Source organism: Dromiciops gliroides, chromosome 3, assembly GCF_019393635.1.
Source record: "Dromiciops gliroides isolate mDroGli1 chromosome 3, mDroGli1.pri, whole genome shotgun sequence".
Lineage (NCBI taxonomy): Eukaryota > Metazoa > Chordata > Mammalia > Microbiotheria > Microbiotheriidae > Dromiciops > Dromiciops gliroides.
The window spans coordinates 27,016,213-27,088,301 of record NC_057863.1 but is presented as its reverse complement, the minus strand read 5'-3'; the positions used below and the strand labels follow the sequence as shown (position 1 = coordinate 27,088,301).

General features: G+C 35.5%; 1 pseudogene; it reads right to left on the bottom strand.

Moving 5' to 3' along the window:
* Positions 1 to 71,654: 71,654 nt before the first annotated feature.
* LOC122746118 overlaps positions 71,655 to 72,089 on the bottom strand; it is a 564-nt pseudogene continuing 129 nt past the window's right edge.

Sequence of the window (72,089 nt, the reverse complement as noted above, 5' to 3'; positions counted from 1 at the left end):
TCTTGATTTTACCAAACTGAAAATATGAAAGTTCAGATTTATGTTTAAAGAAATAAAAATCAGTGGAATTTATTAGCTTTACAATAGTATTCACGACAACTCATGAATCCTTATGTAAAGGCTAATAAATCTCATTGATTTTTATTTCTTTCATGATAGGATTCCTTTAGATTATAATTTCTTTAGAGGAGCTAATATATAAATTGCTTTATAAATATATGGTTGAAATATGTTTGATGAATACAGTTAATCTAAATACTTGTATTTACCTCCTTTACCCCTTTTCCCCTTACCCTGGTTCCATGAACACTAGCAAGAACTGCTGAATTATTCAGATCCTCTATACCAGTAGCCATGGTGGTTTACTTTTAAACCCTTATCCTAGGGCTATAAAGAATATGACATATTCATTTGAATTTCATTGTTTTTGCTCCTGCAGCTTCCTGCTCTCTAAACTGTCCTTAACCAATCTTTCATGCATCTACATTTTACCCATTTTTAACAGTTACTCAAATACTTGTAAAGAGTCATCATGCCCAATTCCCAGAGAAATTGTCTTTTTTTCCAAGCTAAAACTTTCCAGTTTCTTCATCAAGTTCTTAGATGACAATCAGAAGGTCTTTCAGGATCACAGTTATACTTCTTTGAATTATATCATGATCTAACTGTTTTCCTTCAAAAACTATCAAATATCAAATTTAACTGATTTCTTTTTAAATTATAAAATAATTTTATTATTGTTCAGTTACATGTAGAGATAGTTTTCAACATTTGCTTTTTATAAGATTTATAGTTTAAAATTTTTCTCCCTCCTTCTTCTCCCTCCCCCCTCCCCAAGACAGCAAGTAATCTGATATAGGTTATATATGTACAATCACATTAAACATAATTCTGCATTAGTCAGGCTGTGAAATAAGAATCAGAGGAAAAGTGAAAAACCTCAAAAAAGAAAAACAGCAGCACAAAATGAAAAGAAATGGTATGTTTCAATCTGCATCCATATTTGACAGTTCTTTTTTTTTTTTTTCCTCTGGATCTGGAGAGCATTTTCCATCATGAGTCCCTTGGAACTATCTTGTACCGTTGTATTTCTGGGAAGAATCAAACCTATCATAGTGGATCAACACATAAGGTTGTTTATGTATTCAATGTTCTCCTGGTTCTGCTCATCTCACTCAGGATCATGAACTGAATTTTCTAGGTGTTTGGTCTGGCCAGTATTTTTTTTTTTTAGGGAGGCAATTTGGGTTAAGTGACGTGCCCAGGGTCACACAGCTAGTAAGTGTTAAGTATCTGAGGCTGGATTTGAACTCAGGTAATCCTGACTCCAGGAGCGCCGGTGCTCTATCCACTGTACCACCTAGCTGCCCCAAGTCTGGCCAGTGTTGAGGAAATTTATAATCTTAGTTCTGAGCATTATGTTTCTCAATATAGCCTGAGATTATGGATCTCATCATGCACATTCAGTGTCTTCCTGTATGATAATGAATATGCCACTTGAACTTGATAAGCCACATTTTCTTCATCTAATGAATAACAGACAATAGTTGTCTTACTTAGCTCACAAGGCTATTATGAGGAAAGATATTCAGAAACCTTAAAATTATAGATAGATAGATAGATAGATAGATAGATAGATAGATAGATAGATAGATAGATAGATAGAAAGAAAGAATATGAGTTGTTATCTCCACTGTTTCATGTGTTTATTATCTATGCAACAATGTTATAAGTTTCTTCTGGATTAGAATAATTTTATATCTTTCTTTTATATTCCATAACACATAGCACAACCTCTGAGAGATAAATCGAGTTTCCTTGTATGTCTGGGTGCAATATTAAGTGGGGGATGCTCCTTTGTATTTTTATAATAATCTTTCTGGTCTCTTATTGAAAACATTTCAAAGATTTCTATTGTCAACAACTATTTAAAATATTTTCTGTAAAATATTCTGTTACCAATGTAACTATGTTAAACAATTAAAACTCTGTAGAACATGATTGTGTTTAGAAATCATAATCAGAGTGCATTTAATATCCTTTCTATTTCACTAAGCATTTAAAAATCTTGTTATTTTCTGAAAAAAATCATATGTAAAGCTTAAAATCATAACTTACTGAGAAATTACATTAGGATTGCTAGTCCTCTTCATTCCTCCTATCCAATCATACTTGTCCCCTTGTTGCGAATCCATTTAATTTGATGGTTCACTCAAAAATGAACCTTGTCATTGTTGCCTTTAATACTTCTAATAGCAGTACTTATATACCGAGCATTATTGTTGTTGTTGTTGTTGTTTTCAAGATTCAGAAACAGAAGCCTTTTAGTCTTTTGTTACAGGAAAAGATTGCAAGTTGTAGCAGAAAGATCTGATGATTTAAAGTGTGTAGTTTCAAACCCTAGTTTTTCTCTTACTGTAACACATTACAATTACTTAATTTCTTTAGTTTAAGCTTCTTCATTGGTAAGTTGAGGGACTTAAAGTAAGGCAAATCTAAGCTCACTCCCCCTTATGCAATTTTATGTTTCTTCCTATAACATAATCAGGGTAAACCTATGGTTAATATCTAGGTTGCTTTCTAGTATAAGCTTTCTTCAGTGGCGTAGATTAAATTGCTTTACAACAGGAATTAATTTATCCCTAATTGTTGTTTTTTTTTTTCAGTCCTGGTTATTAAAACAAACAAACAAACAAAAAAGCATTTACAAACTAGACCAAGACCAAGGAAATTGCTATTTAATTCAATACTTTTGTAGAATGGTTTCTTTTCCCAGCCTTTTTGATACATTTGGGATTTTTTATGCAGGAGTTACATTGTCTGAGAATCATTATAAAAAATTTCCAAATATTCACTTGCACCAAACAGTGACAGACTGTCTCTGCATATGTACATACATTAGACTTTAATCCCTTTCATACATATATGCATGTGTATTTATGCATATATATATATATATATATGTATATACACATACACACATATTTGTACAAAGATGCCTGGTGAAATAAATTTCATTGATTCCCATGTTCAAAGTTGTGAGGGAAAGGATGAAATAAGCATTTTAAAATTTAGTATTTGAAAGAGAAAAAAAATGAATATATTGTATTGCTAGTGTGGAAATTTATTTTGATTTGGGGACCCTACCTTTAGGCTGAGATTAGAAAGCCTCAGGCCCTCAGGGTCTCTTCTGTGTGGGAGGAGCTGGTGCCCCTCCTCCTCTGCTTCAGCTGAGCAAAAAAGCCCCATGGGCTATACAAGATGCCAGGTCAGACAGCTGGGGAAAAAAAAACAAAAGCTCCCTCCGCCCTGAGCGGAGGTATCTGAGAGATGCTGGGCTCTGTGTAGCCTGGGCTGAGGGACATGAGGCTCAAGTGCACCCCCCCCGCCCCCAGCCCCAGCCTCTGCCCTGACTGGCACATTATCTTGGTGTGTGGGTGCAAGAAGCCCTGAGATTTGAGTGGAGAGAAGAAAAGGTATATATAGACCTGGGGGTTAGACTCAGGGGGGCGGACAAGGACAGAGCAGTTCGGACTGACCAGAGAGGCTGCTGATGAGATTAGAAAGGCTGGAGTGTGGCAGACTAGAGACTAGGGCTATAAGGACACAGGAGAAGACAAGAAGGACTAGGAGCAGAGAAAAGAGAGGCCAAAGGGCAGACGGACGGAGCAGATAGACAGAAGGTCGGCGAGAGAGAAACACAAAGGTTCAGTGGTGGCAGTAAGGAAAGGAAAGTTAGAAGCAGGGGGATTTACAAAGTGAAAGGGGCTTGAAGTTAGAATAAAGGACCTGAGTGACCTGAAGAGAGGCGCGGCTAAGGCCCTTATTGTATTAAAAAAGTTTGAGGCACAGCAGGTGGGAAAGAGACAGTGGAAAGAGACTCACCCACAATGCAGTCAGGTTGTAGATTTTATTTCCCTGTATTCTTTTTTTTTTCCCCTGTATTCTTAATTTTAAATAGTATCTCATAAATAAACTCTGCTTTGATTATTTAGTTAAGAGGCTTCTTAATATTTAGTTTATCAATTTGGGAGCAGTGTGGTGGAACTTTATAAATGGCCCACATTAAATTAATAGCAGTCAGATAACCAGACAGTCAAAAGTTCCCAGATTTGTCCTCCACCCAGAAAGATCAGTCCACCAGTCTGCTTTAGCCCCCAAATTAGGCTAGTCATTTAAAATATTCTTACATTTGAATGGCGACCACGGCAGGACTTATGGCCCAATTGTAATTTATCTAAAACTATCATTTTTCATATACTTATAATTTTTCATAAATTCAATTATATTTAATTTTCCCAGATTAGTTATACTTAATAATTAATTTTTTTCACTAGAAACCATCAGGTGATTATCTTTAAAGTTAAAAAAAAGTTATTTTTGGCAATATTCTACTCCTCATTAGTGCCCTATTAGGTCTCATAAATTTTTAGTTTGATGAAGCTACCATTATTTCTTTCAGGAAATCCAAGTTACTTTAAAAAGTAGAGCACAGTGAAGAAAATCTTCCTATAGAGAAATTGTCCTCTAAGAACCTATTCTCAATATCATAATCTTTCATGAAGGTAAATCATCATAGTAAGGATTTTAAAAAATAATTATTTGTGCTAATGTTCAATTTTTGAGAAAATTTATCACAAATTTTCCTAGGTATCTTTTTATATGAACATAAAATAATATACATTAGCTTCAAAAATGCTTTTATTTTTTAATCAGTCATCTTTCTTCTGCCTTACTCTTTGTCTAGTCTTTTCCTTTTACAGGATTTTTATGTAAATGTAACTCTAAAAGTAGAAATTAGAATAATTACCCACTTTTATCTAATGACATATGATATTTTAAAAGTGTTTCATGCATATTATCTCACATGTTGTCCTCAAGCACATTGGGAGATACATATGAAGTCTGATGGAGTTCTGATACTAAACCTACTATCTTAATTTTATAACTGAGAAAACTGAGGTTCAGAGAAATTCAATAATTTGTACACGTAGTATCAGGAATGAGTTACACATCTAATATTTCTTAGAGAGAGGTTTAGATTCTAGGTCTTTTTGACTCCATGTCAATTTCATTCCCTATTATAACAAAAAGCCTTTGTGAAATCATAGAATATTAATGTTGTAGGTGACCTAGAGATTATTAAGCCATACTCATTTTCCAAAAGAGAAAAAAATAAGATACAGTGAAGTGGATGAACATATTTAGTCCAAGATCACACAGAAATGTAGTAGCAGAGTGCAAACTCAATATACATGTTTAGATAGAGAGATAGATAGAGATAGGGATATAGATAGGTAGATGGATGCATGGATGCATTGATAGATAGGTCGGAGAGTGGGTGGGTGGGTGATAGGTAGATGGATAGATAGATATAGATGATATTCAAATAGATGCATAGATATAGCAACTATATAGCTGGGTCTATCACAGCTGACACCACACAATGTTGGTGCTACTGATTACAATTTTCTCCTGGTTCTGTCCAATTCACTTAGCATCAGTCTACTTAATTCTTTACAGTTTTTTTTTTTTTCTGAAACCTGCCTGCTCATCATTTCTTATAACACAGCAGTATTTCATTACATTCATATACTAAAACTTTTTCAGCCATTCTCCAATTGATGGGTATCAATTTCTGATTCTATGCCATCAACATAAATGCTTTCCAAACAAAGGAAGGCAGGGAAATGGGGAGAAAAAGTAGGAAATCCTGGAAAGGAATGAGTCATTGTGCCCTGTTCCCTAAGGGAGGGGGTTGATCTATGAGGAATTTCATGTATTCTTCATGATAAGCTGTCCATAATTGTAGATTTGAGCACAGATCATAAGATAAGGGGATGCATAATAGGGTGTGTCTGAGAGCCCCATAAATTAACAATTATGGGATTTGGGGGCAGCTAGATAGCTCAGTGGATAAAGCACTGGCCCTGGATTCAGGAGGACCTGTGTTCAAATCCAGCCTCAGACATGACATTTACTATCTGTGTGACCCTGGGCAAGTCACTTAACCCCTATTGCCCCACCAAAAATAATAATAATAATAACAAATGGGAGTCCCTGGAGATAAGGGTGTTTCATGAAGGATTATATATGACACATATATGTGTGTGTATTTGTATGTATATACATGCGCATGTGTACACATATACATTTTAAAATTTATATTTATATGCTTTATATATATTAATACATAAGAGAGAGAGAGAGATGGAGAGAGAGATAATCATCAGGAAGGTCAATGTAAGCTGGATCATAGAAACTTTAGAGGGCAGAAAAGTAGAAATGAAGTCAAATAGGGAATTTTGATTTTATATTCTGCCACCGCTCTCTACCATGGAGCCCCCACAATACTCATCATGCGTATAAAGCTATTTCTTTGAAAACTTAAAGGGACCCTGAGGTTTCAGTGAGAACCAGGAGAGGTAGAGGGTGCTGGCCATCTTCCCCAAGGTATCTAGCTGAAAAGACTACTGATTTTTATCAGCAACCTGCTTGTATCTTTTACCCTAAGGAAGCTTCTTGAGAAAGGAAGGGAAACAAGGGAAGGAGAAGCTGTTTAGCAACTGGTGATAAAGCAAAGACTGAAACATATTTATGGTGATAATTTTGCACAGATCACTTGGCACTTTACCATCATGTTCCTGCTCACAACATAAATCACACTTTAATTTTAACCTTTGCAGTTCGTCAATAGAACTGAGATCAGGGATAAGTCAGTCCTGACACAATTGGTTTACAGGTAAGTTTAATAAGAATGGAAGAGGCTTAGTAATGGAGGAACTGCCTTGTCAACAGAAGCAGAAAGATACATGGATAATAATGTAAGTTTCCATCACAAAAATCAGAGCTATTAGTAATGCCAGAAGGTAATCAGGCACAGAAAGAATCTATGGTGTCATTAAAAATCAGTTATTTGTGCTCTTCAGGATTTTTAAATTTATCCTTTGAAAAGTAATCTGATGTTATAATTCATAAAGAATTATTCTGTCTTCTAATCAATAGTCAATATTTATTTGGAAAGGATTTACTTGTTTATATTTTTTTCCAGCTTAGTAGAGTAGCTCAATCATCTACAGTATAGTTCATAAACCCCTAGGATCCATGTGATCAAAATTGAGAAAAATGAATATTTTTGAAGATGGTGGGGGTTCTCAGGATGGGGAGTGGTAGAATGGACTGCATGATGTACCCGAAGTCAATAAGTACTTGGATTTGACTCTTTTATCAAACAAGTCCCAGTTGTCCTATGCTGTCTCAACCACTGGAACCAGATAAAAATTAATTTCCTCAGGTAGCAAATGGGTAAGTATAACTTCTACATCTACTTCACAGGGGTGTAGTGGGTCTCACTTCAATTCAATAAACCCTTCTTGAGCACTTCCCATTGTGTTCCAAATGCTATGCTAGGTTACAGATACTAAAGATATAAAAAATGCTACCTGCCCTTGAAAAGCCTTCATTTTAGGATTGGAGGGATGAAACATTAATAGATAGATAGACAGATAGACAGATAGATAGATAGATCAATAGGTAGATAGGAAAGAATAGAGAGGGAAGAGGAGAGACAGAGAGAGAGACAGAGAGAGAGAGAGAGAGAGAGAGAGAGAGAGAGAGAGAGAGAGAGAGAGAGAGAGAGAGAGAAAGTGAGAAAAAGGGACAGAGGGGTAGCTAGGTGGTGCAGTGGATAAAGCACTGGCCCTGGATTCAGGAGGACCTGAGTTCAAATCCAGCCTCAGACACCTGACACTTACTAGCTGTGTGACCCTGGGAAAGTAATTTAACCCTCATTGCCCTCCAAAATAAAAAGGAAAGGAAAGGAAAGGAAAGGAAAGGAAAGGAAAGGAAAGGAAAGGAAAGGAAAGGAAAGGAAAGGAAAGGAAAGGAAAGGAAAGGAAAGGAAAGGAAAGGAAAGGAAAGGAAAGGAAAGGAAAGGAAAGGAAAGGAAAGGAAAGGAAAGGAAAGGAAAGGAAAGGGATGCTGAGGTGTAAGGGAAGAGGAACAATCTAGTCGGGGTAATCAAGAAAAGGTTGCCTTGAATAATTTGATAATTGGTACCAGAACTATGCTTTGAAAAAAGATTCTATAGATTCTATGAGTTGAACAGAATGGAGAGGAGGGAAAACATTTAGTGGTAAGGCTCACCCTGTGCAAAAGAATGAAGTTAGTATGAAAGACTTAGTTATTATGATCAAGACAATGATTTAAGATATTTCTAAAGAAAGCAAGATGAAAAATGTTAAACACCTCCAGAAAGAACTCATGAATTACAGATTGAAGAATATTTTAAACTTTCCTTATTTTAATTTGGTTTTTGTTTATTTGTTTTTGCAACATGATTAAAAAGATGTATTTGGTGTGACTTCACAAGTACAATATTTTTGCGTGGGACAATGAGGATTAAGTGACTTACCCAGGGTGACACACCTAGTAAATGTCAAGTATCTGAAGCCAGACTGGAACTCAGGTCCTCCTGAATCCAGGGTTGGTGCTTTATCTGCTGCATCACCCAGCTGTCCCCTTCACATGTATGATATCAAATTGCTTTCTTCCTCAAAGAAGAGGAAGGGAAAAGTAAGGGAGTGAATTTGGAAGTAAAAATGTTACATGCAATTGAGATATGTATGTATGTGTGGGCATGCATGTATATATGTATCTATGTATGTATGTGTATGTATATAGTTGGGAGAAGGAATGCTATTTGTTGAGAAAAATAAGACTAGTTTGACTGGAACAATGAGTACATGAGGGATGACCCCCATTAGAAATGGGGGACACCTAGGAAAACTAATGCCTTATAAGCTGAGAAATCTTGATGTCTCCATTCTCTCAGTATCAGCAGGGATCTACCTTGACTAAGGAAAAATCCTTAACTTATCCAGGAGTACCTAAGAATCATAGCTGTTTCAAGTTGGAGGTGACCTCAGGTTCTAACCTAGTCTTTTCTTTTTTTTTTGGCAGGGCAGTGAGGGTTAAGTAACTTGCCTAGGGTCACACAGCTAACTGTCGAGTGTCTGAGGCTGGATTTGAACTCAGGTCCTCCTGAATTCAGGGCCAATGCCGCCATGGCATCAGCACATTCCTGAGAAGTAGGTTGATTCTAATGTCTCATGTTCTGTTCAGCCCAGTCACTATATTTATATACACATTAGCAATATTTTGGTTCCTTTATAATTAAATTCACAAGTAATTTGGTGGAGTTTGGTATACTGAAAATATTCATCTGTTCATGCATTCTCTTATTTTGGACTCTAAAACTATAAGGTCAGGTATGAAGGGAACTTATACTATAAAATGTAGACAAACCTCTCTAAAATAAAATTTAGTTTTTGAGATTTAAATCTTTTTCTTCCCAAAAGGGATGGAAAGCCAGAGAAAGATAATGCTTGTAAAATTAAAGAAATTTTTTATTATGCAGAGAAGAAAAATTTTGCATGTTGTATGGGTATCATCCAGCCCAGGCTCAATAGGGCACCAGGTAGTAGATTGTGTTGGTTTATATACATTTTAAACAAAAACAGTTAAGACATTTTGGAGGGAAAGTTGAACTTAGAAATGAGGGAATGGGTTCCATTCCCAAGGGGAGGGGGGAGGGAGAAATTCCATGGGTCAAAGAGCTGATCTTTGATACACAAATCTGAAAACATCATTCCTGCTAAGCAGTTCACTGTTCAAGGTTTGATTAGGACATGTCTTGATAAGGATAAGGAGATATATCTAAAAACAGGATAATTCTGAGAGTCCTGTAACAAGGGTTGGGGAAGAGCTGGAAACAATAATGATGTAGGCTGGAATTTGGGGTCAAATTGATCATGAGTTGTCCCAAAAGAATTACAAGATGAAGTGACTCAGTTTACCAAGTTTTATTGCAATACTGTGGGTGACCACAGGGAGAGAACCAAAATAGTGGAAAGGTATCTCTTAAATAAGGAAAGAAAAGACAGTTATATTTATAGTATGGATAAATTGATTATTAGTCTCATTATAATAATCTCCACCTTTGGGAGGTACAGGGAAGGGCCTGTCCTACTCATAATATTCTCCACCTTGGGGAGGAACAGGTGAGGGCTTATCCTAATTTGGAGTTCCTAGGGTCCTAAGCCAACCCCCAATGTGGGTACCTTTTTCTGTGGAGGTTTATTTTGGGGTTTTATATACCATAAGGTGAATCTGGGGACAAATTTGGCCTTTTCTGCACATGTCTTTCTGATTCCCATGCTTAGTATTAAAACATCTTCACTTATCATTTATTCCTAGTCAAAATTTCTATAGCCTGTCATTTATTCTAAGGTCTTCATGGCCTCTCTCCCTCTGTTCCTGTTATGGGTACTGATTTATGTGGGTAAAAGAACTTAGCATCCTGACTTGTAAGTTATCCTTTAACTGGGATCTGAATACCTCTTAGTGTTCATATCTGAATTAGAGCTTGAGTCTTAGGTTTTTCTATTAACCCTTTTTTGCCTCCTATATCAATAAGACTATAAAGAATGTCTCTTGAAGGTCAATAAACCACCATCACCAAATAGTCCAGGATTTGTTTCAATGCTGGTATCAGTTTAATTGGCTTCAGAGTTACTAATTTTCCAGCTAGGTTTTGACTTTGTCACTGTTGTGTTAGCCAATGCAGCTAAGTCCTCATAAGTTGTTCTGATTACCTGGATAAGTAGGGAACTCAAGCAAATCAAAGTTTCCATTTCCTCAATACTATACATTCATAAACAGAATTTCCCTGTAATTTACAGTTTTGCAGTTTTCCATTGCTCCAATAGATTAATGACTTATCTAGGACTAGGCAACTAGTATATATCACCTTCCTAACTCCAAGGCCAGGACACTATTTACTATGAAACATTATTGTTCACTCATTTTAGTCACAACCATCGCTTTGTGGACTCATTTTGGGTTTTCTTGGCAAAGATACTGGAGTGGTTTGCCATTTCCTTTACCAGATAATTTTATGGATAAAGACATTGAAGCACAGATGGTTATGTGGCTTCCTTGGGATCATTCACAGCTAGTAAGTGTCTGAGGCTGGATTTGATCTCAGGTCTTCCTGACCCCAGTCCTGTTACCCTATCACCTCCTCCACCTAGTTATCCTAACTTGATGAGTAGCCATTCTCTAAACATTAGTTGATTGAATTATTTTCAGTGATCATAATTACTAAGTTCCAATTTAGCAGTTTATGTATCACTATGTTCCAGTCAAAAAACAAAAACAAAAAACCATATACGTATATATATGTACACACATATACATACACATATATGTGTGCACAATATAAATATGTATGTATTTATGTACAGACACACATCTACATATGTATATGCATGTGTATTTTATGTGTTTGTATATATAGATATATGGAGATATGGAGATATAGATATATATATTTAAACAAAAACTAAACAAAAATCCTTACTTGTATTTATTTTCCATATATGTTGGTATCTATCCTTCATTCTCAAAGAAGACCATGACCTTGTGCAGGTGAAGTCATGGCTTGCATTGAATTGAAATTGAGTGAGGAAGGGCTGTGCAAAGTCATCAGTGTCACTCTCTCCTCTAGATCCATTTGGATCCAGTGGCAAGATATATATCAGGATGGGAAATGGCCCTCAATGCAGGGAAAGACCTTGGCCTTTGAAGCTAAGACCTTTCACAGGTATCAGTTTGCCTGAGGTAATGCTCATTCAGTGATTGAGTGCAGTTAAGAAATGAGGCAAGGCAAGGACTCTCTCTGCCAGTCAAAAATAAGTAAATGCATAAATGGGGAGGGAAGAGAGGAGAGGACCCTCAGGGTTCCTGACTAAAAGAGAAACAGTTGCTATTTATACCTACTCTGAGTCATCAAGTGGTCAAACAATGTCTAAATGAGCCCTAAAATGCTAGATTATGGGGCATGGTCAATGGAGTGCCTGCTTCTGAGTCAGTGATATCTTGCTTCAAGTTTTGATGCTCATACATACCATACATACATATCATCTGGCAACAGGGACAAGTCATTTAACCTCTCTTTGCCCCAGGCAAGTTTCTGAGGCTAAAATTTTCAGGGGATTTGCTGTTCTTAATTGGTAGAGGAAGTACCATCTATAGGAGTTACCTTTACTGATAAAGTCACATATATAGGGTAAAATAAATAAATAAATAAATAAATAAATAAATAAATAAATAAATAAATAAATAAATAAATAAATAAATAAATAAATTTTATATTGTTAACCTGAAAAATAAGGAAACAATCAATATAGGAGAAATGCTGTCTTTAATCAGGGCAAAGAAACTATAGCTCATGGTATCACAAAGCTGAAGTTAGGAATATGCAAAGATGGGAACCCAGGACAGGACAGAGTTTTTACAGTATAACAGAACAGAAGGGAATCAAAAGATTGCTCCAGTTTCACATACAACTAATTAATGTAAATGAACCTTTGAAAAAAGACAATATATAACTGCTCCTGAGTTAAGTATAGACACTACTAACTCTAAATAGAACTACTTAATGTAGGTGGACTTTTTGCATAATAAAAAAGTCCAGGTGGGGAATCACTGGGAGGAGATAGTTTTCTTGGGGGTGTGGTAAAAAAATATGAAAGTTTTTTAACAGTCGGTTAGGATAACTGAAAGACGCCAGTTGTTTTTTTTTTTTTTTTAAGGACCACCAATTCAGGGAGGAGACCAATGGCATGAGCTACGCACACCTGTCCGCCTGCTGCCCACGTCAGACTGCCTGCTACCACTCCACTTCCGGGGTGTGAGCTTAAAAGGCAAGGAGAGAACGGAAGTGGAGTTTTTTTGTTTTTTTTTTCCCTGCTCTGCTGGTCTCCTGACTCCGCTGCACAGGCTGATGCTGATGAGAGTTCGATGGGGCCCAGCTCATGGTTAGCAGCAGCACGCGCTTGACATGGTCTCTCTCTCCCCAAAGGTGGCCTTCGGTTTTTGGTGAGTTTTATACGAAATATAGACTAAGCTTAGACTTAAGACAATTTGTATTGTGTTTCTACTTTCCTATCCTTCTAATCAACATCACCTTGTGACTACCATACAATAAAAGCTCTAACTAGAAAACCAGAAGCTTCTTCCATTTACTAGTCTGGGAGATAAATTAAGGGAAAGGTTAAAAAGGGGAGATTTATGATCTAATATCCAATTTTAAATCTCACAGGGGAGATCCATAAGTCAATTCAGAGTCTGGAATTGACAAATATTGGTTAGCACCAGGCAATTCATTTACCAGGAAGGGGAGACTGGGTGGGGAATCAGTTCTCAGTAAGTGTTGTGGTTAATATATGTGTACATGTGTGTATGTGTGTATGTTTGTGTGTATGTATAGATACGTAGATAGAAATATATATCTATATAAATATATGTTTCTATATAGATATCTATATTTTTCTATCATTTATCTATCAACAATCTATCTATCTACACATCAATATATAATTGAGCTTCTTTGAATTACACTTACTTTCCTTAGAAAAGTATGCAATCAATTTGAGAAATTTAATTTCAATTATACATGATATAACAAGGAAGTGGTCTTGGAGAGGTAGACAGTGGACCTAACTTAGAACTTCAAAGACCTGGATTTAAGCCTCTTTCTATACATACTGGCTGTGTGATTTTGAGCAAGTTAGTTAACTTTTGGGTGGTATAGGCTCCTTCAGACTATAAGTAGCTGATTTACATAGTATTTCCTCATCTGCTAGTTCCCTATACCAATGAAATTATTGTTACAGCTTTCTAGCAACTTAAGTACAATGTTCTTCTAAAATAACACAGTGGTTTTCTTCATCTTCAATGGGCTACTAAAATTTCCATTCACTGAAGTAAAAAAAAAAAAGATAATTGAACTGTTTTTGTAAAAATATTTAAATTGCCAAAGATACTAAAGAAACTCCAGTATTCATTAAGACTCAGAAGAAAACACATAAGCAACTTTTGAGGAAACAATTCAAGGAGAAGGAAATAATAGGCTGGTTTGCAATTCAATGAAACTTCATTTGCCATTGAAAATTCCCCAAAGGTTCTAGTGTCTGCACATGCTAGTGTCCTGTAAGGCCACTTTCAGTATTTATAGATGGGAAAGCCAGGGGTCCCTGAGTATGCTTAGCAGTGACCTTATCCTATATTTCAAAATCAATTTCTTTCATTTCTCATGATTGGAATGAATTTGACAATCCAGAAATTTTACCTGGATCTTTTGGCTTCCAAAGTTGACAAAATGTATTAATGTATAGATTTTCAGCTTCACCTCACAAAGGCATCAACGTGTGATAAAGTGTGTGTCAAGGGATGAGGAACACAGCTGTGTTTTAGACTTGCTCAATTGTTTAAAGAGCCAGATGTACTATACATTACAGTGCAGCCCAAAGGCACAATTTCGACCATGGTATATTGACCTAAAGGGTAATCAAATCACTGGTGTAGTGAGGTGCTTTATAATGGGGTTTTACTGCATGAGCAATAACTCAGAATCCCAATAATGTTACACACTGTGTAGCAACCAAACTTAATCCCAGAAAAAGACCTCAACTCATTAAAAATAACTGACCTCTGTAACAGTTAAAGTTTGCAAAACCTTGTAAATGAGGTAGCTCAACTGTAGCTATTCTTTTGGTGATATGAGAAGCAGTATTTTGTTGGATAGATATCTGCACTTGAAACCTGAAAGTCCAATATTCAAATATCTCCCTCTGACACTAGCTCTGTAAGGTCAAGTAAATGATTTGACCTTTCTGAGTCTCAGTTTCCTGATCTTTAAAATAAGGGCTTTAGATTTTATGACCTCTAAAATATCTTCTGGTTCCAAGTCTATGATTCTTTATTATAATACAGGAAAAAAAAATATGTTCTGATTTTTATTTTTTTTTTGGTGGGGCAATGAGAGTTAAGTGATTTGCCCAGGGTCATACAGCTAGTAAGTGTCAAGTGTCTGAAGCCAGATTTGAACTCAGATCCTCCTGAATCCAGGGCCAGTGCTTTATCCACTGTGCCACCTAGCTGCCCCACATGTTCTCATTCTTAATGATGCAATATGTAAGAAGCCTTGCATTCAAGTCTCAATTATGTCACTTATTACTTGTGTAATGTTGGACATCACCCTTTCTAGACCATTTTTTTCTTATCTCTAGAATGAAGAGATCGAATAGATATTCTATGAATTTTGTTTTTAGATCTAAAACTATAATCCAATAAAAAGGAAGAGATAGCTGTGAGGGCATTTGATAAATGTCACTCATATTTGCAACAGACAAAGAGGCATTAAAACACTCATTTACTCATAAAAATTGACTTAGAAATAGATAAAACTCAACAGTTAAATAATAGAGGAAAGGAAGAACAATTGAAGAATGAGGATAATACCAAGAAGGAATAATGGCAAAACAAAACAAGTTTTGATCACAAAAGGAGGCATATGAATAGTGGATATTGGGAGGGGAGAACAGAAATCTGAGCCAGTGTTCTAAGGCAATGGGAGAACAGATGAACAAAGTGTGACAAATTAATTTAATATGATATTATTGTGTCAAAAGTACTGAAGGAAGAGATGATTTTGGAGACTCTGGAAGGATATTCAATGATGCAGACTAAAATGAGTATGACCAGGAGAACAATTAGTAGAATGTAATTCTAATACAAATAATGACCAACAATATTTCCAGAAATCCTATGATGAATCATGTTAAGCACCTCCTGAGAGAGGGATGAAGCATTGAAGGTGTATAAAGGGATATGTTTTTGTACTTGTTTATTTAGCAGATTTGGTCTGCTTGACTAGGTTTATTTGTTATAAGGGCGTTTTTGTTTGGTTTGGTTTGGTTTTTACCTTTTTGAAATTGATTTGGTGATTGGAAGGGAGTAGTAATGATGCAAAAAGAGTATAAATATAAAGATTTTGATTAGAAGAGAACAAAATAAAATTCAGAAAGTAACAGACAAGCAAGAACATTTTGAAAGCAACATGAATTTATACATATAAACACATAAATATTAACAGCATAAATATATGTAGATAGCTTGTTTTAATAGGGTTGCTTATATGTCATCTACCTCATTAGATTTTAAGTTCATTCAGGACAGGACCTGTCTTTTGCTTTTCTTTATATCCACAGTAATTAGAACAAGGTACTTATACTTTAGGTGCAAACTAAATATTCATTGATTTAATGATTTCTTGTGAAAGTTCCAAAGGATCTTTTCCTTTTTTAGGGGGTGGGTTTTTGTGAAAAATATTTTTCAATGACTTAGATAAAACTAAAGGCACAACATATTTATGGTATACAGATGATCTATTCTTTGAATAGTTAGCAAACATATTTTGATGCAGAGTTCAAATTCAAAAGAATCTTTATGAACTAGAAGGTTAGGACTGATTCAGTCAATATAGAATTTTGTAGGAGAAAATTATTCTATCACTCTTTTCAACAAATAATTTCATAGTTACTAGGTGGAGGACATACCTAGGCAATACATAGTATGACAAAGATCCAAAAGATTTCCTGGGCTGCATGGTCAATAGAAACAAAGAACATGTTCAAAAAAATTTAATGTCTTCTTTGCTTATATTATACCTTGTGTATTTTGTTCTATGGTATGATGAGAGTTCTGATACCTAAATCAGAGAGATTAAAAACTCAAACAAAACTAGACACCAATTTCCCTAATGAAACATTGTAAATAAAACCGAAGAAGTGAGGTCATGGCAATATGTTACAAAAATCATATGCTATGACAAGGAATGCAGGGCTACTTCAACATTAGGGAAACTAAGTCTTGACTAATAGAAGTAAGAGTTTTGCTTGATTCTGCTCTGTTGATGAAACTTGCTATCTTTTGGTTTCCAATGGAATATAGAGGCAAGGCCTTATAGAGAGTTGTAGATTATGAAATAGAGATCAAAGGGGCAGCTAGGTGGTACAGTGGATGGAGCACCGGCCCTGGATTCAGGAGGACCTGAGTTCAAATCTGGCCACAGACACTTGACACTCACTAGCTGTGTGACCCTGGGCAAGTCACTTAACCCTCATTGCCCCATGCCAAAGAGAGAGAGAGAGAGAGAGAGAGAGAGAGAGAGAGAGAGAGAGAGAGAGAGAGAGATAAGGCTAGAGTCATCTGAACAAAACAGTAGCTGAGACTGTAAATGAAAATAAAATTAATAATAGAAAGAAAGTGAAAATTTCCAGTGATCAATCATTGGCCAACATTCCTGTGAAAGTATTGGAAAGGGGGTAGCTAAGTGGCACAGTGGATAGAGTACTGGCACTGGATTCTGGGGGACCTGAGCTCAAATCCAGCATCAGACACTTGACACTTAACTGTGTGACCTTGGTTGGGCAAGTCACTTAACCCCAACTTCCAATAAATAAATAAATAAACAAACAAACAAACAAACAAATAAAGAAATAAATAGATAAATAAACAAACAAATAAATAAATAGATAGATAAATAAATGAATAAATAAATGAATGAATAAATGAATAAACAAATACATACATACATAAATGAATGAATAAATAGATAAATAAATGGATGCATAAGTAAATAAATAGATAAATAAATAAACAAACAAACAAACAAATAAATAAACAATAAAAAATGTATTGAAAAGAGGATAGGGACCCAACAAAAGACATATGCAATGCAGTTAATGAGATAGGATGAAAACAGAGAAATTATCATCCATTTTAACAATTTAACAGGCACACATTATGTCTACTCTGGTTGAGGGAGGAGAACATTTTGCACATGAGAGACAACTTGACAAAAGTATGACAATGAGAGATCAGCTGTCCTCTCTGGGAAACAGCAACTAGCCCACTTTGACATGACCATTGAATTCATTAGGCGACATAGTGTGCCATCAGTCCAGAAAAATTCATTGAAGGTATACTATGAAAGGCTGTAAATAACAGAAGAGCAGGGCTTTCATCCAAGGTGCTATAGGAGATCACAGAATTTTAATGAGCATGGGTATATAATGTCTTTTAACCATACTTGAGTTTTAGTAATATCACTTTCATAGCTTTGTGGAAGATGAAAGGGAATGAAATTGGAGATAGGAAGGCCAACTCAAGGTAAGAAATGTTAAAACCATGAATTAACCCTGATCTGAAGCTGATGGAGAAGAGAATTCAAAGAAAAAATGGAGAATCAAATCTGCAGAAATATTGTCAGAGCATGAGAAGAGAAATTAAGACAGTTTTAATCTTTGTGTTTCTCTTATTAGGTTATATTAAATGTACTTTTTTCAATTAATGCAAAGCTACCTTCCCTTACCATTAAGAGAGAGCTAGGTGACACAGTGTATAGAGTGGTAGGCACACACACTGTAAGATATTTTATACATTTCACTTTGTTGTCTAGCCCCCTGACAGTGAAAAGTAAAAACAAAACCTCTGCAACAAATATTTATAATCAAACAAAACAAATCCCCACATTGGCCATGTTCAAAAACATATGTCTTCCAATCTGTTGCCTGAACCTATTACCACTCTGTCAGTAAGTGAGCAGCATGATTTATCATGAATCTTCTGGAATCAAAGTCAGTCATTGTCTTCATAAAATTCCTTAGATTTCAAAGAAGTTGTTTGACTTTACATCATAAGATCTAAATTATAAATTATTTTACTGCTTCTACTTCACTCTGTATCAATTCTTTTTTTTTTTTTGTGGCCATTGAAGGTTAAGTGACTTGCCCAGGGTCACACAGCTAGAGCTAGTAAGTGTCAAGTGTCTGAAGCCAGATTTGAACACAGGTCCTCCTGAATCCAGGGCTAGTGCTTTATCCACTGGACCACCTAGCTGCCCCCTGTGTCAGTTCTTACAAGTCTTCAAAGGTCTATGAAACCTCCCACTTCAGCTTTCAAAACATAACAATAGTGTTCTATTACATTCATAAATTAATAGCTTTTTGGCCCTTCCCTAATCGATGGATATACCCTAAGTTTCGAAAATGCTGTAATGAATATTTTTGTTTACATAAATCTACTTTATATATTTATTTTAATCATTTGATATATACAATTATTACTGATACCATTAAGGCAAAGGGTATAAACATTTTAATAACTTTGGAGACATAGTTCCAAATTGCTTCTCAAAATATATGGACCAGTTCACAAATTCACCAAAAGTACATTAACAGGGGGCAGCTAGGTGATGCAGTGGATAAAGCACCAGCCCTGAGTTCAGGGAGACCTTAGTTCAAATTTGGCCTCAGACACTTGACACTTACTAGTTGTGTGACCCTGAGAAATTCATTTACCCCTCATTGCCCTGGGGGAAAAAAGAGTGTATTGACATATAGTTCCACCTACTCCAGCACTTCCATTATTCATCATTTTAAATTTTTGTCAACATAACTAATATGATGGATGTAAGTGAACTTTAGACTTGCTTTAATTTGTATTTATCTATTACTCTTTATTCAGAATTTTTAATATAGCTATTGATACCTACGATTTATTTTTTCTGAAAATTTTCCTTTCATATCCTTTCCCCCATTCCAATTGAAAAATGACTATTATTCTTGGAAATCTTAATCACTTCTTAGATAATTTGGACATGAGATATTTATAAAAGAAAGTAGAATTTCTGAGTTCTTTCCTAATTTTCAAATTTTAGCTGCATCAGTTTATAAGTGCAAAAACATTTGAGTTCATGTAATTAAAACCATTTATTTTTGTGATTGTCTCTAGTTTGGTCATGTACTCTTCCCTTACCCACAGATCTGAACGGTAATTTCTTACTTATTCCTCTAATTTGTTTAGAATTTCTACATTTATGTTTAAATCATGTACATTTGGAATATATCTGGTTAAAAGGAATGAGATATTGTTTTATTCCTAGTTTCTTTCATTCTATCATGAATTTAGGAGTGACAGAGACAAACATCACCACATACGAAGAACAGAAAGAGATGATTGTATGTGATTTTTTCTCTGTTACATTCATCTTATTTTAAAGACTACAATAAACTTAATAAAACAATACCAATACTCATTGCTTTTCTTTGTCCATCTCTGAACTTCCTTTCAGTAACATTATTTTCTTCATTTTTGCACCATCAAGCAGATTGTCTGTAGTGGATATTAGCAGACTTCATTCTCACTGATATAAAAACATTTCAATGTCTTGTGTATTTGAGGACAGAGATTTCTGTACTCTTCTTTTCACACCCTTCTGAAATGTCACATAGAATGTCATATACAACATACTATATTACATAGGTGGGAGAAAAAATGCTATTTCTGGTAGGACATACTTCATTGTGGGAAAAAGACCATTTTTTAAAGAAATGCAACATTTCTATGAAAGTATGATTGTATTTTTTAAGGATAATATACTTCTCCCTAGCCCAATATTCTACACTCAGGTTACTTTATGTTCAGAAGAAATGCTTTTTTTTCCAAAAATTCTCTTTTACAAATAAAGCACAATACCATGGAATGTCAGGTTGTGACCTGTTAAATGCTACATTTTAAAAAAACATCCCTATCACATGCTATTTTCAAACAAAGAAATCAAAATTAGAGCGTCTATTTTTTTACAAATAAATAATACTTATCTTTCCCATGTGGGGAAATATACACACACATATACAAATGCACACATATAAACATACACATATATAATATTTTATATATGATGTATTATATATGAAGTAGTATATGTGTATTGTATATAATACATGATAATTTATAGTATAATATATAGCATGTTATATGTATATGCAACATAGTGTGCACATAAGGTATTTAATATATAAGGTGCTTTATATGTGATGTATAATATATAATTTTATATTTTATACATATGGTACAAAATTTCAGATCATATACTTTCATATGCAGAAACACATGCATACCCACACATAACATACATATGTACATACACATAACTATATATGCACATACATCTACATATATACATGTACATGTGGCAGAACTGTTTCCACTAACAGGAGAAGGGGCAAAGGTGAGTCACAAGCGCCTTAAAACCAGTCACTTCAGGCAGATGGGGCTCTTTAGCCTTGGCAGACAACCCGCCTAGAGGAAGGAAACCCTGATTTTAAACCTCAGCTGCCTTGTAGCTATACCCATATATGGGAAAGGCTTCGGGAGTTAACCCTGAGGAAAAATCAGGAGCCGGAGTCCCTTAGGCAGTTGGATGTTGGACATCACATGCCTCTGGCAACTCCTGTGGTGGCACTGGTGCCAAACTGTATTGGCTCTGCCTCTCCTTTGGATCCACCAGTGTCGGTGAGAGGGAAAACCTGCTTCATGGGCAACAACTTGTTTTCCATATTGATCCGCCCAGGCCAGCGCCCTGGAGAGGACACTCCAGCTACTCCTCATGGGGTAGATACAACACGGGATGCGGCAGTTACTGATTAAAAGTCACTCAGGAGCTGTGGCTCCTGTATCAGACTGCACAGCCTGTGAAGAGCCTGTGGCTCTTCAAGCACTGATCCATGGTTGTCCACGACTGGTGGAGGCCTTCTATTACATATGTATACAATGTACACATATTTGTATAAATGTGAATGTGTGTATATATGTAAGCACATAAAGACATGTATATGTCTGTGTGTGTCTGTGTGTGTCTGATCTGAAACACTTGGCAATTTCAGAAGTCCTAACCTGATAGGGGTAAAGGGAAAGAGTAGGACACTCTCTTGTCCTCTAACTTGAAAGAACACATTTAAAAGTTTTCTCCTTTTTCCTCCATGAAGCCTAATGATAGTATCTGGATAGGAAGTTGTAGGAATCTCCTCAGCACCACTTCAAGTTTAGTACCATGGACAGTTCTAGTGCTTTCTATGAAGAAAGAATAAGATTCTAGGAGTTTGATTCAAGGTACTAACTGTGGATTGAATGGGAAGTGATATTTGAACATATATTCTCAGACTATAAATCTAGAGTCCCTTTCTCCATAATGCAATGAAGCAGGCATGGTGGAATTATTTGGGTTTGGAGCAAAGCTGTATTTATACAGCTATGGACAATAGGGTGAAGAGGATGGAAAGTCAATATTTAAGTTTTGCCTTTACCTGCAATGGGGGCATAACAATTGTGTGTGTGTGTCTGTGTGTGTGTGTGTGTGTGTGTGTGTGTGTTTGAAGGGGGTTGGAATGCAGATCAAAGAAGACTTCCTGGAAATAGAGACTGTTAATAGAATGATGGGAAGTTTACTAAGTCATCTTTTGTGTCCTGCTCCCTTTTTGGCAGCTTGGGGAAAACTATAACTCTTTTTAAGAATAATGTTTGCATCCCAAATACCTTTCATTAGGAGCTAGCTCTTTAAATAGAACTGGATTGACCCTAGCAAGGAGGCCCTTCCCCAAATCTGCACACTTATCGCAGCTGAGTCAGGTTTTCCAGGGGGCAACACTCCTCTTATTGTATAACAAGGATTCTGAATTGAGTAGGCTCCAAGACTTGGGCATGAAAGCCCTGAGATTAGATAAGGGAGGGTAAAGATTTCCAGGGTTCACCCTTTTTATCCATTAGGAATAATATTAGCTAGGGTCCCAAACCCTCATCCTGACAGCCCCCACCACTGATGGGCTTAATTATCCAAGTGGCAGAAAGATATAACCTAGGATGTAGGTTCCCATCTACCTCCCAAACCCAGTAGAGAGAACACGGGAAACCCCATTCTGCCCAGCAGTAGTGTAGTAGCACATTCCTTGCCCCCTTCAGAAAGCAATAAAGAAAATGTGGGGTTTGGGGGGGGGTTGGTCTCCTTTGTATATGACACTATATTTTCCTCTTTCCACACTTATAAACCCCTGCCTCTCAGAGATCCGCATCTCATCTTTTTTTTTTTTTTTTTTTTTTTTTTTTTGTGCCTCTTGAGGAGTGGAGAGAGAGAAGGAAGGGGCCAGCATAGCCTAGATCCCTTGAACTTACTACCCTCAACCTAGAACACACATTGATGGACAATTTGTAACTTTCCTTTTATGATAAAAGTCTTTGTTAAAATACACACACACACACACACACACACACACACACACACACATACACCAAAAGTAATGGTATGATTATTTAAGGGAGTGCAAAACTCTAAGATGTAGAAACATGAGAAAAAGCTTATTTTTACCAGACAATAACTTCATATGGCCTTTGAAGGAAGTTAAGGATTCTAGCAGGTGGAGATGAAGAGGAAGTTCATTATATGTTTTATGTTTCAGGCTGTACAAAGCCATGGAAGATGAAATATTAATTTGGTGAACAATAAAATGGTCAAATTGGCTTAAATAATACCATTACATTTTTCATGCCACATAAGTATTTATTTGACAGGAAAAGTCCTATATTATGGAGTAAAGATTGAGAATCTTAATTGTGCTTCAATCACAAAAGGAATATGATTTTTTCATACTCATTGGTACAATATAATATTGACTCTTTTCTAGGTAACAAAAAAATTCTGGTCCAAAGACATGAATGAACATAACAGGAGGTAGGCAACAAAAACTGGAACTCAGAATTGGTAGGTCTTATGTTCAGTTCTCACATAGATTCCTGGGCAAGTTAACCAATCTATCAGTGACTCTGGTGACAGTAAGATGCTAAGTACTTACAGATCTATGTTCTAAGAGAATTTCCCTTATTTGCAATTCACTACAATAATGAAATAACAAACATGGTATGAAAACAACAATCTCAATCACAATGATTGCCACCATTACCACCACCATCACAAAAAAAAAAAAAAAAAAAAAAAAAAACTTACAATAGATCTGGGAAGGAATTAAGTTTGATCAACTGATTGATTACTTATGCTTTCAAAGGATGAATGATGAGGACTGCTAACTACCTGTGAGAACAATAATGTTCTAAAATATGCCAGGTGAGCCATACATTTATTAATGTGGCCAAGAATTTATATTTTGTTTGACTGTATATTTGTTATGTGTTTTCTTTTTATTTTCTTTTATTTGTTCTCCTTTCCTTGTTTTTAACTTCTTTTCATATATTGTCATTTCTTGACTTAACATTTTGAACATTTTTTTTCTATTCTTAATTTGGAGGGGTTGGGGGAGAGAAAGTTAAATCTTTTTCCATGGAAAGGGTATTATTATTTTGACAGGGCAATGAGGGTTAAGTGACTTGCCCAGCATCACCCTGCTAGTAAGTGTCAAGTGTCTGAGACCTGATTTGGACACAGATACCCCTGAATCCAGGGCCAGTGTTTTATCTACTGTGCCACCTACCTGCCCTCAGAAAGAGTATTTTTTAAAGAAAGCACTATGTATTGGGATTCGATAGCTAGACATTTAGTCCCAAAAGTGCATATTAACATGTAATATGTTCCTAAATCTAGAATTGGAGAAGGCCTCAAAGATATGATCTAGTTGGTTTTTTTTTTAAGTTTAAATTTATTTTTTATACATGAGGATGCTGAGGACTTGTAATGTTGTCTTACGTAAGGTCAAACATCCAATCAATCCTAGTGCCAGGATAAAAATTCATTCTTTTTGACTCCACATTTGTCACCTTTTGCAAAAAAGTGTTTGGTATTTTTAAAATGATGTACAGTGAAAACCTTATAGAAGAGATAAACAGAAAAAATTCAGCCAGCAAAATTGAAAATATGGGTCTCAAAAATATAAAAATAATGCAAGCCTTGCTTTTAAATGAATATTACTTTTTTCATGTTAATTAATTTTATATCAGGAACACCTGAGTTCAAAACCAGTCTCAGACACCTACTACTTACTAACTTTGTAATCCTGGATAAGTCATTTAACCTCTACCTTAATCTACTGAAGAAGAAAATGGAACAACACTCTAGTATCTTTGTCAAGAAAACTTCATACAATGGAGACTGATATGAGTAAATGACTGAACAACACACACATAACCACAGGTATGTGCATATATATGTGTGTTTGAATTTATGTATGTATACATATATATACAAACATAATAATACAAATATAATCTTTCTTTTCTTCTTTCTTTTTTTTTCTTTCTTACTTTCTCTGGATTTTAAATTGGATAATTTAATAAATAATTATTTTTATTAGGGAATTCTCTGTTTCCAGGTGCCATTTTCATTAATCTCCAACATGTTTTATTTTTTTGCCATATTTATTAAACATATTCTTAAAATTTCTTCTTTAAAAATTTTATTCTTTTAAAAATGGAGGAAAGAACAAAAAAAAAGTACACTACTAGCCAAACCTGCATAACTATTAGTCACAGTAAATGTTCATTATAAATTTTCTTGACCTTTAAAGCCTGAAAAATTATAGCCACATCTATAATCCCTCTGTTATTAGAGGCAAATATGTCCAATATACAGTAATTGAATCATAAGTTAATTAGGAATCACAGGTGCTTTCCTTTCTAACAATCCCAAACAGTGGCATTTACTTTTTCAGGCTTCTGATCTGTACTTCAGATAGGAATGCCCTTTGCAAATGGAGATTTTATTTCAAGGGAAATGAGCTAACAGATGTACCATGAATTAACAGCTGAACAACACCTTCTGTGAGTTTCCTTTCTTTTGTCAAGGTTTCTGCTCATTAGGGCGAATGTACTATTAGGCCTGGGTTTCCAAATCAGTGACAGGTGGGAAACTCTGACAGTCTCGCTTCTGGAAACCATTGGAATTACTGAAACAAAATGGCACATGTGGATTACCACAATATCGTGGCTAATTTTGAGATGCAATTTGTGTGTCAATGAGTACAAACATGTGAATAATATTAAGCAAAATAAAGCACTTTTAATGTGACTGTTTTCCTGAGATGAAGAGGATTAATTGACAGAAAATAACATCTTCTATTGTGTGTCAGGAAGAAAAGTTAGATATATCAAAAGGTCAATAGAACCAAGTCAAAATGAATTTAGTGATGAGTTTACCAAGCCAAAGAAGCCTACATTCTTATAGATCAGTTATTATTTTTTGGGGGGGTGGCAGTGGAGTGAGGTTGAAAGTATAATAACATTGCATGGGTTTGTTTTGCAATTGTAGTTCAAATGAAAACAAGCAGAAAAATGTTTCTTTGGGTCACTTATTGTTCTTACACTTTGAATATCCTGCCACCAGATGGAAATAGCATGACATGGTCACTCATGAGAAATTTCTTGGCATGCTTTTTTTGAGATTCAAGATAGTAACTCCAACTTTTAGATGAAATAAATCAAATACTATATATATATATATATATATATATATATATATGTGTGTGTGTGTGTGTGTGTGTGTGTGTGTGTGTGTGTATGTATGTATGAGTTACCAATATACTATATTCTGTAATGTGCTAAAGAAATAGATACAAACAAATAGTATGACAGGTCCTGTCTTCAAGATGCTCACAATCTAATTGGAGAAGATAAATAAAAAGAAGATAAAAAGGAAAAGGAAGGCAGTATATGAGAGCAAGGAAATGATGAAGCACTGATGTTCAGGTGGGAAATGATCTTAGAAGGTGAGAGATTCTGAGTTCATTTCATCTTGCAGAATGATGGTTCTGAAAATCATGAAGTCCAGATAAGGAGCCAAGTGGGAAATGATGAGTTTAATTCTCAAAAATATTTATATCTGCTCTTTTTCTTGTAGAAAAGAATTGGAAATTGAGGGAATGCCCATCATTTGGCTAAACAACATATGGTATCTGAATGTAATGGAATACTATTGTATTGTAAGAAATGATAAGCAGAGGGATTTCAGAAAAAAACAGGAAACATTTACATGAATTGATGCTGAGTAAAATGAGCAGAACCAAGAGAACATTGTACACAGTCTCAACAGCATTGTGTGATGATCAGTTGATAGACTCAACTCTTCTCAGCAATACAATGATCCAAGACAATGCAAAAAGGTTTATAATGGAAAATGCTCTTCACATTCAGAAAAAGAACTATGGAGTCTGAATACAAATTAAAGCATACTGTTGTTACTTTTGTTGTTGCTTTTCTGTTATTGTTCTTGTTTATTCTTTCTTACATTTTTTTTCCCTTTTGTTCTGATTCTTCTCTTACAGCATGACCTATATCAAATTGCTTGCTCTCCTTAGGAGGGCAGAGGGAAGAGATGATGGGAGAAAAATTTGGAAATCAAAAAAAATCTTTAAATGAAATTGAAAAAAATATATATATATATTTAAAATGTATGAATTTTCTGGGTGTATTTTGTAAAGATAGAGAATCTTGGAAAAGCTCTTCAGTGTCCAACCTCACACACAGAGACACACAGACATACACATACACATCACTGTTTTTTCCTCAATCAGAAGGAGGAAGGAGAAGGAACCCTGTGGGCAGGAAATGCTTAATAAATGTAAGTTTCAGAGTTGATAAGTTCTGGGTACTACTCTAATGTCTGGTTAAACAGTTAGGTTGAAAATGATCTGGAAAACTTCTTGGATACGATCCTTAAATGATGAAGGTTGTGGTAGGAGCTCCCAGTTGTCCCCCCTTCCCCTTGGTCTCTTATCAGAGGAAGGGAGGAGTCTCATGGACAGAGGGTCCTGAGATGTGAGTTTCAGAATTAATTTCATCTTTCAGAAATGTGAAAAAGACATTAATTAGATGTGACTGTCTCCCTCTAAGAAGGGATTAAGTTCTACTTCTAACACATAATGGCCATGTGACCCTGAGCAACTGATATAATCCCTCTGTATCCTTGTCAACTCTCTGAGTATATGAATTTCCAAGAACTTGTCGACCTACATTTATAGAGGAATTCCTAAAAGATCTTCCCTATGCTAATGAAATCTCAAGTCTCTTCCTTATCCCTTTCCAAAATGTGGTTGATTCTACTTCCACAGTATTTCTTTAACCCATCCCCTTGTCACTGCTAACACAGTTACAAATGTAGTTAAGGCCTCCATCATCTTTCACCTTTACTATTACAATGCCATCCTGAATGGTCTCTATTTCAAACATCTCTCAACTCCAAACCATCCTTCACACAGCTGACAAAATGATTGCTTTAGCTCAGACATCACACATTGCCCAACACCAATGGTTCTCTATTGCTTGTAACACTAAATAAATACTCTTGCATTTGAATTGTAAAGTCCTTTTCCAACTTATCCAAGCTGCATTTCAACCTTTCTAATGTAGCACTTTCTTTCCCAAACTCCATGATCTAGCCAAACTGGTCTACTTCAAACAAATCCAATAGTCCATCTTTCTTCCCAATTACTTGGAGTTATGAACCTCATGTGTGGGGTACACTTTTCCAGATTTAGATATCTGGTCAAACATATTCTGATAATTTTTTTTTAAAACTACAGAAGCCTTCCTTCTGTTTCTGAGCTATGTCTTCTTTGTTTATTTTAAATCTATTTCTCAAAAAGTAGATATTGTAACGGAGTAATAGAAAAATGCTGTAACCTCCCCATGTCAATTATGTGTAATCCTTTATTCTAAATCTCTTTTTCCCCTTTTCTTTTCCAATGATGAAGTAAAGTGATATGTCATTACTTAGGGCCTATAAAACTCCTACATTTGTAGTGCATAATCAAAGGGTTTGTTGTTGGATCTGCTGCTGCTGTTGTCATTGTTTTTGTTGTTGTTGTGCTGCTATTTGAGTCTCCTGGCCAAGAATGAAATTATTTCCACCCTTCCATCCCCCAGGCCAGAGGGAGATATCTGAGATGGATTTATTATCTTCTATTATCCCTCCCCCAAAATAGAAAAAAATGAAATTATTTATCAGAGAGTTTTCTTCCAGTTTCCCCAGCAACATCTTCAGACACATTTTAGTTAGCAAAATTAAAGTGAGCATATACCTTTTACAACAAAACAGGCTATTTCCAAACCAAACAAGAACAAGAAAATCAGTAAAGAAAACATTTTCAGTATACAAAAACAAAGCTAAGTTATGAAATTTTAGCTCCCTTCACTAACATTTTAAGAGCAAATGTTCAAAAAAAAAAAAAAAAGCCAATGTGCAGAAAAAAAAAAACACACAACACTTTAACCTTCAACTATATTGACAATCTGTAAAAGCTAGTTCTGGGAAGATGGCTGTGTGACTATACATTCACAAACTCACTGAGCATCTGTTAATAATACCTGTGATTTCAAGTTTAAATAATAGTATAATGTCAATGCCATATTCATTTGAGACTAGTGCTCTTAAAGCTTAATTGAGGGATAGTGTTGTTTTTGAGTAATGTCTGACTCTTCATGACCCCATTTTGGAGTTTTTTGGTAAATATACTACAGTGGTTTGCCATTTCCTTCTTCAGAACATTTTACAAATAAGGAAACTGAGGCAAACTGGGTTAAGTGAATTGCCCAGGGTGACACAGCCAGTAAGTGTCTAAGGCCAGGTTTGAACATAGTTCTCCCTGACTCCAGGCAAAGCACTCTACCCACTGAGCTGCCACTTAACTCTTAAGGAACTTTAGGGATTGGAATAATTATTCATGATACTATGCTGCATTACCCAAGAAATAAAATGTAAATGATAGGTTGATAAATACAAATCTTTAGGTCAGGCAGTCAATCAATAAGTATTTATTAAGTACCTATTTTATGAACTAGACCCTGTGCTAAGCACTGGAATGGTATATGCTTGTGTGTATGTTTATGTATATTTGCATATGCATACATATAAGAATATGCACACATATGTATGAACACATACATACTTACAGGTATACAGTCCTCTGCTCATATATTCCCACGTTTGAATTCAAGTCATCCAGTCAGCCTCTAATTACTTGATACAAAATTTCTTAAACATTTCTTTCAATTTGTTTGCTTACCCTCATATTCTAGTGAATCTATTACCTATCAACGATTTAATAGCCTCTTCTCAGTCTCCACTTTCCTTCTGGATGCACATCCTTTCCTGTTAAACCTATCCTTCTCTTGGTTTCCATGACATTCTTCTATCCTGGTTTTTCTCCTAATTACTTGAGGACACCTCAGTCTACTTCATCCAGCCATCAATCCTTTCTCACCCCACATCCAAGATTCTGTCCTGATCTTTTTTTGTCTCTATATTTATTTCAATGCAGATCTTGTATATTCCCAATGATTGAGATTAAATTACCATTTTATGCAAATAGTTCCTTCTGAACTAAAATCTTTCTCTCTCTCATACACACACACACACACACACACACACATTAGATGCCAGCCTTTTATTGACAACTGCCTGTTAGACATCTGCTACTGCTGTGGTTCCAGAACCTTTGAGCATCTTGAATCTCAGGGAGCCTGAAATGATGGCAGACATATGCCAAAAGGAACCAATTGCATGACAGTTTCTTAGCACATAGACCCTAGAATTTAAGTGTGCTTTTTCCAAAAACTCCTACAGTGTCTGTACTTCCAAAGCAGTTGATTCATGGGTCAGCGATTCTTATTCCTCAACTTTTGGGAAGGAAACTTTTAAAAAAAACAAAAACAGGATCCTGGAGTGGCTAGGTGGTATGGTGGATACAGCACTGGCCCTTGATTCAAGAGGACCTGAGTTCAAATCTGACCTCAGACACTTACTAGCTGTGTGACCCTGGGGAAGTCACTTAACCCCAATTTCCTAACAAAAAAAAAAATATATATATATATATATATATATATATATATATATATATATATATATACCAAGTGTGACTTTTGTCTGGTCTAATGAATGCAACAATTATGGATGTATTTTAGATCCAGAAGACCTCTCATATGGCTCCAGTAGAGGCAGTTAGGGTAGCACAGAAAATGTAGTGCTGAATCTGGCATTAGAGAGGTATATAGTTGAAATACAGCCTTAGTAAGTAGAAACTTACTGACTGTGTGAGCATAAGTCACTCAGCCTCTGTTTTCCTCAGTTTTCTGAATTGTAAAATGAAGATAATAATAGCAATCACTTCTCAATGTTGTTGTAAGGATCAAATGGAACAATTATAAAGTGCCTGGCATATAGTGAGTGCTTAATGCATCCTCTCATCCTTTCTTCCTTCTTCTTCCCCTTTTTACTTCCTTTCATTATCTGTTATAATAAATTCTATTTTGGCCATTACCTTAGTATTTGAAGATGAGTTATAAAACTCAATGACACTAGAATGGCACCTGAGGCATAATCAGTTACTATAGCACACTGGTAAACTCTTCTTTTGATTCATAATTACTATCTTCTGAATTAAAAAGAAAAAAAGAAACATTCTACATGTTTGCTCTTCTGGCACTCTTGTTACTATCTACCTTAACCATATATTTCCAAAATTATTGTCTTCCTTGGCTATACCCTTCCACTGTTTACACTAGAACTTATTATTTTTGCTGATATTATCCTCATTTTCCAATTTAGCCAGGTTGTGCATTCCCTAGAACACTAGAGCTGGAATATAGGAAATTCTGAGTTCAAGTTTGGCTCCAGAGAGTTACTACTTGTGTGACCCTGAGCAAGTCATTTAACCTATGCCTGCTTCAGTTTACTCATCTGTAAAATGAAAAAAAACCCAGCACTGACATAAAATAAAATATTTATTTAAAAAATCTTTTAAACCTTAAAGCTATATGAAAATGTTATTTATTTTTCTTATTGTTCACAATAATAATTATTATTGCTAATAATAATTATTATCTTTATTATTATGGCAGGAGCACAGTTTCAGGGAAATACAATGAGTTCCGATTTTCTTTGCTGAACCTGAATCTATCTTCCCTCTTTTGAATTACAAGTCCAAGGATAATGTTCAGGTGCATGAATTGTCAATAAATTGATTAATTAAGTTAATTTGGTTTCACTAGAATGACATTGGATAAGACAGGGAATTCCAACCTAATTGAACAGATCTTTTTATCCTCAGAAATTAAACAAAGCATGAATGGGTACAAGTTTCAATGGGTGGGAAGAAAGAAAGAGGGAGGGAGGAAGAGAGGAAGAAAAATAGGGAGGAGGAAAGAAGGAAAAAAGGAAAGTAGTTTACTAATATTTAGAATTATCTCTAAGCATAATGAACTGTTTGATTTGCTATTGCATTTCCATTCAGTAGAGTACTTAAAGTAAAGTCAAGGTATCCACCTCTTAGCAAGGATGTAATTCTTTTTCAGGTACAAGCTGAACTGAACTTTAACTGAGATCCTTTTAGCTTTGAAATTATGTGATTCTGTGGGTTAACACTGTCAAGGGAATGTCATGTGTTATTTAAGAAGGCTACTACAAAGGTAAAATCAATGTCTTCATTGGGGTGGTGGGAACAATGGGGGATTTTATGCTCTCTCTTAAGAGACAAAATAAATGTCTCAACAAGAGGAGCAACAACAAAGGCAATTCTGGGGAGGCAATATACTAGATAATTATCTATGGATTGTTTTATTTCCCCAATAAAATAGCTTCGAGAGTGAATGGTGCACTTTCCTTTTATTGTTGCATTCCTATCATCACCTTGCACAGGACCTTGAACATAGTAGGAAGCTTAATAAATCATTGAATGGAATTGAATTGAATTCGAATTTAAGAGCATAATTTTTGTCCATATTTTTAACTTTTAGTGAGCACAACATGGAAGTAAGTGTCAAATGATCTATGGACAACTGAAAAACATCTTCTCTTGTCCATCTAATGGGGTGATTGTGAAATATCTCCAATAAAGTTATCCTTGACTTCTCTCACTAATTCTAATGTCTCCAACAGCTTTATGGGGGAAGCAGTCAAAGATGAATATATGTGTGAAATCCTCAAGGAGACAGTGCCAGTCTTTCACAGTTGAATGGGGTGTTTGTCCAGAGACCAAATAAGAGTATAATCCAACAGAGTGTGAAGCCCTCCTTTCCATCCATGCCTTTGTGCTAACATATTTGTCTGGTAGAATATACTTTTGAACTATGTGATTTCAATAATGCAGGGAATTCCCTCTGAGGTAGCTGCTTCTACCAAGCAGATCAGGACTTGCTATGAAATTATAATTTGAGATATTTGCCTGGGGGCAGTGAGAGGTTGATTTGTCTAGGGTCACACAAACAGTGTCAGAATCAGGTCTTGAAATGCAAGTTTTATGACACAGAGACTGACTTTCTATTCACTATGCCAAATTCCCTTTTGTGTTCAGTCTATGGCCATGGATGTAAGTAAAATAAAATACAGAAGAGTATACATGAAGTTATGGAAGTGTGCAAACACAGAGGAAATATATACAAATATTTTTATCATAAAATAGAAATATAGATGAATACATACATATGTACATTTACACAGATATGTATGTCCATATGTGTATATATATATATATATACATCTGAATATATGCATACATGTATGTTTGTGTGTGAACCACTTTTACATATATACAATCCCCACCCCAAGGGGAACAAATTGAAATCATGGTACCGCTTTTTTTTTTAGGGGAAGATAGTTTAATCCATATTTTTGAGGCCTTCACTCTCCCTATTCAGGGACTTGCTGTGCACTTTATAATAACAACTTCACTCTTCCATTTCTCAGTCTCAAGCTCATTTCAAGCTAGGCTCCACACCAGTGGTTTATAAGAGAAACAGAATTGCAAAGGACATCCTGACAAAATTTTGGGAGGCTTGCTAGAGTCATAATCTCTTTATTTCTAAGGGTAGAAGAATGACAATCATTGAATGTTTTTGCAAACTATGATATAACTTCAAAAAAATAAACAACCTCCCTCCCTACAAAACAAGACAAATCAAAATTTGTTCCTAACAAAATAATGTGTCTTGAATCATCTGATGCGATTCTTGGTATACAGAATGCTTTTTGTCAAATCAGATTGCAACCCATCTGCAATTTTAGATATGATTAAGCCTTACAGACATTTTTGAGTTTCATAGAAATTAAATGATTTACCCAAAGCCATATATCTAGTAAATATCTTTGGTGAAATTTGAACCTGGGTCTCAGTAACTCCAAATCTAGCATTCTACCCATTATGCCATGATGCCTTTCATAAAAACTTTGTTCTAGAACCCAATTTTCAAAATTGATTTTTAACACAATCCACTTATCACACCTTAACAAGAGCTTGCTGTCTTTTCCAATCTGATGGTATCAAGAAATGAAAGAGAATGAATGATATTATGAAAAGAGATTTCAATTCTGAATCACATGATATGAATATGAACGCTTATTCTGTCATTTCCTCCCTATGTGGCCTTGCTCAAGCCACTCTTTGTTTTTTGAGTTCTTTATGTATAAAATTGGGGCTTGGAAAATATTTCCTCTATGGTGGTCTAAATCTATAAATATATGATCATGGTAATGCTAGACAAATGTACCTCTTTCCAAACTTCTAATCTTCATTTATTGTTAAGGATTAAGTTTTATGAAGTAAGGAAAAACCATTCATTGCCTCGAGCCAGAGGGGAAGTGGTGCATTTTTGATGAGAGGTTTAGCTTGCAATTTGTTCAATGCATTAAGCACCAAATATAAAAAAAAAAAAAAAAAGGGGGGAAAAAAATCAATAAGTATGGGAAGGAACCTTTCTAAGGATACTTGACTGAGTTGGCTGGTGATGAGAAGGAATAGGTTGTCATCAGTTTCATTAGTGCTGTGATTTTTTCCCCATTATTCTAGGTAAAAGGTGATAAGTTGTTCCCACTTAGCCATGTAACGATTGGAATAACGCCACCTGCTGGATACTTACTGTAGAAGAGTTCTGCCCATGAAGGGAAGGTCTTTGAGGGCAAGACCAGGAGTCAGGAAGTGACGCGGGCTAGTGGGAGGAGGAAGGAAGAGACTGGCGCTCAGTCTCGCTCTCTTTTCCTCTGGACTCTGGCGGAGAAGGGAGCTAGAAATGTGCTCTCCCTTTAATAGATAGGAATCTAGGCCTTTTTCTCTCTCTTTACCAAATTCTTATTCTCCTTAATAAATGCTTAAAAGTCTAACTCTTGCTAAAGCTTATAATTTATTGGCGACCACTCATTAGATATTTTAGACAGTTTAGCTAGAATTTTAGCCCTTAACAGCCAGCAAGTTTGCCTTCATCCATTAGCCTTGTTCCCCTGAAGAAATCTATGCCTCTAAAGGCTGGAGTATTCTGAAAAGCTCCAGTGTTCCTAAGGAAATTAGTAAAAATGAAGACAGATAGAAGGAGATTAACTATAAAAAATTTTATGCAGTTCTAGCTGTTATTTTTTTTTTTCTTACTGGCATTCCTATTAACTAGAAATTTCCCAGGGAGGCACAATTCCTGGCAATCTAACAACAGTGTGAAAAATCACTCGTTCATTCTACATCTGACAAAATAAGGGAATAAGATATTTTCAGTGTGAGAAAAAACACCTGGGAGAAGGACCTCACTATCAAAAATCAATCTGAGGCCCAAGTCTCGCCACTATAAGCTAGTCACAGGTCACGTTCTGGGCAGCAAAGGCATCCTGAAAGGTATTTGATTCATCTCACCTTATTCCAACTGATTTCACTTATACTAAATAATTGCCAATAGACAACAGAGCCCCATATTTATAAAATCAAATAAGTAAATGAAAAATAGTGAAATTAAACACACACACATATAAAAATGGGTTGTTTTAAACTGAACCATTACTATAAGGAAATCATTATTGATTTTTCCTTCTCATAACCAAAGACTGGAGGTGCTCACTAGAACAGTCCAAATGGTATTATCCTTGCATTCCAGAAGACCTGAATCTCATTTAAATTATTTTAATCACCAATCATTATTTAAATAAATTATGCTTTAAAAAAACATTGTACAAGGGGGAAGCTAGGTGGTGCAGTGGATAGAGCACCAGCCCTGAATTCAGGAGGACCTGAGTTTGGGTCTGGCCTCAGACACTTAACACTTACTTGCTATGTGATCCTGGGCAAGTCACTTAACCCCCATTGCCCCGCAAAAATAAATAAATGAATAAATAAATAATTAAATGAATGAATGAATAAGTAAGTAAGCAAATAAATACATGAATGAATGAATGAATAAATAAATAAATAGATGAATAAATAAATAAGGGAATTTCAGTTCTAGAGGCAGAGACAAGATGGTGGAATGAAACTAGGAAGCTGCCTGACCTCTCCCAAATTTCTCTCAGAAACAACATTAAATAAAGCCTCTCAAAAGATTCTGGAGCTGAAAAACCTGCGAAATGAAACAAAAAACAGAAACAAAAGAGTGAAACAATCTTCTGACTTAAGACAAGCTAAAAAAAAGATCTTCAGGAGTGGTCTGTTTCACCTAGGTAAAAGGCAAACACAGCATTGAGGGTGTTTTGGCAAGCCAGCAGAAAGCTCTTATTCACAGCACAGATCAGCAGCTGACAACCTACTTCACCAAGCATAGCAGGCCAATTGTGAGGCATCAAGCTCCTATGAAGAAGGCATTCTGCCAGGTGGGATATCCACTACCCAACAGATCCAACTAGTATGGGCCACTCCAGTGCAGTGAACAAGCTCAAGCTGCTGATGCCTCAGAGTAGAAAGCTGGTGAACTGGCCATTGGCCCCAAGCAAAAGAAGCTTGGGGCAGTGCATACTGTACATCAAGAGGAGACATGAAACTTAAATGGCACAAAGGAGGATAAAATATGAATAAGAAACCAAAAGAACCCTAAATATTGATAATTATTATAGTGACAAGGAAGATCAAACCATAAACTCAGAGGAGGACAACAATGATAAAACATCTATATGTGACACCTTAAAGGGGAAGAAGAATTGGTTTCAAGACCAAAAAGCCCTATTGGAATAGCTCAAAAAGAATTTTATAAACAAATAATGAAAGTAGAAGAAAAACTGGGAAAAGAAATGAGAGTTTTGCAAAAGAGAGTCAATAGCTTGGAAAAAGTACAAAAATTGAGGAAAATGACTCATTAAAAATGCAGTTGTACAAATGAAAAAGGAGGTGCATCAGCTGACTGGGGAAAATAAATCCTTAGGAATCAGAATTGGGCAGATGGAAGCTAATGACTCAATGAAACTATAGGATAAAGCATAATCAAAAGAATATAAAAGTAGAATAAAATATAAGATATGTCTTCAGAAAAAAAAAAGATGTAGAAAATAGACCCACTAGGGACAACCTGCATATAATTGGGCTACCTGAGTACCCTCTTAAAAAAAAAAAAGCAGCTTAGACAGCATACTTAGCATACTTTATGACATTATCAAGGAAAACTGCCCCAATGTCTTAGAACCAGATGAAAAAAGTAGTCAATGAAAGAATCCACTGATCACCTCTGGAAAGAAACCCCATAAAGAAAACTCCAAGGAGTATAATAGATAAATTCCAAAATTATCAAGTAAAGGAAAAAAAAATATTGCAAGCAGCCAGAAAGAAATAATTTAAATATCAGTAAACAAATATCAGATTTATGCACAACATGGAAGCTTCAACATTAAAGGATCACAGGGTTTAGAATATGATATTCTGTAGTACAAAGGAACTAGGATTACAACGAAGAATGCACTATCCAGCATAATTAAATACAACCTTTCAGGGGAAAAGATGGATATTCAATGAAATAGGGGACTTTAAAACTTTCCTAATGAAAAGCCCATAACTGAACAAAAAAAATGAAATCTACAAATACAAGACCCAAGAGATACATGAAAAGGTAAAAAGGGGAAAAAAAACAACATTTTACTCAATAAGCTTAAAATGTTTGCATCCCTACATGGGAAGAAGATACTTGTAATTCTTGAGAAATTATCTTTCTTAAGGCAGATAGGAGGAATACACAAATACAGAAGGTGTTGGTAGAAGTTGATTTTAAGTGATTATATTAAAAAAATAAAATTTAAAGGGGAACAAAAAAGGCTGTAAGGTGAGAAGAGAAAAGGGATGGCAGAATGGAGTAAAGAACATCACATGAAGAGGCACAAAAGACCTTTTTGCAATAGACCAAAAGAAGGGAGGGCTGAGCATTGTTTTGACCATACTCTCATCTGATTTGGCTCAAAGAGGGGATAATATGCACAACTCAGTTGGTTTTAGAATTTTATCTTACACTCTAGGGAAGTAAAAGGTGAAAGAAAAGGGTGGAATGTTGATAAAAGAGAGGGGAAAATTAGAAGGGGAAAGGGGAAACGGGAAAGGGGAAAGGACAAAAAGGAGGTTGGCTGGATAAAAACAAATGTAGACTGAGGTGTCCAGAAACAAATCCCTAGTAAGAAGTGATAGTGGGATAGGAAAGAAAAGAAATGTTTACTATTTCTGCCTTTCTACATTTGACTATGATGTTTTTGTGCCTGAATACTTGGTCAATTTTTAAAAATGTGCAATGTACTGCTGAGTAAAGGTATATCTCTTTCTATCCTCATTCAGTTTTCTCCAGAAATCTATCATGTCTAACTTTTCTAGTAATCTATTCACCTCTTTCACTTCTTTCTCATTTATTTTGTGGCTAGAAATATCTAATTCTAAGAGGGGAAGATTCAGATCCCCAACTAGTATAGTATTACTGCCTATTTCCTCTTGTAACTCATGTAAATTCTCCTCTAAATATTTGGATTCTATACCACTTGGTGCATACATGTATAATATTTATATTGCTTTATTATTTATAGTATCTTCAGTACTCAGGAGCAGCTTGCACACAGCTGAGATGGGCCTTCAAGCTCTGGAGGAAGAAAAAAACAAATGAGAACTGACGGGCAACAGAGAGAGCAGTTTTCCGATGTCCTTGTTGCGGCATATAACGATTGGAATGACGCCACTTGCTGGAGACTTACTGTAGAAGAGTTCTGCCTATGAGGTGAAGGTCTTCAAGGGCAAGACCATGTGTCTGTTCTTTGTCATCAGGAAGTGATGTTTGCTTGTGGGAGGAAGAAGGGAAGAGCCTGGCACTCTGACTCACTTTTTCCTGTGGACTCTGGTGGAGAGCGGAGCTAGAAATGTGCTCTCCCTTTAATAGATAGATGAAAATAGGCCTTTCCTTCTCTCTTTACCAAATTCTTATTTTCCTTAATAAATACTTAAAAGCCTAACTCTTGCTAAAGTTCATAATTTATTGGTGACCACTCATTAGATATTTTAGACAGACCAGCTAGAATTTTAGCCTTTAATAGGCAGGAGCTGCGACTCCCATATCAGACTGCACAGCCACGCTGTGGCCTGTGGCTCTTTAAAGTGCTGATCCATGGTCATCAACGACTAGTGGAAACCTACTATCTGTTTTTGTTTTGGTTTTTTTGTTTTTTTTTTTAGTGAGGCAATTGGGGTTAAGTGACTTGCCCAGTGTCACACAGTTAGTAAGTGTTAAGTGTCTGAGGTCACATTTGAACTCAGGTACTCCTGACTCCAGGGCCGCTGCTCTATCCACTGCGCCACCTAGCTGCCCCGGAAGCCTACTATCTACAGTACCTTTTAGCTAGATGTAGTTTCCTCCCTTATTTCTTTTAATTAGATCTATTTTTGCCTTTGCTTTGTCTGAGATAAGGATTGCTATCGCTGCTTTTTTTTTTTTTTACTTTAGCTGAAGCATAATATATTCTGCTTCAGCCTTTTACCTTTACTCTCTGTGTATCTCTCTGCTTCAAATGGGTTTCTTGTAAACAGCATATTGTAGCATTCTGGTTTTTAATCCACTCTGCAATTTGCTTCTGTTTTATAGCAGAGTTTATCCCATTCACATTCACAGTTATTACCAGTTGCCTATTCCCCTTCATTCTATTTACTCCCTTTGTACTTCTTTCACCCCATTCCTCCTCACCAACGTCTTGCTTCTTACCCCTGCCTCCCCTGAACTGCCCTCCCTTTTTATCACCCCCCCTCCCTTTTCTTTACCCTTTTTTCCCTTGATTTTGACCTCCCTTCTATCAGTCTGCCCCTTTTCCCTTACCCTTTTACATCCCTAAAGAATAAGCTAAGTTTCTTTATACAAATGAATGCATATGTTATTCCCTCTTTGAATCAAATCTAGTGAGAGTAGGGTTGAAAAAATGTTCATCCCTCCCTTCTTTCCCTCTATTATAATATTTTATTCCCCTCTTTATATAATGTAATTCAGTCCATTCCACCTCCACTTTCCTCTTCTACCCATAAAGTGATGAACTCTTTTATAAAAGGAAGGCAGATAGCAGAGTGAATTGAAAAAAACAAAACAATCCTATAATATATTGAATACAGGAAACAGACTTGAATTAGATATATCCACATGGAGTAAAGGTAAAAGGCTAGAGGAGAATATTTTAGACTTCAGTTGAAGTAAAAGAAAAAAAAATAAACAGGGGTAGCACTCCTTATCTCAGATAAAGCAAAAGCAAAAATTGACCTAATTAAAATGTGTAAGGAAGGAAACTACATCTTGCTAAAAGGTCTCATAGAAAATGAAGTTATATCAAAACTAAAAATGTATTCACCAAGTGGTATAGCATCCAAATTCTTAGAGAAGTTAAGTGAATTACAGTAAAAAATAGAGAGCAAAAGTGACCTTAAACCTCCTCTTCTCAGATTTAGATAAATCAAACCAAAAAATTAACAAGAAAGAAGTTGAGGTGAATAGAATTTTAGAAAAAGTGAACATGATAAACCTATCAAGAAAACTAAATGCTTATAGAAAATAATATACTATTTGTTTTAGCAGTGCATAGCATGTACACAAAAATTGACCATGTGTTAGGGCATAAAATTTCACAGTCAAATGCAGAAAGTCAGAAATAGTAAAAGCATCGTTCTCAGATCATGATGTAAGACAACTTATGTATAAGAAAGGGCCAATGAAATATAGACCAAAATTAATTGGAAAATAAATAACCTCATCCTAAAGAATGAGTGGGTCAAACAACAAATCAGAAATGATCAATAACTTCATAGAAGAGAATTACAATAATGAGACAACAGACCAAAACTTGTGGGATGTAGCCTAAGCAGTTCTTAGGGGAAATTTTATATCCCTAAATGCTTACTTGAATTAAATGAAGATAGCAGAGCTCAATGAATTGTGCATGCAACTACAAAAAATCTAGAAAAAGAACAAAGTAAATATCCCCAATTAAGCACAAAATTAGAAATTCTGAAAATTAAAAGAGATTAATAAAATCAAAAGTAAGAAAATTATGGAATTAATAAATAAAACTGAGAGCTGGTTCTATGAAAAAAGGGAAATAGATGGATAAACCTCTGGTTTATTTGATTAAAAAAAAAAGAATACCAAATTATCTTTTTTTTTTTCAGGGCAATGAGGGTTAAGTGACTTTCCTAGGGTCACACAGCTAGTTAAGTGTCAAGTGTCTGAGGCTGGATTTGAACTCAGGTACTCCTGAATCCAGGGCCAGTGCTTTATCCACTACGCCACCTAGCTGCCCCAAAATTATCATTATCAAAAATGAAAAGGATTAATTCACCACCGATGAAGAGGTAATTAAAACAATAGTTAGGAGCTACTACCCCAAGTATATGCCAATAAATTTGACAATTTAAATGAAATAGATGAATATCTACAAAATATATAAACTAACAATATTAACAGAAGAGGAAATAAAATCCTCCAATGAGCCCATTTTAGAAAAAAAATTGAGCAAGCCATCAATGAACTCTGTAGTAAAAAATCTCCATGGGCAGTTGGGTTTACAAGTTCTACTAAACATTTAAACAATTAATCCCTATATGATATAAATTATTTGGAAAAATAGGTGAAGAAATAATCCTACCAAATTCCTTTTATAAGACCTAAACCAGGCTGAGCTAAAGCAAAGAAAGGAAATTATAGACCAATCTAGGGAGATTTAAATATTGATGTAAAAATTCTAAATAGAATACTAGCAAAGAGATTACAGCAATTTATCACTAGGATAACACACTGTGAACAGGTGGAATTAGAATAGGCAAGGAGGAAACAAAACTATCACTCTTTGCAGATGATATGATGGTATACTTAGAGAATCCTAGAGAAACAAATAAAAAAGCTACTTGAAACAATTAACAACTTTAGCAAAGTTGCAGGATATAAAATAAATCCGCATAAATAATTAGCATTTCTATATATGACCAAAAAAGTCCAGTAGCAAGGCATAGAAAGAAAAATTCCATTTAAAATAACTGTAGACAATATAAGATCCTTGGCAGTATACTTGCCAAGGCAAACCCAGGAACTATATGAACAAAATTACAAAACACTTTTCACACAAATAAAATCATATCTAAACAAATGGAGAAATATAAATTGCTCACAAATAGGATGTGCTAATATAATAAAAATGGCAATTCTACCTAAACTAATTTATTTATTTAGTACCATACAAATTAAATTAACCAAAAAAAATTTCATAGTGTTAGAAACAATAATGACAAAATTCATATTGAAGAACAAAAGGTCAAGAATATTAAGGGAATTAATGAAAAGAAATGCAAAGGAAGTTGGCCTAGCTGTAGCAGATCCAAAACTATATTATAAAGCAGAAATTATCCAAATTACTTAGCACTGTTTAAGAAATTGAAATGTGGATTATTGGAATAGCTTAGGCACACAAAATACAGCAGAAAATGAATGTAACAATCTCCTGTTTGATAAACCCAAAGACTCTAGCCTCCAGGATAAGAACTCACTATTCTACGAAAACTCCTGGGAGAACTGGAAAATAATTTGGTATAGACCAACATCTTAAACTGTACATCAAAGAAAAGCCAAAATGTGTCTTAAGATCTAGACATAAAGGGTCATGCCATAGATAAATTAATAAAGGAAGAAATAGTTTACTTGTCAGGTCTATGGGGAGGGGAAGAATTTATGACCAAAGATCAGATAGAAAATATTATTAAATGCAGAGTATATCATTTTGACTACATTAAATTAAAAAAAAATTCTGCAAAAACAATACCAACACAAACAATATTAGAAGGAAAGCAGAAATATGGGAAATAATTTTTACAGAAAGTGTTTCTGATAAAGGCCTCATATCTAAAATACATAGATAATTTAATCAAATATATAAGAATACAAGTAATTCCCCAATTGAGAAATGGTCAAAGGATATGAACAGACATTTTTCACATGATGAAATTAAAGCTAACTACAGCCATATGAAAAAATGTTCTTGATCACTACTAAATAGTAAAATGCAAATTAAAACCACTCTCAGGTACCACCTCACACCTATGCAATTGACTAATATGACAAAAATGGAAAATGATAAATGTTGGAGATGTGGGAAAATAGGGACATTAATGTACTGTTGGTAGAGCTGTGAACTTATCCAATCATTCTAGAGGGCAATTTAGAACCATAATCAAAAGGCTTTAAAACTACATATCCTTTGACCCAGCAATACCACTACTAGGTCTATGTCTCCAGGATATCATAAAAAGGGGAAAAGGACCAAAATGTAAAAAAATATTTATACCTCCTCTTTTTTTAGTAGCAAAGAATTGGAAATTCAAGGGATGCCCATCAATTGGGGAATGACTAAACAATTGTGGTACATGAATGTAATAGAATATTATTGTTCTGTAAGGAATGATAAGAAGACTTATTTCAGAAAAACCTGGAAAGACTTACATGAATTGATGCTGAATGAAACAAGCAGAATGAAGAGAATTTTGAACTCATTATGAAAAATGTTGTGGCATGATCAGTTGGCATAGACTTAGTTCTCTGCAATATAAGACAACGCCACAATATTTCTAGTGGAAAATGCGCTCCACATTCAGAAAAAATACTGTGGAATCTGAATGCAGATTGAAACTATTTACACTTTTGCTGTTGGTGGTTTTCTGGTTGTTGTTATCATTCTTGTTAATGCTTTCTTGCATTTTATTTTCATTTTTGCTCTGATCCTTCTCTTACAAAATGACTAATATTATGTTAATATGATTGCAAAGTATGACCTATAACAGATTGCTTGTTGGCCTAGGGAAGGAGGGGAGAAGAAATTGCCACTCAAATCATATCTTTACATGTAATTGGGGGAAAAATTTTAAAAATTAAAATAAGACAAAGTAAAAAAGAGTAAGGGAATTTAACTAAATCATCTATAAATTGTTCTGGATCAAAATATAAGTCCTTTGTATGCTATCTATAGATCCATTTTACTGTTAATGACCATGTTAACATCATTTGGATTCTGAGTTCTTCCTGACTCCCAGTGAGTCTACCCATCCATTACTGCACTAAGCTACTTTTTCAAGGGAAGAAACTGAGGCCCAGAAAAGGCAAGTATACTTAAATTCTGCCTCTTATACACACTGGCTTTTTTTTAAATTTATTTTTACATATAAGGTATTTTATTTTTTCCGTTACATGTAAAGATAGTTCTCAACTTTTGTTTATACAAGCTTTAAAATTCAGATTTTTCTCCCTCCCTCCCCTCCCTCCCCCCTCCCCTAGACAGCAGGTAATCTGATATAGGTTATATCTATATATCTATATACATATGCATATAGATATATGTATACACACATATATATATATACACATAATAACATTAATCCTATTTCTACATTAATCCTGTTACAAGAGAAAAAATTAGAGCAGCGATGCAAAACCTCAAAATAGAAAAAAAAAAAACAGCACCCAAAACAAAAGAAATAGCATGGTTCAATCAGCATCTATACTCTACAGTTCTTTTTTTTTTTTTTCTTGGATTTGGAGATCCTCTTCTATCATGACTTCCCTGGAACTCTTCTGTACCATTGCATTGGTGAGAAGAATATAGTCCATCACAGTAGGTCAACACTCAATGTTGATGATACTGTGTACAATGTTCTTCTGGTTCTGCTCATCTCACTCATCATCAGCTCACATAAGGCCCTCTAGGTTTCTCTGAACTCCTCCTGCTCATTGTTTCTTACAGCACAATAGTATTCCATTGTATTCATATACCACAACTTGTCCAGCCATTCCCCAATTGATGGGCACCCCTTCAAATTCCAATTCCTTGCTACCACGTAAAGAGCAGCTATAAATATTTTGGTACATGTGGGTCCCTTTCCCCCTTCCATGATTTCTTTGGGCAAAAGACCTAAAAGTGGGATTGCTGGGTCAAAGGGTATGCACAGCTTTATCGCCCTTTGGGCATAATTCCAAATTGCTCTCCAGAATGGTTGGATCAGCTCACAGCTCCACCAACAATGCATTAGTGTTCCAATTTTCCCACAGCGTCTCCAACATTTATTATCTTCCTTTTTTGTCATTTTAGCCAATCTGATAGGTGTCAGGTGGTACCTCAGAGTTCTTTTAATTTGCATGTCTCTAATCATTAGAGATTTAGAGCATTTTTCATATGGGAATAGATAGCTTTGGTTTCTTCATCAGAAAACTGCCTGTTCATATCCTTTGACCATTTCTCAATTGGGGAATGACTTGGATTCTTATAAATTTGATTTAATTCCCTATATATTTTAGAGATGAGGCCCTTATCAGAAGCACTGGCCTCAAAAATTGTTTCCCAGCTTTCTACCTACCTTCCAATTTTGGATGCATTGCTTCTGTTTGTACAAAAATTTGTTAATTTAATATAATCAAAATCATCCATTTTGTATTTTATAATATACTCTATTTCTTGTTTGGTCAAAAACTGTTTTCCTTTCCAAAGATCTGATAGGTACACTATTCCTTTCTCTCCTAATTTACCTATGGTATCACCTCTTATGTCTAAATCATGTATCCATTTTGACCTTATTTTAGTATAAGGTGTAAGATGTTGGTCTATGCCTAATTTCTGCCATACTATCTTCCAGTTTTCCCAGCAGTTTTTGTCAAATACTGAGTTCCTATCCCAGAAGCTGGAGTCTTTGGGTTTATCAAACACTACATTACTAGTGTCATTTACTACGGCATTTCCTGAGCCTAGCCTATTCCATTGATCTACCACTCTATTTTTTAGCCAGTACCAGATAGTTTTGATGACTGCCGCTTTATAGTAAAGCTCCAGGTTTGGTACCACTAACCCACCTTCCTGTGAATTTTTTTTCATTATTTCCCTGGATATTCTTGATTTTTTGTTTTTCCAGATGAATTTTGTTATTATTTTTTCTAGCTGTATAAAATAATTTTTAGGTAGCCTGATTGGTATGGCACTGAATAAGTAAATTAATTTGGGCAGTATTGTCATTATTACTATATTAGCTCTGCCTATCCATGAGCAATTGATATCTTTCCAATTATTTAGATCTGATTTGATTTATGTGAAGAGTGTTTGGTAGTTGTGTTCACAGAGTTCCTGGGTTTGTCTTGGCAAGTAGACCCCCAAGTATTTTATATTATCTGCCATTACTTTAAATGGAATTTCTCTTTCTATCTCTTGCTGCTGGATTTTGTTGGTCATGTATAGAAATGCTGATGATTTATGTGGATTTATTTCATATCCTGCTACTTTGCTAAAGTTGTTAATTGTTTCAAGTAATTTTTGAGTTGATTCTCTAGGATTCTTTAAGTATACCATTATATCATCTGCAAAGAGTGATAGTTTTGTTTCCTCCTTGCCTATTCTAATTCCTTTAATTCCTTTCTCTTCTCTGATTGCTAAAGCTAACATTTCTAGGACAATATTAAATAATAGGGGTGATAATGGACATCCCTGTTTCACCCCTGATCTTATTGGGAAGGCCTCTAATTTATCTCCATTGCATATAATACTTGCTGATGGCTTTACATAGATACTGTTTATTATTCTAAGGAAAGCTCCTCCTATTCCCAAACTCTCTAGTGTTTTTATTAGGAATGGGTGTTGTACTTCGTCAAAAGCTTTCTCTGCATCTATTGAGATAATCATATGATTTTGGTTGGTTTTCTTATTGATGTGGTTGATTATGTTAATAGTTTTCCTAATGTTGAACCAGCCCTGCATTCCTGGTATAAATCACACCTGGTCATAGTGTATTATCCTGGTGATCACTTGCTTTAACCTCCTTGCTAATATCTTATTTAAGATTTTAGCATCAAAATTCATTAGGGAAATTGGTCTATAATTTTCTTTCTCTGTTTTTGCTTTGCCTGGTTTTGGTATCACCACCATATTTGTGTCATAAAACGAATTTGGTAGAACTCCTTCTTCCCCTATTTTTCCAAATAATTTGTATAATATTGGAATTAATTGTTCTTTAAATGTTTGGTAAAATTCACCCGTAAACCCATTTGGCCCTGGGGATTTTTTCTTAGGGAGTTCATTAATAGCTTGTTCAATTTCTTTTTCTAATATGGGTTTATTTAAGGATTTTATTTCTTCTTCCGTTAACCTGGGAAGTTTGTATTTTTGTAAATATTTATCCATTTCATTTAGATTGTCAAATTTATTGGCATACAGTTGGGCAAAATAATTCCTAATTATTGACTTAATTTCCACTTCATTGGTGGTAACATCACCCTTTTCATTTTTGATACTGGTAATTTGGTTTTCTTCTTTCTTTTTTTTAATCAAATTAACCAATATTTTATCTATTTTATTGTTTTTTTCATAAAACCAGCTCTTAGTTTTATTGATTAATTCTATAGTTTTTTTGCTTTCAATCTTATTAATTTCTCCTTTAATTTTCAGGATCTCTAATTTAGTGTCTAATTGGGGATTTCTAATCTATTATTTTTCTAGCTTTTTAAGTTGCATGCCCAATTCATTAATCTCCTCTTTCTCTTTCTTATTCATGTAAGCATTTAGAGCTATAAATTTTCCCCTAAGCACTGCTTTGGCTGCATCCCATAGATTTTGGTATGTTGTCTCATTATTGTCATTCTCTTGGATAAAGTTATTGATTGTTTCTATGATTTCTTGTTTGGCCCATTCATTCTTTAGAATAAAATTATTTAGTTTCCAATTGCTTTTCATTCTACTTTCCCCTGGCTCTTTCTTACATGTAATTTTTATTGCATCATGATCTGAGAAGGATGCATTTACTATTTCTGCCTTTCTACATTTGACTATGATGTTTTTATGCCCTAATACATGGTCAATTTTTGAAAATGTGCCATGTAATGCTGAGAAAAAGGTATATTCCTTTCTATCCCCATTCAATTTTCTCCAGACATCTATCATGTCTAACTTTTCTAGTAATCTATTCACCTCTTTCACTTCTTTCTTATTTATTTTTTGGCTAGATTTATCTAATTCTGAGAGGGGGAGATTCGGATCCCCCCACTAGTATAGTATTGCTGTCTAATTCCTCTTGTAATTCATTTAACTTCTCCTCTAAGAACTTGGATGCTATACCACTTGGTGCATACATATTTAATATTGATATTACTTCATTATCTATAGTACCTTTAAGTAAGATGTAATTTCCTTCCTTATCTCTTTTAATGAGATCTATTTTTGCCTGCACTTTGTCTGAGATAAGGATTGCTACCCCTGCCTTTTTTACTTTAGCTGAGGCATAATATATTCTGCTCCAGCCTTTTACCTTTACACTGTGTGTATCTCTCTGCTTCAAATGTGTTTCCTGTAAACAGCATATTGTAGGGTTCTGGTTTTTAATCCACTCTGCAATTTGCTTCTGTTTTATAGCAGAGTTCATCCCATTCACATTCACAGTTATTATTACTGTCTATTCCCCTCCATTCTATTTACCCCCTTTGTACTTTTCCCCCCTTCTTTCACCCTATTCCTCTTCACAGAGGTTTTACTTCTTACCCCTGCCTCCCCTGATTTGCCCTCCCTTTTTATCACCCCCCTCTCTTTTCTTTACCCTTTTCTCCCTTGCTTTTGTCCTCCCTTCTATCAGTCCCCCCTTTCCCTTCCCCTTTTGCTTCCCTAAAGAATGAGTTAAGTTTCTTTTCCCAATGAATGTATATGTTATTCCATCTTTGAGTCAAATCTAATGAGAATAGGGTTGAAACAATGTTCCCCCCTCCTTTCTTTCCCTCTATTGTAATAGGTTTTTTTTTTCCACCTCTTCATGATATAATTCATCCCATTCCACCTCCCCTTTCCTCTCCTCCCCATAGACTCCCTTTTTAACCCCTTAATTCTTTTGTATAATCACATCAAAGACAATTTATATTTATACCCTCTTTGTAAAGTCCTTCTCTCTGCCCAAATACATTTACAGTTCTTAAGAGTTATGAGTATTATCTTCATGTGTAGGGATATAAACAGTTTAACCTGATAGGGTAACCTTTCCCCCCCCCTCTGTTTACCTTTTTAAACTTCTCTTGAGTCTTGTATGTTGAGATCAAATTTTCTATTCAGTTCTGGTCTTTTCACCAGGAAAGATTGAAAGTCCCCAATGTCATTAAATCCATCTTTTCCCCTGAAAGAAAATGCACATTTTTGCTGGGTAATAGATTCTCGGCTGCAATTCAAGCTCCTTTGCCTTCTGGAATATCATATTCCAAGCCTTGCGGTCCTTTAATGTTGAAGCTGCCAGGTCCTGAGCAATCCTGACTGTGGCTCCATGATATTTAAATTGCTTCTTTCTGGCTGCTTGGAGTATTTTCTCCTTCACCTGATAATTCTGGAATTTGGCTACAATATTCCTTGGAGTTTTCCTTTTGGGGTCTCTTTCAGGAGGTGATCGATGGATTCTTTCAATGATGATTTTATCCTCTGATTCTATGATATCAGGGCAGTTCTCCTTAATAATTTCCTGGAATATGGTGTCTAGATTCTTTTTCTGATCATGGCTTTCAGGCAGTCCAATGATTCTCAGATTGTCTCTCCTCGATCTGTTTTCCATATCAGTTGTCTTTCCAATGAGGTATTTCACATTTTCTTCTATTTTTTCATTTTTTTTATTCTGCTTGACTGATTCCTGGTGTCTCATGGATTCTTTATCTTCCAACTGTCCCACTTTAATTTTTAAGGCATTCTTTTCTTCAGTGAGATTATGCACCTTTTTTTCCATTTGGCCAAGTGAATTTTCAAAGGCAGCGTTTTCTTTAATGAGATTATGCACTTTGTTTTCCATTTGGCTAAGTGAATTTTTTAAGGTATTGTTTTCTTCAGTGAGATTATGCACCTTTTTTTTTCCATTTGGCCAAATGAATTTTTTAAGGCTTTGTTTTCTTCAGTGAAATTATGTGCTTCCTTTTCCAAGCTGCTGATTCTTTTTTCATAGTTTTCTTGTTTTGCTTTCATTTCTCTCCCCATTTTTTCTTCTACCTCTCTCAATTGATTTTTTATTATGAGATATTTTATTTTTTCCGTTACATGTAAAGATAGTTCTCAACTTTTGTTTATACATGCTTTACAATTTCAGATTTTTCTCCCTCCCTCCCCTCCCTCCCCCCTCCCCTAGACAGCAGGTAATCTGATATAGGTTATATCTATATATCTCCATACATATACATATAGATATATATATACACACACATATATATATACACATAATAACATTAATCCTATTTCTGCATTAATCCCGTTACAAGAGAATCAGAGCAGTGATGCAAAACCTCAAAATAGAAAAAAAAAAAAAACAACAGCACCCAAAACAAAAGAAATAATATGGTTCAATCAGCATCTATACTCCACAGTTCTTTCTTTCTTTTTTTTTCTTGGATTTGGAGATAATCTTCTATCATGAGTTCCCTGGAACTCTTCTGTGCCATTGCATTGGTGAGAAGAATATAGTCCCTCACAGTAGGTCAACACTCAATGTTGATGATACTGTGTACAATGTTCTTCTGGTTCTGCTCATCTCACTCATCATCAGCTCACGTAAGACCCTCCAGGTTTCTCTGAACTCCTCCTGCTCATCGTTTCTTACAGCACAATAGTATTCCATTGTATTCATATACCACAACTTGTCCAGCCATTCCCCAATTGATGGGCACCCCCTCAACTTCCAATTCCTTGCTACCATGTAAAGAGCAGCTATAAATATTTTGGTACATGTGGGTCCCTTTCCCCCTTCCATGATTTCTTTGGGCAAAAGACCTAAAAGTGGGATTGCTGGGTCAAAGGGTATGCACAGCTTTATCGCCCTTTGGGCATAATTCCAAATTGCTCTCCAGAATGGTTGGATCAGCTCACAGCTCCACCAACAATGCATTAGTGTTCCAATTTTCCCACAGCCTCTCCAACATTTATTATCTTCCTTTTTTGTCATTTTAGCCAATATTGATAGGTGTCAGGTGGTACCTCAGAGTTCTTTTAATTTGCATGTCTCTAATCATTAGAGATTTAGAGCATTTTTTCATATGGGAATAGATAGCTTTGGTTTCTTCATCAGAAAACTGCCTGTTCATATCCTTTGACCATTTCTCAATTGGGGAATGACTTGGATTCTTATAAATTTGATTTAATTCCCTATATATTTTAGGGATGAGGCCTTTATCAGAAGCACTGGCCTCAAAAATTGTTTCCCAGCTTTCTGCCTCCCTTCCAATTTTGGATGCATTGCTTCTGTTTGTACAAAAATTTTTTAATTTAATATAATCAAAATCATCCACTTTGCATTTTATAATATACTCTATCTCATGTTTGGTCAAAAACTGTTTTCCTTTCCAAAGATCTGATAGGTACACTATTCCTTTCTCTCCTAATTTACCTATGGTATCACCTCTTATGTCTAAATCATGTATCCATTTTGACCTTATTTTAGTATAAGGTGTAAGATGTTGGTCTAAGCCTAATTTCTGCCATACTATCTTCCAGTTTTCCCAGCAGTTTTTGTCAAATACTGAGTTCCTATCCCAGAAGCTGGAGTCTTTGGGTTTATCAAACACTACATTACTAGTGTCATTTACTACTGCATTTCCTGAGCCTAGCCTATTCCATTGATCTACCACTCTATTTTTTAGCCAGTACCAGATAGTTTTGATGACTGCCGCTTTATAGTAAAGCTCCAGGTTTGGTACCGCTAACCCACCTTCCTGTGAATTTTTTTTCATTATTTCCCTGGATATTCTTGATTTTTTGTTTTTCCAGATGAATTTTGTTATTATTTTTTCTAGCTGTATAAAATAATTTTTAGGTAGCCTGATTGGTATGGCACTGAATAAGTAAATTAATTTAGGCAGTATTGTCATTTTTACTATATTAGCTCTGCCTATCCATGAGCAATTGATATCTTTCCAATTATTTAGATCTGATTTGATTTGTGTGAAGAGTGTTTGATAGTTGTGTTCATAGAGTTCCTGGGTTTGTCTTGGCAAGTAGACTCCCAAGTATTTTATATTACCTACCGTTACTTTAAATGGAATTTCTCTTTCTATCTCTTGCTGCTGGACTTTGTTGGTCATGTATAGAAATGCTGATGATTTATGTGGATTTATTTTATATCCTGCTACTTTGCTAAAGTTGTTAATTGTTTCAAGTAATTTTTGACTTGATTCTCGAGGATTCCTTAAGTATACCATCATATCATCTGCAAAGAGTGATAGTTTTGTTTCCTCCTTGCCTATTCTAATTCCTTTAATTCCTTTCTCTTCTCTGATTGCTAAAGCTAACATTTCTAGGACAATATTAAATAATAGGGGTGATAACGGACATCCCTGTTTCACCCTTGATCTTATCGGGAAGGCCTCTAATTTATCTCCATTGCATATAATACTTGCTGATGGCTTTAGGTAGATACTGTTTATTATTCTAAGGAAAGCTCCCCCTATTCCTAAACTCTCTAGTGTTTTTATTAGGAATGGGTGCTGTACTTTGTCAAAAGCTTTCTCTGCATCTATTGAGATAATCATATGATTTTGGTTGGTTTTCTTATTGATGTGGTTGATTATGTTAATAGTTTTCCTAATGTTGAACCAGCCCTGCATTCCTGGTATAAATCCCACCTGGTCATAGTGTATTATCCTGGTGATCACTTGCTGTAATCTCCTTGCTAATATCTTATTTAAGATTTTAGCATCAATATTCATTAGGGAAATTGGCCTATAATTTTCTTTCTCTGTTTTTGCTTTGCCTGGTTTTGGTATCACCACCATATTTGTGTCATAAAACGAATTTGGTAGAACTCCTTCTTCACCTATTTTTCCAAATAATTTGTATAATATTGGAATTAATTGTTCTTTAAATGTTTGGTAAAATTCACCCGTAAACCCATCTGGCCCTGGGCATTTTTTCTTAGGGAGTTCATTAATAGCTTGTTCAATTTCTTTTTCTAATATGGGTTTATTTAAGGATTTTATTTCCTCTTCAGTTAACCTGGGCAGTTTGTATTTTTGTAAATATTCATCCATTTCATTTAGATTGTCAAATTTATTGGCATACAGTTGGGCAAAATATTTCCTTATTATTGCTTTAATTTCCACTTCATTGGTGGTAACATCACCCTTTTCATTTTTGATACTGGTAATTTGGTTTTCTTCTTTCTTTTTTTTAATCAAATTAACCAGTATTTTATCTATTTTATTGGTTTTTTCATAAAACCAGCTCTTAGTTTTATTGATTAATTCTATAGTTTTTGCTTTCAATCTTATTGATTTCTCCTTTAATTTTCAGGATCTCTAATTTAGTGTCTAATTGGGGATTTCTAATTTGTTCTTTTTCTAGCTTTTTAAGTTGCATGCCCAATTCATTAATCTCCTCTTTCTCTTTCTTATTCATGTAAGCATTTAGAGCTATAAATTTTCCCCTAATCACTGCTTTGGCTGCATCCCATAGATTTTGGTATGTTGTCTCATTATTGTCATTCTCTTGGATAAAGTTATTGATTGTTTCTATGATTTCTTGTTTGGCCCATTCATTCTTTAGAATGAAATTATTTAGTTTCCAATTGATTTTCATTCTACTTTTCCCTGGCTCTTTCTTACATGTAATTTTTATTGTATCATGGTCTGAGAAGGATGCATTTACTATTTCTGCCTTTCTACATTTGACTATGATGTTTTTGTGCCCTAATACATGGTCAATTTTTGAAAATGTGCCATGTACTGCTGAGAAAAAGGTATATTCCTTTCTATCCCCATTCAATTTTCTCCAGACATCTATCATGTCTAACTTTTCTAGTAATCTATTCACCTCTTTCACTTCTTTCTTATTTATTTTTTGGCTAGATTTATCTAATTCTGAGAGGGGGAGATTCAGATCCCCCACTAGTATAGTATTACTATCTAATTCCTCTTGTAACTCATTTAACTTCTCCTCTAAGAACTTGGATGCTATACCACTTGGCGCATACATATTCAATATTGATATTACTTCATTATCTATAGTACCTTTAAGTAAGATGTAATTTCCTTCCTTATCTCTTTTAATGAGATCTATTTTTGCCTGCACTTTGTCTGAGATAAGGATTGCTACCCCTACCTTTTTTACTTTAGCTGAGGCATAATATATTCTGCTCCAGCCTTTTACCTTTACTCTGTGTGTATCTCTCTGCTTCAAATGTGTTTCCTATAAACAGCATATTGTAGGGTTCTGGTTTTTAATCCACTCTGCAATTCGCTTCCGTTTTATAGCAGAGTTCATCCCATTCACATTCAAAGTTATTATTACTGACTGTCTATTCCCCTCCATTCTATTTACCCCCTTTGTACTTTTCCCCCCTTCTTTCACCCTATTCCTCCTCACCGACGTTTTACTTCTTACCCCTGCCTCCCCCAATCTGCCCTCCCTTTTTATCACCCCCCTCTCTTTTCTTTACCCTTTTCTCCCTTGCTTTTGTCCTCCCTTCTCAGTCCCCCCCTTTCCCTTCCCCTTTTGTTTCCCTAAAGAATGAGTTAAGTTTCTTTATCCCAATGAACGTATATGTTGTTCCCTCTTTGAGTCAAATCTAATGAGAATAGGGTTGAAACCATGTTCCCCCCTCCTTTCTTTCCCTCTATTATAATAGGTTTTTTTCCACCTCTTCATATGATATAATTCATCCCATTCCACCTCCCCTTTCCTCTCCTCCCCATAGACTCCCTTTTTATCCCCTTAATTCTTTTGTATCATCACATCAAAGAAAATTTATATTTATACCCTCTATATAAAGTCCTTCTCTCTGCCCAAATACATTTACAATTCTTAAGAGTTATGAGTATTATCTTCCTGTGTAGGGATATAAACAGTTTAACCTAATAGGGTAACTTTTTTTTTTCCCCTCTGTTTACCTTTTTAAACTTCTCTTGAGTCTTGTATGTTGAGATCAAATTTTCTATTCAGTTCTGGTCTTTTCACCAGGAAAGATTGAAAGTCCCCAATGTCATTAAATGTCCATCTTTTCCCCTGAAAGAAAATGCACATTTTTGCTGGGTAATAGATTCTCGGCTGCAATCCAATCTCCTTTGCCTTCCGGAATATCATATTCCAAGCCTTGCGGTCCTTTAATGTTGAAGCTGCCAGGTCCTGAGCAATCCTGACTGTGGCTCCATGATATTTAAATTGCTTCTTTCTGGCTGCTTGGAGTATTTTCTCCTTCACCTGATAATTCTGGAATTTGGCTACAATATTCCTTGGAGTTTTCCTTTTGGGGTCTCTTTCAGGAGGTGATCGATGGATTCTTTCAATGATGATTTTATCCTCTGATTCTATGATATCAGGGCAGTTCTCCTTAATAATTTCCTGGAATATGGTATCTAGATTCTTTTTCTGGTCATGGCTTTCAGGCAGTCCAATGATTCTCGAATTGTCTCTCCTCGATCTGTTTTCCAGATTAGTTGTCTTTCCAATGAGGTATTTCACATTTTCTTCTATTTTTTCATTTTTTTTATTCTGCTTGACTGATTCTTGGTGTCTCATGGATTCCTTTTCTTCCAACTTTCCCACTTTAATTTTTAAGGCATTGTTTTCTTCAGTGAGATTATGCACCTTTTTTTCCATTTGGCTAAGTGAATTTTTTAAGGTATTGTTTTCTTCAGTGAGATTATGCAGCTTTTTTTCCATTTGGCCAAATGAATTTTTTAAGGCTTTGTTTTCTTCAGCTTCCTTTTCTAAGCTGCTGATTCTTTTTTCATAGTTTTCTTGTTTTGCTTTCATTTCTCTCCCCATTTTTTCTTCTACCTCTTGCAATTGATTTTTAAAATCCTTTTTGAGCTCTTCCAGGAAGGCTTTTTGTTCTTGCGACCAATTCACCTTCCCTTGTGAGGCTTCAGATGTAGACAATTTGAGGCTATTGTCCTCATCTGAGTTTGTGTTGGCTTCTTCCCTATTGATACAGAAGCTCTCAATGGAGAGGGCTCTTTTTTGCTTCTTACTCATTATTGCAGCTTATTTATTTATTCTTTAAGTTGAGGTCTGCTCTGGGGGCACCAGGGTCCCTGTTTTGGGCTTCTTGTGCAGGTGTATAGGTGCTGTGTGACCGGGCTTTTACTCTGAGGCCTTTATGGTGTGTGGAGATCCCCCACCTTGCACTTCCTGTCTGATTGTGCTCGGCCAGCCAGGCGCCAGACCCCGGCGTCTGATCCCGCCGTTCGTGGCCCTCTCGGCCGGTGCAGGTAGGTTTTTCCACTGTCCTTCTTGGCCACCAGATTTTTGAACCAGGTTCCGGGAGCCTCAGTTGTTCGGCTGTGGCCCGCAGCTCCTGCTGACTTGCCCCGACCCCCTCGGCGCTGGGTTGCTGCCCTGCGCTGGGCCTCCCTTTTGCCCGAGTCAGACCGACCTTTTCCTGAAGTCTTCTAAATTATCTCTGGTTGGAGGACTGTGTCTCTCTGTCTCTTTGCAGGTTCTGTAGTTTCAGAATCCGTCCAGAGGCTTGATTTAATGTTCGTTTTGAGGGAACAGAAGGAGAGCTCAGGCAGCTTGCTGCTTCCTCTCTGCCATCTTGGCTCCGCCCCCCTCTCAATTGATTTTTAAAATCCTTTTTGAGCTCTTCCAGGAAGGCTTTTTGTTCTTGAGACCAATTTACCTTCCCTCATGAGGCTTCAGATGTAGGCAATTTGAGGCTATTGTCCTCATCTGAGTTTGTGTTGGCTTCTTCCCTATTGATACAGAAGCTCTCAATGGAGAGGGCTCTTTTTTGCTTCTTACTCATTATTGCAGCTTATTTATTTATTCTTTAAGTTGAGGTCTGCCCTGGGGGCACCAGGGTCCCTGTTTTGGGCTTCTTGTGCAGGTGTATAGGTGCTGTGTGATCGGACTTTTACTCTGAGGCCTTTATGGTGTGTGGAGATCCCCCACCTTGCACTTCCTGTCTGATTGTGCTAGGCCAGCCAGGTGCCGGATCCCTGCATCTGATCCCAGCTGACCCGTTCGTGGCCCTCTGGGCCAGTGCAGGTAGGTTTTTCCACTGTCCTTCTTGGCCACCAGATTTTTGAACCAGGTTCCAGGGGCCTCAGTTGTTCGGCTGTGGCCCGCAGCTCCTGCTGACTTGCCCCAACCCCCTCGGCGCTGGGTTGCTGCCCTGCGCTGGGCCTCCCTTTTGCCCGAGTCAGACCGACCTTTTCCTGAAGTCTTCTAAATTATCTCTGGTTGGAGGACTGTGTCTCTCTGTCTCTTTGCAGGTTCTGTAGTTTCAGAATCCGTCCAGAGGCTTGATTTAATGTTTGTTTTGAGGGAACAGGAGAGCTCAGGCAGCTTGCTGCTTCCTCTCCGCCATCTTGGCTCCGCCCCTACACACTGGCTTTTTGACCATGTATAAGCCTTTAATCTTTAAATGCTCTGGGATGCTTTCTGTGACCATGAGTTACATATAAGTTGTCATGTTACATTGATGGAGAATGTAAACTCTTTGAGGCCAAGGAACATTTCATCTATTTTTTATGTCTTTGCATCTCCAGTCCCCGGTAAATGTTAGGTAATTAAATACATATTTTTGTGGCTTAGTTACTTGGTTATTCATTGTACAAAAGTAAATTTCTTTTATCCATTCAATAATCATGATTATCAAAATCTTTAGGAGTATTAAAACTAAAGAAGAGGCAAACTTAATGTATAAAAGAATCAATTAATTCATTTGAATTTACCTAATTCTAAAGGGGAGGTGAATGACTTTTAAAATCTCAAGTTACCACCTTCCCTTAAGGTGCTACTAAATGATTCCACCATATACTAAAATCTCCTCGTGTATGTGTATAGGCATATATGTAGGCATGTTTATAGCTGTATGTATCTATGCATGCATATATTGCCTATACATTCACATACATATCTATGTACATATAAGCATACATACGAAAATACCTACATCTACATTAGATGCTGTCCCACACATACCCAAAAGAATGGAAAGAACTTTCATTGTTGTTTTATTTAAGTCATGCCCAACTGTGACTCATTTGGATTTGGGTTTTTTTTTTTTTTTTTTTTTTGTCAAAGATATTGTAGTGGTTTGACATTTCCTATTCCAGCTCATTTTCTAGATGAAGAACTGTGGCAAAGATAGTTAAGTGACTTTCTTCAGGATCATAGAGCTAAAAATTGTCTAAGGCCAGATTTGAACTCATTAAGATGAGTCTTCCTGATTTAAATCCCAGTGCTTTATCCACTGTGTCATCCAGCTCCCACATTTGAGGTTATATATCACCTTTATCTTTCATATATATATATATATATATATATATATACACACATATATATACATATATACGTATATATGTATATATGTATGTATGTATATGTATATATATATGATGGATAGATGGATACAGTTATGTATGTATATAGGTGTGTATGCATATGCATACATACATATAAATTTTGTGTATGTATACATATGTACACATACTTATACCTATACATATGCACCTGCATATAGATACATATACATTCACATGTGTGTATGCATGTTGTTTTCCCACAATAGAATAGAAGCAGTCTGGTGGATATGATTGCTAAATTTTACTCTTTGCATTCTCAAAACTTAGTATAGTGTTTAGAGAAGATGCTTAAAACGTGTTGACTATGGGAAAAGAAACAAGTAGACAGTTTAGGAAATAACTGTCCAGAAAGGATCAATGAACAATGAGATACATTTCTGACAAGAAAAAAAAAATATAGTATGAGTGCAGTTGAAAAATACCTTTTTTATACCCTCTACTAACAATAATTCCACTAATGTCAATACTTAGGTAGCAGAGCTCCCCATAACCTCTTACATGCTTAGTTATAACAACTATCCCCCTCAATCTTAAAAAAAAAAATCAATAAATGAAAGAGGAAAAGCCTAGCAACTCACTGTAAGTCCTTTAAATACCTCCGACTCAATTATTTATCAAACACTGACTAAGTGAGAGGGACTGGACTAGGTACTGGGTATTTAAAGACAAAAAGAAAATGTCCATGCCCGCAAGTTGCATACATTCTACTGGCTAATAGCACATACATGAAAATGGAAACCATATAAAAATTTATATGCTCTATAGAGTTGGCCTGTTATGGAAGCTAGATGGTGCAGTAGATAGGTCATTAGGACTTTTCTCAAGAAAACCTCAATTCAGACCCAATATTGATGCCTAGCTTTGTGATTCTAATCACTTGACCTCAGTCTACTTCAGTATCCTCAATTGAAGGAGAATAATAGCACTTATTTCACAAAATTACGAGAATAAAATGCGATATATGTAAAGTTCTTTGAAATCTCAAAGTCCTATATAATGCTTATCACCACCACCACCAGAACCATCATCATCATCATTGTAAGAGGCAATTTTAATAGGGAGAGTGCAATAACAATGCAGGGTAAGCAAATTAGGAAAAGCTGCATAAAGCAGGTAACACTTGAGTTGGCTGGACTTCAAAGCAATCTAGAGATTTCATCATACAAAAGTTAGGAGGAATGGAATGAATGGCACTGAATGCATTGCCTCAGCAGAGAACCAGAGGTGTAAGATAAAATATACTATCAAGGAAAGAACTACCCAGACATATTTATTGGAATATAGCATTTCTTTTACAAATACCATCCTCTCATTATTCTTTGCAAAGGCATTTTGAATTTTATGCCAGTAGGACATAAACTCTGCTATATCCTTCCCAACTGAATGACCATTAAGTCCCCACTGCTATCTGAGGACCAGATGGGCAAAATTTGGAGAACCTTGTTAAAGGATCTCAGTAATCTATTCCACCATTAACTTAGACAGCAAAGATGAACCTTTACAATTTTCCAGAGAAATACACCTCTTCCTAGATCATATCACTTTGGAACAACAGAAAACTTAGAGGTCCTCAGAATTACATCTGAAAACAATTACACAGAAAAACTGAAGATTAAAACAGTCACCCCCTCTACTCCAGGAGTAGATTCCCATAATGGTAAAGTCAAGAAATAGTGTGGAAAAGGAACAAACAGCAGAAAAAGGATTCTGAGTATAGTAAATTACTTTGGTGACAAGGGAAGATCAAAACACAAATTCAGAAGACAACAAAGCCAAAACTCCTACATCCAAAGCCTCAAATGAAAATATAAATATTCCCTAGGCCATGTAATAGTTCAGAAAGGATTTTAAAACTAAAATAAGAAAGGTGGAGGAAAAATTAGCAATACAAATGAGAGTAATAGCAGAAATGCATGAAAAAAGTCAAGAAATTGGTAAAGGAGATATAAAAAATATTGAACAAAATAAGTCCTTAAATAGTCAAAATGGACAAATGGAAAAGGAGGTACAAAAGCTCACTGAAGAAAATATTTTTTAAAATTAGAATTGGGAATTGGAAGCTAATGGCCTTATGAGACAGTAAGAAACAGTAAAACAAGGGGCAGCTAGGTTGAATAGTTGATAAAGCAACAGCCCCAGAATCAGGAGGACCTGAGTTCAAATCTGACCTCAGACACTTAATACTTACTAGATGTTTCACCCTGGGCAAGTCACATATCCCCAATTACCTCACAAAAAAAGAAAGAAAGAAAACAAATAAACAAAACCAAAATAAAGGGAAAAATAGAGGAAAATGTGGGATCTCACTGGAAAAACAAATGTCCATGAAAATAGAGCCAGGAGAGGCATTTTTTAAATTATTGAAATACCTGAAAGCCATGATAAAAAAAGAACCTAGACATCAACATTCAGTAACTTGTCAAGGAAAACTACCCTGATATTCTAGAACCAAAAGGTAAAATAGAAATTTCAAGAGTCCCTTGATCACCTCCTGAATGAGATCCCCAAATAAAAACTCCCAGGAATAGTATAGTCAAATTCCAGAAATCCCAGGTCATGAAAATTTGGCAAGAAGTAAAAAAAAAAAATTAACAAATAAACAATTTAAATATCTTGAAGCCACAATCACAATAACAGAAAATTTAGTAGTTCTACATTAAAGGATTGGAAGCTTTGAAATACGATGTTCAGGAGAGCAGAAGTTAGCATTACATCCAAAAAGAACCTACCCAGAACCACTGAATATAATCCTTTTGGGGGGGGGGAGGTGGAGAGCTGGGGAGGTGGAGAATGGATAGTAAATGAAATTGAAAACTTTCAAATATTTTTGATAAAAAGAACAAAGATGAATAGAAAATTTGACTTTCAGATACAAGACTCAAAAGAAGCATAAAAAATGAACAGGAAATATCAAATATAAGTTTCAATAAGGTTAAAGTCTATATTCCTGGGGGCAGCTGGATGGCACAGTGGATAGAGCACCGGCCCTGGAGCCAGGAGTACCTGAGTTCAAATCCGGCCTCGGACACTTGACACTTACTAGCTGTGTGACCCTAGGCAAGTCACTTAACCCCAACTGCCTCACTAAAAAAAAAAAAAAAAAAGTCTATATTCCTACATGGTAAAATACTCGTAACTCCTAAATACTTTCTTATTATTAGCATAGTTAGAAGGAGTATAAATAGAAAGTACATGTGGGGGTTGAAGATGATGGTATGCTTATTGAAAAAATTAAATTAAATTAATCAATGAGAAAGAAGACTTCATTGGAAGAGAAGAAAGGGATAGGTAGAGTGGGGTAAAGTATCTTTCATAAAAGAGGACCTAAAGAGATTTTACAGTGGAGGCAAATATGGAGGGAAAGGAGGAGGAGAGCACATGAACCTTACTTTCATTGGAATTGTCTCAAAGAGGGAATAACATGCAAACTCAGTTGTGTATAAAAATCTATCTTACCATGCAGTAAAGTAGGAGGGGAAGTGGATAAGAGAAGGAGGTGGTGTTAATAAAATGGAGGGGAGATTGGGATAGGTAAAAATCAGAATCAAAATACTTTTGAAAATAGACAGGATAAAAGGTGAGAGTAGGATAAATGAGGGGAAATAAGATGGAGGGAAATATATAATTGGTAATCATTACTGTGTGAAAAATATAGCAATAATTTCCTGATACAGACTTCATTTCTCAAACATAGAAAACTGAGTCAAATTTATGGAAATAAAAGCCCTTCTTTAATTGATAAATTGTCAAAAGAAATGAATAGGCAGGTTTCAAATAGTCAAAATTATCTATAGCCAGATAAAAAAACATATTTAAATCACTATTGATTGGAGAAATCCAAATTAAAACAACTCTGACCTACTGCCACACACCTGTTATATTGGCTAATATGACAAAAAAGGAAAATAAGAAGTGTTGGAGGGGAATTTGGTAAAATTAAACAATAATGTGCTGTTAGTGAAGTTGTATACTGATTTTATCTTTCTGGAGGGCAAGTAGGAGTTATGCTTAATTGGCTATTAAACCATGCATACCCCCTTGACAAACAATACTACTACTGGGTATGTATCCCAAGGAGACAAGAAGCAAAAAGGAAAAGTACCTGTGTGTACAAAAATTATTATAGCACCTTTTTAATGGTGCAAAGAATTGGAAATTTAAATGTCCATCAATTGGGTAATGGATGAACAAGTTGCTGTATATAATTTTAATTGAATACTATTGTACTTTAAGAAATGATGAGCAGAATGCTCTCAGAAAAATCTCAAAACACATACAAGAACTGATGCAAAGTGAAATGAGCAGAACCAAAAGAACATTGTACATAGTAGCAGCAATATTGCGTGATGATCTACTGTGAATAGTACAGCAAATCAGCAATCCGAGAAAATTTTGAAAGGCTTATGATGAAAGGTTTTGTCCATCTGTAGAGAACTGGCACATCTTGAATGCATATCAAAAGGCTTTTTCTTTACTTTATTATTGTTTTTTTTTTCTTTTTTGTTCTGTTTTCTTTCCCAGAATGAATTATGTAAATATGTTTTGCATGACTATACATATATTACCTATTTCAAAATACTTACTTTCTCAATGGGTAGGGAGGGTAGGAAAGGAAAGAATTTGTAACTCAAACTTTGAAAAATTAATGTTAAAAGCAGTTTTACATGTAATTGGGAAAATAAAATATTACAATTACAGAAAAGTCAATAGAGAAAGTGAAAAAAATTCAGCAGTTTGATACCATACCAGTATAATCACCATTCCCCATCTTTGCAAAAATAGATGGAGGGAACCTAATCAAATGTTATATCTCATAGTTCAAGTAAAATAATCTACTTATTTCAACTTGATCATTAATATTGTTGCAATGTAAATGTACCCCACATAACATTCCCAATTAATTTTTAAATCATATTTCATTAACTGAAACCTACATAGTCATTCCTTTCTTAATTTGAATATGATTTTGGGGATACATAATTTTTATCTTGTTCAGTGAAAAAATACTTTTTAAAACATGACCAAAAAACCCCCAAAACCAAAAAAAAAAAAAAAACCATGACCAACATCAACCTCTAGGCACTTCAAGAGGGCAGGTTTATTTTCACACTTCCCAACAGCTCTTCTAACAAGGTAATATTTATTTTTAGTCGTAATCTATCTCTCAGTTGTTTCTACTTATTTGTTCAAGTTCAGTCCTCCAAACAACAGAAAATAGATTTACTGAATTTTTCACATGCCAGTCATTGAAATAATTGAAAAGAGCTATACTGTCCTAACCTGCAGCCTTCCTGATGCCAGACTCCCTTGTATCATATTTTTAAATTGTTGCTCCCTGTGTTAGCTTTTTAAAAACATAATTATCAATGCATGTCTTAAAATTATGCCCAGAACTGAGCCAAATATGGCAAAAATGGTCAAATAAAGAGGTGACTACCTCCATTTTTTTAATGTCATCTCTCACTCCAATAATTTTTTTGGTAATCTCATTATGTTGACTTATATTGAGCATGTGAAAAACAAAAAACAACTTCTGGTCAATGAACTTGTGTAAAGGTATAAGTCCCCCATCTTGTTCCTGTACAATTGAGTTTGTTAAGGCTTCAGTGAAATTTATTTGATTGACTTTGGCCTATTCATTCAGCTTGCCCCAAGATTTAAAAAATCTTTATTCTTTTATCTACTACATTGAATATATCCTTAGCTTTGTGTCACCTTCAAATATGATAATCTATTCATACATGACATTAACCCAGTAACTGATTATTTTTTTTAATTATTTTTTTTTGGTGGGGCAATGAAGATTAAGTGACTTGCCCATGGTCACACAGCTAGCAAATGTCAAGTGTCTGAGGTCATATTTGAACTCAGGTCCTTCTGAATCCAGGGCCAGCACTTTATCCACTGTTCCACCTAGCTGCGCCCCCCCCCCCCCCCAGTAATTGATTATTAACAATCAGACAGGAAAAGCCTGATAGCATGGAATTAGAGACTTCTTTCCTGTTTGACAATGATTATATATACATTCATACATACACACACATATGAGAAGCAATCAAACAAAACATGTATGTATTGTGAGAGCCAAATTGGATATATGGAGCATTAATCTCCCCCTGTAATTTTCCCTATGAAAAAATGGCCACTGAGCTTTAATCTGTGATGGGTCAGTTTTTAATTGTATTGTTTTTGGGAATTAATTAGACAAGAGCTGAAAACAATTAGGGAAATAAGGAAGGAGAAATACAAATGAATAATCTTAGATCTAAGCTTAGTCTATTCCTTTCCAAAACTCACCGAATCCCAAACTGCCCACCAGACCATGAATCCCTGAAAAGACTGAACACCAAACCACATGTACTCCTTTCAATCCCACTCCGTCATTGCTAAATTCACCGCCAGAGAGAGAGAACTTCTATTCCTGCCCTCACTTTTAAGTCTGCATCCCAGAAGTTCCTCATGTTCTCCTCCCAAAAAAAGGAGGTTCTTCAAAAGCCACTTCAGTAGCATGAGCAATCTCTCAAATGATTCAGCTAAAACTTCCAATACATATCGTTACTACAAATAATTTTTACCACATTCCCCACTTTGTTTCATTTGAAAAATGAATGAGTTTGCTCAATGAAACAGTCAAAAATAATATCTTATGCTAATTAACAATATGTTAATATCAATAAAGAAAAGGGAGAGAGAAAAGCTTTGTGCAGAGGGACAGTACCTCATGAATGCGATGCTTTGAAATTGGTCTTGCAGAGGGAGGGCCTCTGCAGAGAGTACATGTTACAGATGGTATATAAAAACAGAAGGAGATAACAAAAACCAACAAAACAAAAACTGTTCATATAAAGTCTCTGAGTTCTCTTGTCTTCTTGAAGTGGTAAGATGTCATCAGGAGGAAGCTGGATTCTGGTCTGGAAAACTGGGCTCTGGACTCTGGTCTAGAAAGCTGAATTCTCTTCTTTAACTGTTTGAATTGCTGGATTTTTACTAAACCTTAGCATAGTGTTGTCAATGATCAAATTAATACATATAAAGGCCTCCTGGAAATCAAGATAAACTGTTTTTTATAAATAAACAATATTAAAATAAAGTAGTTAGGGGCAACTAGGTGGTGAAGTAGATAGATCACCGGCCCTGGATTCAGGAGTACCCAAGTTCAAATCTGGCCTCAGACCCTTGACACTTACTAGCTGTGTGACCCTGGGCAAGTCAATTAACCCCAATTGCCTCACAAAAATAAATAAATAAACAAACAAACAAACAAACAAACAAACAAATAAATAAAAGGAGTTAGAAATTAAAACATAAATCACTCTCTCCCTGAGCAAATTTTATACACAATCATATGTGTGTGTTACCATAACTAGGATAAGAATTTTCCTGAATAATATTTAAAACTAATTTGTAAGCTAAATTTCAAATCATTATGAAACTGATAAGTTTGAAGTAAACATGCAACTTACTAAAACATTGCAAAAACCTTATTAAACTTCTATTTCCCTATAGCAGGTAGCATAACGAAAGGAGAATAAATAATTTTAGTTTTGATATAAATAACATTTATTTTTTTAAATATATATTTTAATTTTAGCCATTTCTATAAAGATAGACTCCCCAAGAGTTAGGCTTCACTATATAATAAATACCAAAGTCTGAAACTACATGTGTTGTTATAAAAAAATGCCAGCCTATAATTAATAGCTGTTTAAAATAAGGAAAAAAATATTTAGATTGTTTTTCCCCCAAAGGTTTCTTCATTCTTGTTTTGATGGATATTTTTTACTGTAAATTAGGATGTTAAAACATTACTATTAATATGAATATATGGATCGCCTGGATTTGATGGAGGCACCTTATTATCCAAAAGTACTTTTTAGGAAACCCTAGGTTAATAGTCACAAAATGGCCTTCAACTAAACTCCAAACTGAACCTAGATACCTCGTGGATAAAAGACCTTACCTAGTGACTTCTTTTCCCTCAGGATAGTAAGTCCCTCTCTTATGGACATCTTGGCATCCTCATCTTTGCCAAACCCTTTTTTTGGAGTCCTGTAATCTTATCATGATGCTTTGGTATTTCCTCCATAATGATTATAACTGAAATTGTTTAACTTCCTTTGCTTCTGTATCATAGTATTGAAACTGACAATGTCTTGTAATCAGTGGACAAAAACAGAGTTAAGTGACTTGCCCAGGGTCACACAGCTAGTTAAGTATCAAGGATCTAGGCTGGATTTGAACTCAGGTCCTCCTGAATCCAAGGCTAGTGCTTTATCCACTGTGCCACCTAGCTGCCCCCCTACACATTGCTTCTTAAGACAAAATATTAAATAGTTGTTGTGTTTTTCCTATCTATTCTCTGATTTAGTTTCTGTAAAGTACCTACTTCAGGTAAGAAAGGCAGAAATAGCCTTCTCTTATCTGGGTGAACAAATTGTGGAAGATATTATTGATGTCTCTAACCTGTCTATTATCTTTTAGGAGGATGGGTACAAAAACTATATTTAATATTCAATATTACAAAAAAATCACCTTTCCTCAAACTCTCAGCTTTTGTTAGTTCAACTCATTTCCATTGGTATTGATTAAGCTCCCTTTATATTCAAAGACTGTTGCTAGGAACTAGGGAGTACAAAGTCAACAATGAAACAATCCCTGCCACTAAGGAGTTTCACCTTTTGGCTGAGATTCAGAGGGCCTTAATTAAATATGCAGGCATATAATTTATGAAGTAATTTCAATAGCAGGAAAATGCTAATGAGAGGTTGTGTCAGAAAATACTTCAGGAGTAAGTACACCTCAACTATATTTTGAAGGATACTAGGGAATTATAAAACATAAGCAAGAATGAGGGCATTACAGACATAGAGGACTAATTTGGTGAAGGCATGTTGGTAAGAAACGGAATATAATCTGTTGAGAACTCTGAATAAAAAGGTTTGCTTAAAAAGGAAAGTGTGTGGTGGGGATTAATTGACAATAAAACTGTAAATTAAGTTAAAGCCAAATTGAGATGGAAGCTAAATAAAAAGGTTTAGGAATTTAATATTTTATTCTACACGTAATAGGAAGCTGTTAATGATCTTTGAAAAGAAGGGTAACAGGGTTAAACCTGTGTTTTAGGAATATCAGTTTTGCAGGTGAGTAGAAGTTAAAGAGATAGAAGTGTTTGAAGGCTAGGAGAATAAAGAAAAAAGTCTTTACAATAGTCCATGCAATAGATATTGATGGCATTATATGCTAACCCTTAGATAGATGTAATGTAAAAGGAGAACATGGTGAAAAGAGATTTTATAGAGGTGGGATTGAGGATATTTGGAAATTGATTTTATAAGAGGTTAAAGGAATGGAGGATAATAGCAATTGTATTAGTAAAGACTTGGAAAAAGAAGAAATTTGCAGTTGTTGGAGGTTATATGGGAGGACAGCCACACTGGTAGGTGGCACAGTAGATAAAGCACTGGCCCTGGATTCAGGAGCAGCCAAGATCAAATCTGGCCTCAGATACTTGACACGTAATAGTTGTGTTACCTTGGTCAAGTCACTAACCCCTCATTGCCCTGCAATAAAAAAATTAAAATAAAATAAATTAAAATTATTCATACTGTTTGACCACAAGGAAAAAACAAAACAAAACACTAATAGGAACATAACTAAAGAGGTCAATGATGGAGGGAAAGTACCTGAATGTACTATAAATTTATGTGTATCAATTTATATCTGCATCTTTTTAGTTGTAGGAAAAAAATAGAAACAACCTGGATGCCCATCATATGAATAATCATTTTTAAATTTTGCCATATGACTATAAATGAATCCTACTGTGTCATAAATAACAAATGTTATCTATTCAGAGATACCTAGAAAGACATGGATGAACTGCTGCAGAGTAAAATGAGCAAAACCATGAGAAAAAATACATAAAATGTAAAGGACAACAGTTTTCATAATTCTGATAAATATGGTGGGCAAAAAAAAAAAAAAGAAATCAAAAGACTAATGATGGAGCATGCTTTATACTTTGTGGGGAGAGTTGATGGGTCATAAGTGCAAATCAAAATCCACTCTATAAATATAGCTATTTACTTATTTTTTTTTGCTTGACTATATTTGTCATGAGGGAGGGTTTCAATGGGTTTTGGGAATATTGGTGGGTAATAATAATGACACAAACCGAAGGAAACAAACAAAAAAAAAAGGAAATAATCTTCAAATTTTTTTATAACGCTTTAAAGGGCCCCCTAAAATGAGAATAGCATTTTATATTTAGATACAATTTAGAAATCACAATAATTTCTAGCTCTGTTGGGTATTGAAGGGTGTCCTACCCATTTCAATGAAAAACCTAAAATATATCATGTTTGGGTTTGGGGGGGTGGTTTATATTTTTGTTTATTTCTTTATGCTTCTTTTGGCTTAAACAAAGAACATTAAATACTTTATGTTGAATAAGAACCATGTATTCCTAAGACATCAATTTTATAGAGATGATTCTTACTGGAGGGCAGATCCAAGATGGCAGATGAAAGGCACCAACGTCTCAAACCTCCCCTCATGATCAAGCCAAAATCCTCCAAATAATGCCATAGGACAATTCTTGGAGTCACAGAACCCCTAAAAGGACAGAGTGAGATTGTTTTCCAGGCAGAGATGGCTTAGAAGGTCAGCAGGAGGGGGCTATTGGTCATGTGGACACAGATCCAGACCCAGGCCTTGCTGAGCAAATCTAGCCCCAGGTTGGCCACCCATACCCAGACATGCTGAAACAGATCCAGACCCAGGTTTTGCTGTGCAAATATAGCCCCAGGCAGGCCATGCCAGAGATCAAGACCTGCTGAGCCTCTGAATAAGCTGCAGCACCAGTGTCTTCTGGAAATAAGCTCATGGTCTGGTGAGAGTGCCAAGCAGTTTACGTGTGCAGGTAAACAGGAAGGAGTCTTGAGTGGTTGTGGTGGCACAGGTAGGAGAGGGAGAAGGCTCACTTGAGCAATCTCAACTGTAGTAAAAGCAAAATTATTTACTGGTTGAAGAGAGAGTAGGCATGGTTTTCTTTACAAACCAGAGAACAAGCCAAGTGAGTGAAAAACCTGCCTCTCCTTAAATTTATCCACATGGGACCCCCTGAAGTTTGGGACAGTGAATCCTGGAAGCAGTGTACCACTTTAAGAAGGAGTTAAAAGTCAAGAAATAACCTGGAAAGATGAGCAGGAAGAAAAAGATGTGAACCATAGAAAGTTTCTTTGGTTACAAGGAAGCTACACCCTCAGAAGAAGATAGCAACATCAGAGCTCCTGCATCCAAAGCTTCCAGAAAAAATATGAAATGGTCTCAGGCCACAGAACTTTTCAAAAAGGACTTTGAAGATAAAGTAAGAAAGATAGAAGAAAAAATAGAAAGAGAAATGAGAATGATACAGGAAAGTCATGAAAAAATAAAAAAAGTCAACAGCTTGAAAAGCCAAATGGAAAAAGAGATACAAAAGCTCTCTGAAGAAAATAATTACTTATGAATTAGGATTGAAAAAATGTAAGCTAATGACCATGAGAAATCAAGACAAAATAAAGCAAATCCAAATGAATAAAAAAAAATAGAGGGCAATCTGAAATATCTCCTTGGAAAAACACCCAACCTGGAAAATAGATCCAGGAAAGATAATTTGATAATTATTGGACTACCTGAAAATGATGATCAAAATAAGAGCTTAGACATCATTTTCCAAGGGATTGTCAGGGAAAATTGCCCTGATATTCTAGAAGCAGAACACAAAATAGAAATTGAAAGAATCCAGGGGTAACCTCCTGAAAGAGATAATAAAATGAAAACTCTCAGGAATATTATAGCCAAATTCCAGAGCTCCCAGGTCAAGGAGAAAATATTGCAAGCAGCCTTAAGAAACTATTCAAGTACTGTGGAGCTACAGTCAGGATAGCACAAGATCTAGAAGTTTGCACATTAAAGGACCAAAGAGCATAGAATATGATATTCCATAGGACAAAGGAATTGGGATTACAACCAAGAATCACCTATCCAGCAAAACTGTGCATAATCTTTCTGGGGGAACAATGGGACTTCAATGAAAAAGAGGACTTTTAGGTATTCATGATGAAAAGACCTGAACTGAAGAGAAAATTTTACTTTCAAATACAAGACCCTAGAGAAGCACAAAAAGGTAAAGAAGAAAAAGATATAATGAGGGATGTGAAAAGGTTAAACTTTTTACATTCCTACATGGGAAGATGCTGCATCTAACTCATAAGAACTTTCTCAGTGTTAGGGCAGATGATAGAAATATATTTAGACAGCAGGCACAGGAGGGAATAGATTATGAAGGGATGGCATATGTAAAGAATTTTTCTTTTGTTTACCTTTTTTTTTCTTTGTGAGGCAGTCAGAGGTAGGTGGCATTCCCAGGGTCGCGTAGCTAGTGTCTTGTATCTGAGCTTGGATTTGGGAAGATGGGGAAGGAGTGGGGAAGACAGTGAGCCTTACTCTCATCAGAATTGGCTCAAAGAGGGAATAACATACACTCAAGTGGGTATGGCAATGTATATTGCCCTGTGGCAAAGCGGGAGGGGGAAAGGAATGAGGGGAGGGGGGAAGGAAGGGAGGGCAGATGGCCAAGGGGCAATTGGAAGCAAAACCCTTTGCTGCTTGAGTTCTTAAGGGTGGGGAGGAAGAGAATTTGGAATACAAAGTTATATTAATTGATGTTCCAATTTATTTTTACATGTAAGGTAGGAAAAGTTCTAAACAAAAAATTAAATAATAAAAGAAATTATTCTTACTAAAGTGGCTTTAAAGGCACCTTGAAAACACTCTGAGTCAATTACTTCCAAGATTAAATTTTCTTGAAAAATTATTTTTTCATAGTAGAAAGGTATACTTTTACTTTTATATAATCAAAGCACTAATTAGAGATTGTTCTTATCTATTTATTCGAATACTTAGTACATCCTATAAATCAGATCCCTTCTCTATCCTTCTTTGTTGTTGTTTTTTGTTTTGTTAGATTAATAACATCTTTATTTTTTAAAACCAATCAAAGTCATTCATATAAATACTGACATTACTATGTATGGGGAGGAAAGGGAAACAGAAACCTCTACTGTTGCACCAAACAAGATCAGGATGCTCTCTTTCCCTGGGACAACCACTTAGGATAAACCAGAAACAAAACTTTTGGGTAGATATACATTGCTCGCTTCTGAGAGGGCAAGTGAAAGGGAACGGAACTGAGACCATATAATGGTTAGGGTTTTTAGCAGGTCTCCTCAGTCACTAGAGATATTGCTGTACTGTTAATAAAAACATATATGCTTCTCTTTAAAGCATGAAAAAATTCCATAGGCAATATTTTGGAGGCCTTTCCTGTTTCTGCAAAGGCAGAGCCATCTTCTCCCTGCCCCTCCCATGTGTTATTTCTTGGTTGTTTTGCAGATCAAGGCCATTCTTTCTTTGTGGGCCTCTGTGGTGCAGGCCTTTTTGTAGGGCCATTTTCTTCTTAGCCAAAACTTGGTATCCACATGTTCCACTGGTGCTCTAAATGCAGCTGAACACCTTTGACCTCTAAATGTTAGACTTTCAATGCCAGGCCAGTTGGCACACTGCTTTCACTATGGTCTCGATGAAGTCATCAGCGATCTGTAGTAGCACCTCTTCCACATATTCATCCAGTTTTTTGTTGGGATCTAATTCTCTAATCAGGTTCTGTAATTTTTTCTTGGTCAAAACCTGATTGTTTGCTGGACTAAGTCTTTCTCCTTCCCCTGGGGGGCCTGACATCTTTCCCACTGTGATACTGTTGGCCATGGATCCCTGAGGGAGGGGTGCAGGAAGGCTCTGCTTTTATG